General features: G+C 39.9%; 5 protein-coding genes across 10 annotated transcripts in view; 2 read left to right on the plus strand and 3 right to left on the minus strand.

Annotated features, from left to right (window-relative positions):
* Positions 1-1,285: 1,285 nt before the first annotated feature.
* Positions 1,286-15,288, minus strand: kras (v-Ki-ras2 Kirsten rat sarcoma viral oncogene homolog). Of its 2 annotated transcripts, XM_007545518.2 has the most exons (6): positions 14,808-15,288; positions 11,080-11,197; positions 10,214-10,392; positions 8,982-9,141; positions 6,437-6,561; positions 3,343-3,419 (listed from the first exon to the last, which is right to left on the minus strand). In XM_007545518.2, exons 2-5 carry the CDS (start codon positions 11,188-11,190, stop codon positions 6,442-6,444), a joined length of 570 nt encoding a protein of 189 aa, XP_007545580.1. In that variant the 5' UTR covers positions 11,191-11,197; positions 14,808-15,288; the 3' UTR covers positions 3,343-3,419; positions 6,437-6,441. The 2 variants fall into 2 exon arrangements, with proteins under 2 accessions (XP_007545581.1, XP_007545580.1); XM_007545519.2 differs by lacking the exon at positions 6,437-6,561 and having other exon boundaries at positions 1,286-3,419; positions 14,808-15,278.
* Positions 15,289-20,350: 5,062 nt separating this feature from the next.
* rassf8a (Ras association domain family member 8a) lies at positions 20,351-39,958 on the plus strand. Of its 3 annotated transcripts, none has more exons than XM_007545520.2 (6): positions 20,351-20,760; positions 29,988-30,191; positions 33,631-34,430; positions 34,545-34,742; positions 36,019-36,163; positions 38,197-39,958. In XM_007545520.2, exons 2-6 carry the CDS (start codon positions 30,089-30,091, stop codon positions 38,316-38,318), a joined length of 1,368 nt encoding a protein of 455 aa, XP_007545582.1. In that variant the 5' UTR covers positions 20,351-20,760; positions 29,988-30,088; the 3' UTR covers positions 38,319-39,958. The 3 variants fall into 3 exon arrangements, with proteins under 3 accessions (XP_007545582.1, XP_007545585.1, XP_016523533.1); XM_007545523.2 differs by having other exon boundaries at positions 20,351-20,561; XM_016668047.1 differs by lacking the exon at positions 20,351-20,760 and adding an exon at positions 20,807-21,201.
* A 2,427-nt stretch (positions 39,959-42,385) lies between these two features.
* Positions 42,386-47,416, minus strand: bhlhe41 (basic helix-loop-helix family, member e41). The gene is made up of 5 exons (XM_007545525.2): positions 47,047-47,416; positions 46,892-46,958; positions 46,657-46,764; positions 46,434-46,545; positions 42,386-46,243 (listed from the first exon to the last, which is right to left on the minus strand). Exons 1-5 carry the CDS (start codon positions 47,106-47,108, stop codon positions 45,327-45,329), a joined length of 1,266 nt encoding a protein of 421 aa, XP_007545587.1. The 5' UTR covers positions 47,109-47,416; the 3' UTR covers positions 42,386-45,326.
* Positions 47,417-50,239: 2,823 nt separating this feature from the next.
* sspn (sarcospan (Kras oncogene-associated gene)) lies at positions 50,240-59,334 on the plus strand. Its single transcript, XM_007545527.2, has 3 exons — positions 50,240-50,927; positions 52,934-53,020; positions 56,707-59,334. Exons 1-3 carry the CDS (start codon positions 50,700-50,702, stop codon positions 57,064-57,066), a joined length of 675 nt encoding a protein of 224 aa, XP_007545589.1. The 5' UTR covers positions 50,240-50,699; the 3' UTR covers positions 57,067-59,334.
* Positions 59,335-63,125: 3,791 nt separating this feature from the next.
* The window catches only part of itpr2 (inositol 1,4,5-trisphosphate receptor, type 2), a 62,519-nt gene continuing 55,047 nt past the window's right edge, over positions 63,126-70,597 (minus strand). For all 3 annotated transcript variants that reach the window (XM_007545529.2, XM_016668048.1, XM_016668049.1), the window contains 2 exons: positions 67,613-67,774; positions 63,126-64,269 (listed from right to left, as the gene is read on the minus strand). In XM_007545529.2, the coding sequence (XP_007545591.1) occupies positions 64,186-64,269; positions 67,613-67,774 (246 nt within the window). In that variant the 3' untranslated portion in view covers positions 63,126-64,185. The remainder of the gene's footprint in view (positions 64,270-67,612; positions 67,775-70,597) is intronic.

Consider the following 70,597-nt stretch of genomic DNA (forward strand, 5'->3'; position numbering starts at 1 on the left):
TAACTCAGGGGTCAAATGGCGAGGGCATCGGACAGGTCACCAATCTATCAGAGACCACGTTACCGTGTGACACTCGTGCATGAACATGTTGATAGCAACGACAGTTTGGAAGGGTCAAACCAAACACGTGTACATGGCTTTGGACTGTGGGATATGTGTCGAGGAAAATAAAGGCATTTATTGGGAGAATATATACAGAAGGGCTGGGATTTTAACCCTGGAACTTCATGCAACTATTTTCACTTTAGAATACAAAATGAGGAAGAGGGGGGGGAAAAAACTAAATCTTTAGCATAGTTCCTGTGCTATGGCAAGTTCACCCAACAAACATATTTAGCACGGGGTGAAGAAAATGTAAACTTCAAAAAGTGAAAACTAGCTGACTTTGAATGGTAGCTCTAAATGGTAACTTATAGTTAAACAGCACCACCTGCTGGGAAACCTAGGAAGAAATTAAGAGCATACCTCAACCTGATAAAAAATATTTTGCCATTTGTGTTTGACAGAAAAGGCAACAACAAATGAGCAATTAAACCTCTGACCTCTACACTGGCCATCTATGTCCATTTTGATTGATTTTTGTTAGCTTGTCTAACCAGTTTAGCTGCTAAAGAAAACTTTGGATGTAATTTCCCCAGTCTGGGCTTGTTCTGGATGAATGCATTTCTTTTTTTTGTTTTAAAAGAATTATATGAAAATATTAATATAAATATATAGCATCATGTCATCTGGTAAGCATTCAACAACCTCCAAACAAGTGTGATCACCTTTGACCAATGAGAGGTGTCCGTTTTCTGACTCTTTACAAAAGATATGTACTAAAAATGTCTAATTGAAATTGATATGAAAACAGTGACACTCACTTAAAATGCTAAAATAAAATTTTTAAAAAATCCATTCTGTTAAAGGGAAAAATATTTTAATCTGTGACAATTGCATGTTGTGAATGAGCAGATTTCTAACATTTATTCCAACTAACTATTCCAGCATTAGCTTTCCAGAGTTCTGAGTCTTTTATGTTAATTTTAAAATAAATACTAAATGGATGTTTCTACAGTGGGCAGGCTTTAACTATGAAGTCTGGAAAAACTAAAGATTGAGAGGATGGAAGAATGCAAATGGTGAAAAGAGCAGAGAAAAACAGAGGGAAGGAAGGAAGCACAAAAAAGACAGAACTCATAGGCAGCCATTTTGCCCCTGATGGAAACTGTGAACAAAATCAAAGTTGTTTTTTTTGTTTGTTTTTTTTGGGTTTTTTTTAAACAAAACAGACAAAGCAGCTTGGTTTCTGTTTACTTTGTTCTTTATTACACATTAAATAGGAGTGGTAAGATTCATGGCAAAAAAAAAAAGAGAGACCTTTTTGAGATCAGATCACCACTCTACGTCACCCCACAACAGGTAGACAGTAAAGTGGTCATTCATTCCCCTCTGCAGACCTGGACCCAGACACACTCTCCAGTCACAAACACAGAGCGGAGCACAACTCCATTAAAGCAACATTCATTAAAGACACACCAAACGAAACGAAGCACAATTTACAAAACATGAAACCTTGTCGGTATCACAACTATACAAAGGATATTAAAATACGATCCAGATATAAATGATACATTTCAGAAATCAGCTGTTGGCACACAATAAAAGGAGGATCATCTTAAACATTACAGTAAAACTAAATTTAAAACATATCATTATTATTAGGAGGATCTCGTTAAAATTGCATCAGGTATTTATCATGGAAGAAAAAAAAAAAAAGAAAAAAAAACGGGAGGTAATGATATATAGCAGGGTCAAAATTCATTAATCCCAAATGCAAAAATCCCAATTTTCTGTGACATAAGCATTTCACCCCTAAAACTAATTTGTGCATTTCTTAGGTACAACTCAGGACAAAATAAGTGTCTAAACGTAGCACCTAAGGTAATGATAAAAGGCAAATCAAAACACTCAGTCTGTAGATACGATGACAACGGTGACATGGGCTGACCTGAGAGAAACTAGGATTAATTGTTTGGATTAACTCCGACATTTATGTCTAAAAACCTATTTCATGGCAATTTGTGCCTCATTTTAAAAACATCCATTCCAATTATAGAGAGGTGGCCAATTTCAAACACCTCCGCACGTTACTCCTCAAAGTGTTAACAACCTTCGGGACTCCGAACAGAGTCAAATTTTCCTTGCAGCTTTCAAAAAAAAAGTTTCTATTCTGCTACAAAACAAATTACTTTTTTTTACATCTGAGCAAACAGTTAAAATGTAAAATCATCAGCTGGGCGCATGAAGACGGTTTACAAGTAGAAATGAAATAATTTTTTTTCTTTTTTTTTCTGAAAGGATCTTATTAGACAAGGCATTAAACTCTGCAACATAAAACACAGCATTGGGTAAAAATCAAAATCCATCTTTTAAATCTTTCATTTAAAAAAAAAAATAATATTCTGACAAAAGAAATTACTGAACGCTCTTTATTAAAAACCTGAAAATTAGAGTCTGAGTTCCTCAATGCATCAACCAGAGGCAGTTTGTAATCCCCGTGTCATTAAGGACACAAAGCATGCAAGGGAAAAAAAACACCACATTTTCTCGTTTAGGCATGAAATCAGCATGAAATCACTCCCCACACAATACAAAGCAATGACAATTTTCAAATTAATTCATTAATGGCTAACTAGGATATTAGAGACTTGGGGGGGAGGGAAACAAAAAAGATTAGAAGTCTGCATGCATACTTATCAGTGACAAAACTAAGGGGTAGGAACAGGTAAGAGATGGGGAATTTCCACAGTGGCTGGGACATTTGGACCTTACTGGGCTCAGTACTGGTCTTTCCTCCGATCCAGTTTATCTACACAAAACGGGATGAATTCTCATTCTTTGGCATCCCATATAACCAAAGGTGGTGGCATTTCAGTAAAAAAAATAACCGAGTCATAATAGATAATTTGTCAAATATAATTGGTAATACAGTTTTCTCATGTTTGGGTAACAATGTGAAAAATCCAACATAATTGCTATATTTAAAAAAAAAAAAAAGAGAGAGAGAGATAAAGCTGGCTCATCTGGTTCTTACAGGTCAGCATCTGGCACTACACTGGAAATGAAGCTTATTGATGTCCGAATGGAAGAATCGAGTAGGGGTTAGTATTTATTAAGGAAGGTTCGAACAAAAAAAGGCTAATAATTTAGTGTAATGTACAAAATGTTATTACTTTGAGCTGTTCAACGTTGTTGTTTTGTTGTTTTTTTTTTGTGTTTGTTTTTGTTTTAGTCTGTCTTGAAAAAGGGATGGTGGTTATTCACATGAGTATACACTTTGTCTTGGACTTCTTTTTCTTCTTTTTGCCCTCCTTGCTCATCTTCTCCTTATGCTTTCGGATTTCTCGGACTAATGTGTAAAAGGCATCATCGACGCCCTGGAAGGAAAAACAACAAAACAATTGATCACACTTAGAAAAAATGAAGAGTGAGATACTGAACCTTGCAAATGTGTGTACATCCCTTAAGCTTTTTCACATGTTTGCACAACAACCACAAACTTAGGTTTATTGAAACACCAGAAGACGGAACAAATATGTCGAGTGGAAAGTAAATGACAAATGATGTTTACATTTATTTTATTTTTTTTTCAACAAATAACTTGTTGAAAGTTTCTTGCAGATTGAGCTTTGGCTGCTGTTGAAGCTCCGGGTTGTTTAGATCATTTATCTAGCAGCTTTGCTTATCTAGTCTCCCGTCTTATTTGTAAAATAGGTCAAGCTCAGTCAAGTAGACTGAGGACACCAAGAACATCTACAGCATCTTGTCACAGATTCTCAATTGGATTCATGGCTGGACTTTGATTGGGCCATTCTGGCAGAAAAATATGCCATGATCTAAAGTCGAACATCATCCTTCAAGCGTCATCCTGCTGGAAGGTGAACCTCTGCCCTTTGCAACCTCTCGCAGGTTTTTGTTCACCATTTTCCTAGATTTAGCTCCAATCCGCTTCCCTGTTCATGCTAAAGAAGAGTGACCCCACAGCATGATGCTGCCACCAACACGTTTCATTTTAAAGTGATGTGTTCAGGATGTACTGGAGTGTCAGTTTTCCACCACACAGTATTTTTGCGTCCAGACTAAAAAGTTTCTTTATGGTCTAATCTGATCATAGCCCCTTCTGGCCTTATTGCCACCCTTCCATAAAGTCCAGTTTGTAGAGTGCAGACGGATTCTCTCCCAGAGTTACAAAAGACCTCATAACTACTTCTCCGTTTTCTCATGGATTAAACATTGTTCTGAGAGATGTTTAAAGCTTTGGATATTGCTTTGTAACCCAACTCTTAACTTCTCCACGACTTTCTTCCAGTTATTATTAGAAGTTAGTATTTGTTCCACAGGTTTCCTGTACCCCCATTACATGGAGTGTGGGAAACTGCAAACAAAAGTCTTGGCTTTCTTCTTGCCACTGTTCAGTGACTAAATGATTTGTAAAGTGGACAAACGATAGTCGTCATGTCAGCAGATCCTCCCACCTGAACTAAGGATCTTTGCAGCTCCTCCAGAGTTACCATGGGCTCTCATACTTCATCAGAACTGTCAAAATTGGCTCTCATTGACGTAGTCGCGTGACAAAAGTTTGTTAGAGAGTCATTCGTCTCCCCTTCTCAACAAAGACCTGGTTCAAACCATTTGAACCACACTTCACACAACCATTTTGTGTGAAGTGTGCGATTGGTCAGAAGTGAGCTCGGACAGCAGCGTTGACATTTTGTGGGGATTAGGGGTGCGATGTGTACTGAAGGGTGTCCCCCAAATGGTCTGCACTGTGTGTGTGTGTGTGTATGTGTGTGTGTGAATATGAACATCCCAAAAACATGTGACTGCGTGTTGAATGTTCAGCTTCGGATGAAGTGTGGAACAGCCTTAATGCTCTCCGTGACCCGTCAGCTGGGCTGGGTAACCAGGTTTAACAAATATGTGGATTTGTTTTGGTCAATAACTTAAAATACATTTGAGGTTGTTGTTGTAATTTGGCCAACATGTGAAAAGATTTAAGAGGATATGAATACATCTGCTAGGCAATGCAAATGTTGCAAAAAAAAAAGGGGCTGAAATACAACCATCTCTGGTGGCACCGTCAGCAGCACAAACAGTAGCTGCAGTCACACAAGCTAATTTTCCTCCGTCAAGTGATTAGCTTAATAATTCGATGGAAGACGTTTTTCTTTCTACATTACAAATAATCTTTCTAGCTTCCATCAGACCAGTTGGTGTTTAATTTGGTAACAGTTGAAACAGCTCATCAACTTTAAGCCCCTCATGTCTGAACTTAATGGGGGCGAGTAGGTTTAACCCAAGGAGTTCAATTCTCAGCTTTCCTTCTCAATTATAGAGGTAAAAATGGGCTTTTGTTAATGCAGCTAGTGTCTGCTGATGCCATAGTATCGCAAGTACAGAACAGATGGTGCACTAAATGTGACCATCACCAGCAAAAGAAAACAAAAACAAAAAGAGTGAAGAGCTTAAAAAAAAAAAAACACCAGGACAATTACAAACCTATTAAAATAAAAAAGGGGGGCTCTTATCTGTGAGAAACACATTCTTTGGTGATAACAGATCTGACAGTTTATTGCGTCACATCAAGCATTTCAGCATGATTTAGACCCACATTGACAATAACGTCGTTACCAACCAGCCCAAACCACTTTGCTCATCCCTATTTGGACACTTTCACACTGGATGTTCACCCTGACCATTTACTGAAGGCTTTTTCACACAAACTGTTGTCAATTTGACTTGATTATGGAACAGAATTTTACAAATGAAGCTTCATGAGGAAGGGAAGATGCAAGAATAAACTGGTAGACTACTTTAATTTGGGATGCATGATATATCTGCTTTGATATCGGTACCGGACGATGTTTGTCACTTTTAAACAGCAATATTTATTTCCAGTACATTACCCATTAGTGTTTCAGGAGGGACGCGAGCTGGCCATGTGGAGGTGATGCAGGAATGTAGGACGTCTCTCTGAATTAATCTCAGCTGTGTGATTGCTTCATGATGTTGAAAGGGTAGGAAAAACAACTACACTTTTTCCACAGAGAGAGAAAGAGACATTGATCGCGGCCACACCAGACCAAATTTTCCATACTGGTGCGTCCCTAGTTTGAAAAGCAGCGCAGCTGGAGTGGATTCAAAGCTGCACAGACTTAATAAATGAACTCAGTGTGAAAATGTCCTTGGATAATAATCACCTACAATGCAAACAGACACTAAAGTAAGAGGAAATCAGCCGCTTCAGCCTCCTGTTAGAGCGTCACCACAACCCTTACAGAAACCAGCAGCTCAAGCTTTGAGAACACATGAAGCGTCACCGTCCACCGACTCCTCCGTGGGTCCCCCCACTAACACAGACAAAGCTGGTTCGTGCGCGGCTGCGTACACTTACCCCTCTCACATCACAACACACTTTTTAAGCTTGACACACTTCGGAGTCTTTTCTTCCTTGCTGATCTTATTGAAGCGGTACTGCCTGATCTCCCGTACCAGAGTGTAAAAGGCATCTTCCACTCTCTGCAGTACAAGACACAACTTTCCTCAATGCAGAGGAAGGCAGGGCAACAATACTGTATGGATGCACGTGTTACAGACTACAGACACAAAGGAGTGAAACAAACATTTTGGCCTGCTTCGTGTCGGGCGTGTGGAATCGTTTGTTTTGCCGATCACTCTTTGATTATGATTAATTTGCTCTCTGCAGGCTCGGACAGCAGTGATTATTTCAAGCAAAATTATATTTTTATTCAAAACACTTATATTCTGATTAGACTCAAACAAACACTGATTCCGCTTTATGATTCTGGCTTCTTAAAAGAAGAGATTCACTGATTGTTGTTATGTAATGCAAAAAAACATTACATAACTTAAACATTTCAAATAACTTTAAACTGAAATATACACTTTGAAGAAATAAAAGACATTGTAGATTACCGTTTCAACTTTTGAATATTCATTTACAGTTTTCTGTTAGATCATAGCTAGTAATTGTTTATAAAGAGAGCAGCAGGGCTAAACAGAGAACAGATTCCTTCCTTCAGATTCAGCCTCTTTTCAACCCTGGTGATCCATCCATCTATTTTTAAGATGTTGCAAATGGAAGGTTTTTTTTTCACAGTCCAGTTGAAAAACAAAAAAACTTTAATTTACAGCTTACCTAAGTAAACAAAAAAAGGCCATGATTTTAGGAATAGACAAAAAAAATATATGCATAACTGGAGTCAAAAATTCAAGAAAAAAAAAAAAAAGCATCTTACCACTCACCAGTCAAGCTGAAACTAGCCTTTTCATCTGAGCAATCAGTGCATCCCTTCTTTATAGTCCTGATAGGTGGTCTACAGATCACAGTCTACTCCGGACAACTTAAATGTGCATTATATTTTTATGCAGTTTTTCCACTTTCCAAGCCTGTAGTAGCAGAAATAATGATTCCAGTGCAAAACCAGTACGTTTGCTTTTCAGAGAAATTCCACAGGAAAAGAAACAACTACGCAACAATTAGAGAGCGGCTTCCAGCCGCATTGTAAAGAGCCATCAAACACTGAGATTTGCAAAAGTAGGCTTTAGAGATGTTAGACATCTGTTTGGAGGATCAGAATGATTTAAAAACATTTCTGATTGTTATTAAAGTTAATACATAAATATGTTTGTCACCCAATAACTTACTTACACAACCTAAAACTTTGTAATCTAATAATGATGAAAAGGCTTGTTTTTATTTTGAATTTAATGACCTTAAACTATCACTAATTCTCTTTAGGAGCAGAATTATTTCACTTATTTACAGAGAGGCAAAAATGCCTGGCAAATTTCTTCCTGAAGACGTTTTTGAATAATTTTCTCTCAATGAAATGACATTTGAAATTCTCATCAAAAATGGATAAAGCCTAAAATTGAGGTGATTAAACTTTGGATGTTTTAAGACCCTGCAGAAATGCCTTAAATATTGTCCCTCTTTTACAGAAACCAAGACTGCAGGAGGAGGATGGAGCATTTAAAGGGAGAGAGGGTCTAATTGCTGGTTAAGGAATTGAAAAATGCTTTTTGGAAGTTTTTCACGAAACCGATCAAGAGCCGTCTGTAGCAACAGTCCTAGTTTGGCACTGGAATCTCTTTTAGTCTCATAAAATGTGTGAATGCATTAGCAGCTTATTCCCTTTTGTGCAAAGCATGACATTTTATCCAGAAAAATCAAATGACATCATCTGAAACCTCACAAATTCCTTGAGAAAGGGACAGTAGCTGGTCAGACAGAAACAACACCATGTGGACAGAAATTACCGACACATATAGGCAGAGATAGGTGACCAAAGCTGCAAGGAATTATTCACTGCGACATTAATTTCCCCCCACCAGAAGGAACCGTGATTCAGGTCGGATGAGAGACCAAGAAAAATGTGTTTACAGATCACTCCATCAGCCAGTCAGTTTCCTAAGGCCATGCTCACAGCACACACCGCCTGGACAGCAAATCTTCCAACACCCAGTCACAGTGACCAGTAAGCAGAATCATTAACCCGCCACGTAATTACTGACAGTTTGTCCTTTCATGCAGACACCCTGACACAAATTAACTGATTTGCTGATTAATTATTACTGGGGGCCCTTTGCAGGTGGTCCTAACGACAATATAATTAGCATATCCATGACAAAGTGGCATGCAATAATCACATTATTACCCATAAATAAAAAAAAAAAAAATTCAATTAACCAAAAAGGATTTAATGAGGCTCGAAACATTAACTGGTAAATTTCCCAGCAACATTATTACAAAAAGACCATTAGAGACAGAGGAAGTGACACAGATCCACACCACCACAGTCGCATTTCCCTCCAAAGTTATCAAACATTTTAAAAGGACATCTGATAAGATTCTGATCATTTATTAAATTTTACATCAAAGTCAATCCTACAGAAGCCCTGGGAGGGACACTTACCTGCCGTGTTTTGGCTGAGGTCTCGATAAAGGGAATGCCGTAGCTGCGTGCTAAATCCTGAGCCTGCTTCGTATCCACCGTTCGGGAAGGGAGGTCACACTTGTTGCCCACCAGCACCATGGGGACGTCCTCAGAGTCCTTCACCCGCTTGATCTGTTCTCTGGACAAACACACAGCAAACAATTTTAAGTTTTAGGGCTTATTAAATAATACACTGGCAAAAGCAGAAAATGTGTCAAAATGTGTCACATTTTCTAAATGGATTTAGAAAATGTGACACATTTTCTTCTTTAGCGAGAAGAAAATGTGTCACCGCCACTAATAGCATCACCACCACCAAGAAAGATGCTAAAATTAGTGGTGGTGATTTTAGCATCACCACCACTAATTTTAGCATCTTTCTTAAGCAGAGGTGAAACACAAGACACCTCAACTGCGAGTATCGTAAAAAAAAATTGCATCCACCAAATTGCAATATTGCACTCATTGATACTGCAGTGGTAATTGCAATTTTATACATTTTGCAGCTCTGCTTTTTCAAATTAAAGTAAGCTTGTGCTCAAAATGAAACCGTTTCATTAGATGAATCAGGTGACTGTTTATTGGACGATGACATCAGTTGAAATAAATCCACGCCTTCCAAGCACACCTCCCTTTCATTATGTTGCTTCCAACTCTGTGACTTTCATGTTGGACACCGTCACTTTTGCCAGGCTGTCTATTTACTGCAGTGAGACTACATGTGGCAGGCTGACCACGTTCTGGCCTTAAAAGTGTCAGTTAAAAGTGTTCATAGTTAACATATGTTACAGAATATTTTACTGTGTTTTTAGACTCAAAAACTTGCAAATCATTCTGATCGGTCACATGGAGTGTCAGCTACGTGGATGAATTTATAAAGCATTACAAGAATTAATAAGCCATGGTGCAATATAATATTTACTACATCAACAGCATCTTCTCTTTGACTGGGGAAATTATTAATTTACAATTTTCAACAGAGACAAAGAACTGATGGAGTCTGTTAAAAGAGGACGGACTCTCTCAGGCATTCCTGACAGCAGATTGTTGATTCTTTGTCTTTTCCACAACTTTCATCATCATTTTATCCAAAAGCTTCCACAGGACATAAAGATTTGCTTGAATTTCTAATACTCTGGCTGAGTTTCATCACCCAGCAGTGATTCCACACCACGTCCAGAGTCCGCAGCCCATCTGGTCTCCCAACTCACCTATAGTGGTGAATGTCTTCGAAGGACTTGGTGTTGTTGATGGCAAAGACACAGAGGAATCCCTCCCCTGTCCTCATGTACTGATCCCTCATGGCGCTGTACTCCTCCTGACCTGCAGTGTCCAGGATGTCCAGCAGACACGTCTCTCCATCGATAACAACCTGCTTTCTGTAGGAGTCCTGAAAGTCGAACAAGTACAAAAAACCCAGAAACGGATCAGAACTCCGGTGAGACAGCAGCATTAGGCAGGTGTGACTTTACAATAAAAAACTAAGATTGTGCTTGGAAAACTACATTAATGACTGGTGACAGTTTCTAATCCATTTCTTCTTTTGCAAAGGCCCATCTCTAGCTGCATTACTGCACCGTATTTTCTGGAAGAGCTCAAATTACAACTACGTCCCAGGCAGCGTCACAGTACTCCCGTTGTTCATTGCACCGACGGCCACATTCAGACGGTAGCACCAGAAATAATTACCAACTTGCTCCCGTGACAAGCAATACCCTCAGATGCTATCTTGTATCTAAGTAATCTATAGGCGCGCTCCAACCTGCCAGGACACATCAATAATTAACTGAAAGCATGACAGGAGAGTTCGCACAAGAAAGGCTGGCACTCGGAAAAACTGGGCAGGCAGCCAGACATGGAAAGTCATTATAAACCTGTTTAGTGACCTTTCAGAGCTGAAAACCTGTTGAGCCTGTTGCGGACTCCTGGTTTTCTTTGGGTTTCTCCTTGTTTTGCACCCGTCTATTCCCGACATGTATGCAAAGCCACTTGGATAGTTAGGAACTTGACTAAATGTGCTTTTGCAAAAAAACAAACAAAAAAAAATTTAAATACAACTTTGGTTTTTGTACTTTACCTCAATCGTCGGGTCATATTCATCCACAAAATGATTCTGGATGAGCTGGATCGTAAGCGCGCTCTTGCCCACGCCACCAGCTCCCACCACAACCAGCTTATATTCTGTCATGATTTACCTGGGAAGAAAAACAAAATGCATTTACTTAATCATATTTACACAAAGACAGACAGGAACATACTCTCATTCCGTTGCAATTTGCTGTTTTTGTCTAAGTGTGTGTTACGCCTGTGAGGTCGAGACTGCAGGCATGAGTGGAGAGAAAAAGGGGAAAAACATTGCTGAATCACTGGAAAATTAAGATTCCACTTCACTACGTTTTGAATCCTTATTTTAGTATTTAAGAACAAAACTAAGGAACATTTTTAAATTATACACTTCTACAAACTACATTTTCCAGATAATTTAATGCGTTTTTAAGAACACTGAAGACATGTGAATGTTTTTCACAAACCATGAAACAAAAAATGCTGAGGCAGGTCTTCCATTTCAACAGAGCAATAAAAGGCTATTTCACTTTTTTTTTTTTTTACATCAGGAGAAACTCAGAGCTGAATAACCTAATATCTAATATCACAGAATTTTTTTTTAAAACACCAAAAGTTTTGATAAGCAATTCTTTCATTTCACTAAACAAAAAAACTGAAAATCTTCAACTGAAGCTAGATGAAGTAAACTGGGTCTAGTTTAAAATCAGGACATTTGAGATTAAAGTAGATTTTTATTTTATTTGTACATAACTAAAAAAACAAACAAACAAAAAAAAATAAAATAAAAATTAAGAGAATAAGCAGCGGTTTAAAAGAAAACTCAGATTATAGCAAACAAAAACTTCCAGAGAAAAAAATATGAAGACTTCAGTTCAAAAATATAATTAACATACATCGCTTGCACATGCTTTCAAATCCTAATCCAGCAGCTAATTCAGTCGGGCTTTTAAAACCACAAAGGCCCAAAAGCAGAGACTAACCCCAGGCAGAAATCTATGACATTACACTGAAGCTCTAAAATTGACAAGCGACTGGGAAACTCTGCTGTCTGGCTGCTTTGTGGAGCAACATCCATCAATAGAGGCAGATGGCCTTTACAGAAGTTACAGTGTAAACTGCAGAAAGCCGACAGCCTGCAGTCAGGATTGAACTCAGCTAAATGTTAAAGTCCTGATTAAACAGGCAAACGTTAAAGAAAAAAAAACACTAAACAGTTTGGTAGATGTGTGATATGCATATTTTTTCTCTAAAGCTATCAGCATCATGTTTGACATTTATACTTATGATTAATGACATAAGGCACAAGCTTATCTTGGACAATTCAGAATGCACTGTTGGCAATGCGACAAAACACTGCAAGGATATACATCTGACACACGCTTGGTATGACTTCATGAACACCATCACCTTTCATCTTTGAACCTGATCAAAGTGGAGAGTAAAAGACAGAGAGCAGAGGCATCAATTCAACAACAAATGAATGTAAAAGGCCAAAAAGGGTGACGGCCATTCAACCTATTTAAATTAAATATTTTTTTATTTTTGGTTCACTTTTTTTGGTGCAAAAAGGAACCGTTGGCAGACTCTTGTAATGATCAGGTCATTGTGAACCAACAGTGACATCTACTAGCAGGATGTCACTTGGCGCAATGCGGGTTTGACCAGAGGTCAACAGGTCCAAAAAAAAAATGAAAAAGTGTGTTGAGAGGGCTCATGATGCAATACAAAAAAGTTTGCTTTTTAAATTATATTCTACATGTGCACTGCTCTGATTGTCACAATTTTCTGCTTTACATTTGCTGTAGCTAAAAAAAAAAAAAAAAAAAAAGAGTTATCACCTGTAATTGTGAAAAACATTTAAGGGTCATACCTTAAAGTGGCAATACCATTTTAACAAGGAAGCATTAGAAAAAAAATGGAATCAAACCACCACAACACAAATATTGACATTACAAGGATAAAAAAAAAAGAAATAAACTGAAACAATAGAAGCACAATCAGAGGAAATAGTTATATGGTACACAAATTTGGCAAACAAACTGACCCAGACTCAGTAAGGAAAGTAATGGTAGTACAGTATGGTTACCCACTGTGCTACATATTTGTCTGCCTGAAACAACAGAAGAATTGATTAGGAGTTAATTTAAAATGGAAAGCAAGTTTCTGAAGACCGCCAATTAGGGGTGTGACATTACAAAGTAGCTGCAGACCCATTCTGTCATGTCAGTCCTACGATTTAAAGTCCTTTAAATGAGATGTGAGAGAACATGCCAAAGTATAACCACAGTGGTGTCTAGCTAAATAGTGCATGAATGTAAGACCAAGTTAAAGTTTATTTATATAGCACATTTACAACAACCTCAGCTGACCAAAGTGCTTCACAACAATCACATCACAAATAGATAAATGATAAAACAAAAAATAAAACTTGAGTTTAGTAAAAAATAAAGACTATTATAACATTGGCAGAAAATACCAAAAAAATAATATGAATAAAACTAAGAGACACTTTATTTCAGCTGCAGTGACCTCCCAAATAAATTATGTGCCAATATCTGCAGTCTGGACTTAAACTGACCTACTGACTGAGATCACACTGCCCCTCCCCAACCTGTTGTTCCACACAGCCAGACAGTTGGCTGAAAGCTAGTGCATTTGTTGCTCTCTTTAAAAAAACAAACAAAAAAAAAAGGACAAATATTTAAAGAGTCATCAGAAACAGGGTTAGTAATGGTATGGAAACAAAAGAAGCTCTAGACATCATTATCATTAAGCTTATGCTGTTTTAAAAAATACAGCTAGCAAATTATTAACATGTCTGTTATAGGCAGCTGACAGCAAACTGGCTACCTGAACCTAGTGACCAGTAGTTTGTGTATGCTAGATACACAAACTACTGATAAATCTGGCAGTATTTATACCAAATTTGTCGTTTAAGTCTATGTATCACAAACAATACATAAATGTTATGGCAGCAATCATGTTACCTTAGCAGCATTGTGAATAATTATAGTTTTGCCGATTGAAAAATTCACCAACTGGACAATGTTATAGCTTTTCAAGTCTTTGCACAGAAGCATTTTACTAAGTTATAACATTGTGGGACTCTCATACAGAGCCCATACATATAATGCAGCAGTTGCTCGCCCAAAACACAGGAAAAATACTCACACAACCTGATCAGAGGGCTTATTGATTAGCATCCGAATAAACATTATCTTGTTTTAAGACGAGCTGTTAAATATGGGGCCAGAATTTTTCAGTAAAAGCCCTGTGTGGGGTCCAGGTAGACTGAGACCTTTTACAGGGTTTAAAAGTCGACGGGAATTTGATTTAAATCCTGCGGTGACTGCCTGCCTACTAGTTAGCCTAGCACAGGAGCTCGCTTAAACACTTGAAAGTTAGCTAACCCCGGCTTATGTACATTATCCTGGTGTGTTTCGGGAAAGAAAGTCGTTAAAGACTTTTGCCTGTTTAATGTGGCCGGACACAGTATATATCATTCATTCAAAAAGGAAAGGAAGCCGCCATTGAGAGGCTAGCTAGGTCTGCAATGCAGGGCCAAGCGATAGGTTAACAATTGGGCGTAGTTTGGGCTAAAAATTAAAATAGTTTTACTACAACGTCGCAACTGGCTGTTTTAATGACACGTACACCACACTACACATATTTGTGAAAAAAATAATAAAACAAACAATAAAAATGCCTCTACACGAAACTATCTTCTCCGTTTGTTACCTTTTAGCGAGTGGAGTTCCGCGTCTGAAGTAGAGACCAAAGAAGTCAAGCAGATAATCCTCCCGTTTCACTCGATCTCCGCATTTCCTACTTCTGCTTCTCACCAAAACCCCCGCATTCCAGTCGGTTCAACGTCGTATCGGAAGCAAGCGGGACCATGCAGACCAAAAACAATTAAAAAAAAGAAAGAGTGGGGGAATCAATCGATTGAACTTTCCATCTGATCCAGAGTCCCTTCGGCCTAGCTGCTGCTGCTCAGGCTGGCCCGAGTTACGAGAATATGGGCGGATACCAAGCAGGGCGCACTTTACCCAGAAATCATAGCAGGGAGATTTTTAACCGGTCTGGGACAAATCGGTCAACCGTCTCTGTAACAATGTGTGACCCACATATTGTGCTTTGTCACCTTTGTATGTACACTGCTGTCAAAATCTCAACAAATGTGCTACTGTATTTGTATTTAAACAAATTGTGCTTAATGTTACCAGTTTTTTTCCTTATAACAATAAAATCAAAACCAATTGCAGTTTTCACTTTTGTATTTTAATACCCACATAGAATAATGTAAATATATGGAGCAGTCTGCTGTAGTTTCATGCCCTCTAGCACTCTCACTGCTGCTGCTCCTGCTGCTGCTGCAGCGTCAACAAAGCCTAGGGGGCGACTCCAGTATATATAGGTTCTAAATATAACTGGAATGTGCTGGAGGAACGTCATTCCCAAGCAAGGAAGTGATTTGCCAATTCCTTGTCAGTTTCCCTACGTATTCACTGGAGCTGCTGCTGCGCAATACTTATGCATAACTAAATGCGAGGCTTGTGACAAAGCCCGGACAACTAATCTACGCTTTAGTGATGTTTGTAAACGTAAAAAAAAAAAAGGACGGGAATGACATCGCGCTAAATAATTTTTGAAATTGTTGATTTATTTTGTTTTTATGACATTTCTTTCTCCCATCCTTAAGGACTCATCTTAAAATATGCGTGTATAGCTTGCAAAAAGTACTATCAATCAAAACTTTATTAACAGCCTTAGTACCGTAATTGTAAAAAAACACACACACACACACACACACAAACACACACAGAATATACAAATCGGATTAAAATATAAAATACATATAAAATGTTATTTTCGGATTCCTCCTAACAACAGAGTGCAGAAGACTTGAGGACTGAAAGCCAATTATTAAACACTTGCCAATTATTAAACACTATGCTTGCCAATTATTAAACACTATGCTTCCCAATGTGCCCAATTTGCTACACTAACAGTTTCTGACCACTAGTGGGCGGTATTTATCAATCTCAGAATTTCGGTCCACAATAAATCAGTAGCGGCAATAACACCAGAGACAAAACCTGCCAATATAAACATGCTAAATACATTAATTAGAACCATCCATCAGAAATAGGCAGTTAAGAGGCAGTTTATTTCTTCCATCACAGTCTCACACCATTCTGACCAGTTTCCCTGTACTTGCTGAGGAAAGACATCCCCATAGCATTAGCATTGTTTCAAAGAGAAGATGTTCAGTGTTAATCTGAACAAGCCGAAAAGGGCTGTGAGGACTGAGTCAGTAAAAGCTAGACCTATCCATCATCTATACCGGCCTATATTTGCAGGATCATGATGGGACTGGTGCTTATCTCCAGTGGTCATTTGGCAGGAGGTGGGGTAAACTGGACACACAGCACAAACACATCCACAGCTAGGGGGCAATTTAGAGAGACCAGTTAGCCTAACATATGCAAACTTCACCCAGAAAGACCCAGGACTGGGATTTAAACACAGGACCTTCTTGCTGCAAGGCAACAGTGCAATTGCTCCATCATGCAGCCCTCAGCAAGAGATGTAGATACCAAAGCTTAAAACAATTACATAGAGACTTTATGTGACTTCCTTACAGCAGACAAGAGGCACTGGATGTTTAAATGACATATTGGGATTTTATATTTATTGGTCTACATCATTCAGCATTTTTATTAGATGTGGTCACAACATGAAAGGGATAAACCGGATACAATTAAAATCAATACCAATAAAAACATGGTTGTATACAACCAGTATTAAACCTCAAATCCAGCCTCTCTCCCCCAGACAAAAAAAATATTTCCTACAGACAGATTCCAAATTTGACAAGAAAATGATGATGAACTGATTTTTAAAAAGCAGACCTCGTCTAAGCTCAGTGTCTGCACACCTCATGGCGGGAAAACTACAGTGAACCTGCTCGCATTAACAATGGCTCCATGTTTCACTTAGAGTGACTCACCACTAAAGCACTGTAATTGAAAAAGGCATCATTAACATTATTACTTGCCATTGTGCACCTCAGATATGGAAAAAGTAAATTGTTTTCTTTCATGGAGGTTTTCTGAGTCATGAGAAATGGTGGTTATTATAGTAATTGCCTCACTTTATGCAAGAAGATAAAATAAAAGGAACCTTGAAGCTTTACTGTGTAAGTGACATGTGAAAAAGTGTTTCCAATTATGTGAGGCTTACCAGGTAAGAACACTTGTTGGATTTTGTACACCCCAAATAGTGCCTTTTTTTTTTTTTTACATTTATTACAAGATAAAATATTTTCTGTCACAAGATGGCAGTAAGTTGCTGTTTGTTAGGCAGACCACTACTGGAGGACTTTCCTGTCATCAGCTTCTACAAGTCTTTGAAGAACCTTGAATATTAGGAACAAAATGTATTTTTTATTTTTTTTATTTTTTTTTTTGCAAGAGATTTTATTACATTTCAAATACATCCAATGAGTATGGGACTTCTAATTGTCAATTTATATTTATGACTGAAATGTTTGGTATGAAATTAAAAGTTGAAACAAAGGTCTAAATAAAGCTTTAGCCTTTATATTTTTCTTTTATATTTAAAGCTATCTTCTTTCATACCTCAAAACATATCAAATGACATATTCAATTTCTTTTCAAAGACACTTTTAAAGAGATGAATTGTTTCCTTTACATGTTTATCTAAGAAAAGAGAGAGAAGAACTGATTATTTGGGGTTACTAAAACCATTTCAGAGCTAACCTCCCCGGCCTCTTGGTGATTAAAAGATTTAATCCAAGCTCATAGACATTTTATATTTTTATTGATGTTTGATAACTTTGACCATTTTTATTTGTTTTGCATCATAAATAATATAGCAACTCAGCTTTAGCTATAGATCCTCTGTAAAGGGAAGATTGTAAAGTGGCAGCAGCTCTAGGTACAAATTACTAATTAAAAACCAAAATCTTGGTCCGACCACTATGGTCAAAATATGCAAATCAACAGTTGAATCAACTCTCCAAAAAAGATGAATCCCCATAATTAATGGAAATAGGAAACAACAAAGAAAAACAACTTATAAGCATTGGTGCATGGTTTCATTTATTATGGTTTTATATGTAAACTCCCACGTGTCACTTCATAAGGTGCACCTGTTCAATGGCCTATTCCAGGGGTCACCAACTCCAGTCCTCGAGTGCTACCATCCTGTAACTTTTAGATGCGTCTCTGCTCAAACACACCTGGATCAAATAAACTGCTCGTTTCCAGCCTATTGCAGAGAGGAATGAATGCTGGTGAGGGAATTCAGACATTTTGGAGCAGAGGTGAATCTAAAAATTGCAGGATGGTAGCCCTGGAGGACTGGAGTTGGTGACCCCTGGTCAAACAAATAGCACAACAACCAATCACATCACAGCCACCTACTGCATTTTTTTATCTAAACTTGGAGAGCAAGACTTGCTGAAGTTCAAAACAAACATCAAAACACAAAATAAAGAGAATTTAAATGTAGCACTCTTGGTGCCAGACATGCAGATCTGACTGTTTTAGAAACTGGTGCTCCACTGGGATTTTCAGGCAGACACAAGTTACCATCACCAAAGTTTACAGTGAATGATCAAAAAAAAAGAAAAGAAAAAAGAAACTAATCACTTTTCAGCAGTTGTGTGGATGAAAATGCCTTATTGATGTCAGAGAAAAATAAATGAGCAAACTGATATGAGGTGATGGAGAGATAACGGTAGATCAAAGAGCCACTTGTTTTAACCAAGGCAAGGGGAGTGCCATCTCTGAATGCACAACATGTCGAACATAGAAGCAGATGGGCCACAGCAGAAGCAGACCACACTGAGTGCCACTGCTGTCCGTTTAGGACAAAGAAACTAAGGCTATAATTTTCACAGGCTCAACAGAACATTAACAGACTTGAAAATTGTTGCCTGCTCCAATTAATCTCAATTTCACCTCCAATATTCAGATGGTAGGGTCAGAATTTGCCATAAACAGCCCGAAAGGATGGAGCCATTCTTCCTGATCCCAAATTATAAGGCAACGTTACCTTAGCCTGCCCGAGTGCTGCTGCTGCTGCCCATGTTCATCTCTTTATGACTGCAGTGAATCTGTCTTCTAATGGCAACATCAAGCAGGAGGATGAAGCATGTCGCAAAGCCCAAATCATCTCAAACCTGGTTTCTTGAACATGACAATGCACTCACTGCACTCCAAAACAGTCTCCAGACCTCAGTCTGAAAGAGCCTCTTTGGGACGTGGTGGAAGGGATGGTTTATATCATGGATGTCAAGTCAGCAAGTCTGTTGCAACTCTTTGAAACACTGAAAATAAGGACTTGCTTATGAAAATGTGTTTAATTTCTTTTGTAACATGAATTTCTGTTACAAAAGAAACTCTTAACATTTTAAGAGTTGCTTGTCAGGTTGGCAGTATACAGTCTTTATTCAATTATAGAGGCTTGAAGTATTTCTTGCTCCCATGTCGAGCAGATGTAGAGATCATTGCACGACTAAGGGGTACGATTAAGCAACAGGGGGATTTGACCCGCAGTCAATTCAAGGATAATTGCACTGCTTGATTATTGTAAAATATTGTGTTTGGCCAAGAAATGTTAATAACGTCTTGTATAATGAAAGAACTGATTATAAAAGCAGATGTGACTCAACAGATTGTTCCCCCATATTTATGTTGGAAGCTGAAGAGGAGGTTTTTTTCTCTCTCTCTCTCTCTACTTGGAGACCTAAGGGGACCCTAACATGACGTCACTTTCCAAATATGGTAATGATGGGTTTTTGTAGATCTTCACAATGTAACAAAAAAAAAATCTAATCCTCGTGCAAATTCATAATTTTTTTTACATATAAATTAACTTTTTATTCTTTTGTCCATTTTAATTTACTTTGTGGTGGTAAAAATAATGACGTAGAACATCACCCTTGATCTTAAAGTGGCAGTGTCCCCATTCAATGAACATTAATTGAAAATAAAATGCAATCATAAATTGTTACCTGTTTTATACGTTGTGCTAAATAAGCACTCATTTCTTCGGATTCTGAAATTACTCTGATAAAAAAAATGAAGCCAGTTTGTACGTAGTCAGGCTCGGTGAAGAATCTCTTATCTAAATATTTGAGCTACGGATTCCTGAGAGTTTTACCAGGAGAAAATGTTCTGTTTAGATGTCCGGTATGTGTAAAAGTTGAAGGCATCCTCCCAGTCGGAGTGTTATTGCAGCTTTAAAGGGTCCACAATGCCTTGCGGTGTCCCAGTTCTTCCAAGGCGATGTAGCTCTTTACCAGCAGGAGTAATGAAACAGGGAGAGGAGAGGCAGGAGAGAGAGGAGCGTTTTCCGCAGCTGAGCACCGAGACCGCAGAGGACAAACACAAACTTTCAGACAGCGGTCTGGAACGTCAGATCTCGGTTTTCATCTGGATTCATCCACGGCCTTCTTCTGTTTGTAAAACGTGATTTTTATTTCCCCCCCCCCCCCCCCCCCCCCTTCCTAATTTTGTCGCATTTCCTTGGAAGTGATTTATTGGGCAATGGTGAAACGGGACACATTTTGCGGAATCCGCTCTTTCACCTGTGTTTTCTCCTCAAACTTCCCCCCGGAGAGGGAGAACTGAGCTGGAGCTGCTTTTGTATCTTGAAGGTAGGATATTTAGTGTGGGCTGAGTGCTGAAGACTGTTACCGCAGCTGAGCCAGTTTGTTGTAGTGTATGGCTAAAATAGCGGAAACATTTCCATAGTGGGATACTTCTGCTACTCTGATCCAACTACAGCCCGTTAACGCCATTAGAGGCTCCTCCAGCCTTCGCATAACTACAGTCAATACTCTTTGCATTTCGTCTGTCCTTGTGTTTAGCTTTCAGGACTGGTACAACTTAAGATCTTAATGTGTGATCTGAGGTGATGCAGAGTTTTGTTCTCCTGGATTGTTGCTCGACAGGCCAAATGTTTTTGCAGAAGATTCTCCTAGAAAGATTTTTCTCTTTTCCACTACGCCTCGTTCTCAGTCCTTTCAGCATCATCTGGAAATGTTATGAACTTTTCCGTCTTTGATAGTGACTGAGTCAGACAAAGAGCTCGTGTGGTAAATACAATTATTTGCTAAAGTATTCACATCCCTTTTTAGAACCAACAATTTCAATGTATTTTAACATATTTTAACATATTTTGATATAATTAGATCAATACAAATGTTGTAAATAATTACAATAATTTTGGGGGGGAATTTTTTTTTTTTTTGCGTGCCCTTGTAACTAGACTTTGACTGGACCATCCTAACTCCTTGATTCAGTGCATTTTATCGGTTAGGTCTGTTGTGCGGCTAGAAAGTGAACATCAGCCCCAAACTCTAACAGCTTCCATCAACATAAATCAGTTTCCCAAACCCACTGAGGAAAAGCCTCAGTGGGCCACAGCATGATGCTGCCACCAACATGTGTCACTGTGGTCTTTGTGTGCTACAGGTGATTTGCCGTGTTTGTTTTCAGTTCACTATCGAGCTGAGCTACCCCTACTCTTTCCAGGCTTTAAGTAGGACTTCTTACAGTGTTATTTCAATTATGGCTTCCTCCTTGCCATCTGCTTAACGCTCTCCTTGTCCAGTCTGTCAGCCCTGCTTTAGACTTCTTCACAACTTGATCCCTTAACTAACATATCCAATACAATTGTTTTAAGTGTGTTATATTATGAATTATAAGGAAACTTGTAAAAAGGAAACACAGTTCCTCAACTAGCAAGAATGAATCTACATAACCCATTTGCAGAACTGTTAAAAAGCGCATACATGTTTTAATACAAACATAGAAATGGAATGATGCAAATCAAGTTCACTCTTAATTACTCTTGGTTAGAATATCTTCTCCTTCTGGCCAAAATTGATCATTGTTCTTGTTGATTCTTGTACTTTAACAAAATGCACATTATAACGATTTTTTTGTTTTTGTTTTTTGGGTTTCACTGCACTATTTAGGGGTGTTAGAATAAAAGGTGATGAATGCAAATGAGCACCACACTTTAGATTTTTTTATTTATCTTAAAGTCTGAAACAGTTTTTCAGTGTACTGTAGTTAATTCCATATTGTTTATCTTAATAATCTACAAATATATACACTGCAACAAAATCAGTCTGTGGTCAGATCAGATTTCAGGGTTGTTGTTTTTTTTTTTTCTTATTTTAGTGACAACCACTAAAAAGTAAATAAATGCAACCGTCCCAGCTGCTCATCTCTGCCCGTTTAACTCTGAATACGCGGCGCAAAGAAGTCGGCTCCAGATGATGTTTTACGAACCTCAGTAACTTGTATAAATTGGCCAGATGCCTCCCGCAGCCCTGCTGTGTTGCTGCTGCTCCTCTGCCCCGCTGCATGAGCCTCCTGCCCGCCCCTGCTGCTCCCTCAAAGCTGCCTAGTGAGCAGTGGATATGGCAGGGGAACAAAGGCGGCATTATAGCTGGCTGAACGTGCCGTCCAGATGTTGGAGATCCTGCCAGGACTGACCTCCCAAAATGGGGAGGAGGGGGTACTTGAGCTCGTATTAGTTTAATATCAACCAGGCGGACGCAGAGAGAGGAGTCTGCAGCTCCAGGGTGGGGGGTGGGGCGGGGGGTGTTGAAGAGCTCAGAGGAGCTGTGGGTGTTGTGTGTAGCGTGACTGGATGTGGGTTTAATCCCAAAACTCCTCAGTCTTTAAAGTAGAGCTAAATAGTTCTGAGCTAGTGCTGGGCATTACTTATTCCCTTTAGTTTTATTTTATATATATATATTTTTTTTTTCTTCAGTGTAGCTTTGGTTCTGCAGATTGCTCAGTTGGAAACACTTTTTAAAGTTTTTGGCAAGAAAAAAAAACATGTTGCATGCAAGTCAGTTCTGCTGAATAATTGAGTAAAAGTTTTATTCAGTGTTTCATCTTGCAGTTTAGCAACTCGCATAAAAGAGCATTGCAAGTAAATACGAAAGGAATCTTTCATAATTTTTCAAAATAAAGCACTTGAAAGTCGAGACAGATTTCTGTCATTGCTTGTGAACATTAAGGATCCGTTGGCAGAAAGGAACCCATAACGTTCTTATCTTGTTGTCATGGCCGGTTGCCTTCTGACAGTTCAGGAATGTATCCTCTGTTTGTTATCAGTTCCCACCCTCCAGGATCAAGGCCTTCCTCTGGTCTCTACCATGCTCTGTCTGTTTCATTGTACACACACTAAGCTGGCATAGTTTGCAGAGAGAAATGTCTTGACCTAAGTCACAACTGGAAGAATCTTGATGCTTAACTTTCACCATGTCAGAGTGTCGCACGGTTTTGACAAAAGTCTTCATTCTTTTGGCTCACATTTTGTCGCAACCAAAACATTCCGTCTGTTTTATGTGCTAGATCAACACAGAGTACAAAGGAAAATAGAAATCCACAGTAATGCAGACAGCACCTGCTTTTCTATGCAATTACAACTGCAAATCTTTTCTGATATCTCTGCGATGACATTTTTGCTCTTCTTTCTTTTCAAAATACATCAACATAGAAAATATCTCTGGAGACGGATTGGATTTAGGTTTGGTCTATTCTTGCGTGCAAATATGCTCTGATCCAAGACATTTTTCTAAGGTTTTATTTACATTATGTTTAACTAAATCCACCTTCTCATGAACCCTGACCAAGTTCCTTGTCACTACAAAAGAAAAGCTTCACACAGGATGATGCTGCCACCACTTTGTTCCACTGTAGAGATGCTACATTCAGCGTGATGTTCAGTGTTTATATTTTTGCCTTGCATATCAATTTGCAAGTAGAGTCTCTTAGTCTCTTGTAATCAGAGTACATTCCTCCTTATAGTGTGGCTCATACATGACATGTCACAGACTTTACACCAACCTCCTTATGGCTTTCTTTCAACAATGGCTTTGTCAATAAAGGCCAGATTTGTTCTGATATCTAATATCTAATAGTTGTCCTGTCAAGGAGTCTTGACTCCTACCTGAGCTTTGTTTAATCCCCTCCCTGCATGGCCTTCGCGTTCAGTTTTCTCAGGTCTTCAGTTGTGCCAAACTCCTTCAGTTGTGAGATGATGGATGGAACAACGCTGTTAGATGTTCAGAGGTTGGGAAATTGTTTTTTTTTAAAGCACAACCCTGATTTAAAATTTCTCACTGATCTATCTGCCGTGATCTCTGGTGGCGATGCTGTTTGTTTGCTAATGTTCTCTAACAAACCTGTGAAGTCTTTATAACGTACTTAACAACTATGTTTAAACGGTGGTTTAATTACACACAGGTGGATTTTGTTCACGAATTTGGCGACTTTGGAATGTAATTAGTTGCACGGGGTTTTATTTGGGGGTGCCAGTTTAAAGAGGCTTGAACTAGGGTCATTACCGTATTATTTGTCATCATTAAGGAAACAATTATTTGGATTATAATTCACGACGATTAAGATAAAACCTAACTATCTTGGATTGTACTTTTGTTATTTGAGCTATCTTCTCTACTACTTCCATGAGACCTTCAAAATAAGCTGCCCTTCAAAAAAAAGAGTGAAGTATTCTAATAATATCTTGGCCCGCCTTCAGCTTTTAGTACGGCAGGCTTTTGCTGTGGCATAACTGCAATAAGCCTCTCCAGCGTCATAACATGTTTTTCCGTCCAGAGTTCATTTTTTCTAGTGTGATGAAAGAGTTGGTAACACACCATTTCTTTTCTAGCACACATCCAAAAGTCTCTGTGGGTTTAAGGTGTGGACATTGTGGTGCCCAATCATTGTGTGAAAATGATAACTCATGTTCCCCTTGCACAATGCGTCATCAGGGAAAAAGAAATGCACTGATGGAATAACCTGGTTAGTATATTCAGCTGACCTCATCCTCCTCACCAATTCACAGTAGCGCCCCCAATGGCTTGTAAGGTTGGCCTGTGCATAATTTTACGCACTTCTCTTCTTACCCTGATACGCCAATCTCTCTGGAGGAAGGTAAACCTGGACTCATGAGACCAAATGATCTTCTTCTTTTGCTTCCGAGTCCAATCTTTAAGCTATGTGCCAAACTGAAGACTTTTCTTTCCCCACAATATCCTCACTGATCAGTGGTTTTCTAAAGGCCACACAGCAGTTTAGTCCCTATCCTTTCAGGTTCCTTCACATTGAAATGCTCTTCCTTTCATTCTTGAACACAGCCCTGACTTCTGCTATCATTTCTGTGACCAAATTTTTAAGTGATCGCCAATAACTAGCATTCAAATGTGTTTGTTTTTTTTTTCTCCAACCACATTTCTTCTGCAAAGATGTTAGCTCCCTAATAATTTCACAACTTTTTTTTATGATGGGTTGGACAGTTCTTAACCTATTTTTAGCAGCTTGATAAATCTCAATTGTTATTTTTTGTTTTAATGCATGTCAATAATTTAACCCTTCTGAAATAGATCAACATCTTTTCTTTGCTGTAATTGTTTAAGAATTGAGATGCTAATCCCTGCATCAGTTTGGTTTAAGCAACTTGCTGCCATCTGAAATATAATGATCAGTCAATAATTAACCAGTAGAAGGCTATGAACAATTTGGTTTCTTAAATCCAGGTGATTTAGTCGGACAGTGATGGTGCAATAAAGTTTGTGGCTGTCGTATTTGTGAAAACCCCTAGAAAAAGTTCTAGGAGTGTGGAAACATTTGCAGGACACTATGCAATATTTGGTCTTAATTTTTAATCCCATAAATTAGACATATTTGTGTAGTCTCGGCACATGTTGGATATTTGGAAGAGCGGAAGAGCTTTCTGCCACCGGTGCCTAAACAATAAAACCGCCGTCTGGCTCTGATTGCTCGCAGAGATCCATTTCACAACAGAGCTGCTGCCAATTACAGCCCAGTAAAAATTGCTTGTAATTACATGTTGCTGTACTCGGTGCACAGTTTGACTTAAAGTTTGGTAACCAACAGAGAGGAGGGGCTCGGGCATTATTGTAATGTTGCTCAAGTCTGTGAGAAATATCCTTCTGTCTCTAATTAACAGCAGTGTTGGGGACTTTTAGGAATCGGGAACCTTTTGTTCTGAATTAGTCTGACTGTGCTACTTGGTGTTCCAGTTAATTACAGGGAAGAATTTTCAACACCGAGTGTTTTCAACACTGTACGGCTGTATTGTCCTCTGTTTTGGGGGAACAATGGTCAGCGAATGTGGACAGGAAGTGGAACAGAATGCATTTGTGAGGCAGCAAGTGTTAGAAGGCTGGTGGTTTCCTGTGAGATCGTTTTGCTCAAGACTTTTTTTTAATTTTATTCGATGTAACGAATGAATGCTCGTTTTGTTTTCGTCCAACACGCCGACTCCCGGCAAACGGGTTTCAAACACATTTTCAGAATCTGAATATTTGTATTTCTCGAGTTTATTCTGCCAAAAGAGCCATCCTTCCATTTATTTGTAACTCTGTCCACCCATCCATCTGTCCTTCCCTCTTTCCATTAGTCCCTCCATTCATTCGTCCATGCCCATTATTCCCTTGACCCATCCAGTCGTCTCTTCGTCCATCTTGTTATCCATCTGTACCTCCATTCATCTGTATGTCTAACCATCCACCCCTCCATGTGTCCACTCTATTGTATGTGTAGATTCAATATTTAAAACCTGACCACTGTACAACATCTGCCATAAATACATGGCAAAGTTTTGTGTTTGTGCAAAAAGAAAAAGTGTAAAAAGGACTGATATTGTGTGTAAGAACCCAGAGCAAAGTCCTAACCTGCACAATGCAGGGAAGCTGTGACGCTAGACTGCTTGTAAATTCAGTAAATGCATTGTAGCGCTACATAACTAGACTTTTTCCCTTTTTGTGTATGTGTGTGTGTGTGACTGAGGGTATATTAATTGCGTTGAAGCACCCACAGGAGCATATGGTAGAATGTTTACACCAGCAGCCAGCTGAAGCCTTTTCTCTGCCAGCCTGGTATGCTCCTGCAGGTCTGGAGAGTTGTCATCAGCAGCCGGGGACGCAGGCTGCTTTGGTGCTGCTCACACACTTTTCTTCTCGGTGAGGAATGCAGGTCCAATCATTATTACTCAACACCAGACTGTAACAAATGAGAACAGACACTCGAGTCATCTGGATTTGAGGTTTTGCAGAAGTTTATCATCTCAGCTGAGCTTTAATAGAAATCCGAGAGCTCATCTGCCTTGTGGAATGCTTTTCTGGCAAAATGCAGACTGCACAAATCAGGAGGTGGGCACCCCCCCAGGCTGCGGCTCTGACGGGCCAACAGAATAGAGCTCACAAAGCCCAGGATGGCTCTGTGCCCTGCACAGCAGTGCCTGTATCATTAGTTGGGTTTTCTGAGCTAATGTCAAGAAATACAACATGAACGAAGGGAGCTCCGAGTCTGAGCTGCAGCTTTTTAATTTATGCAACTCAAAATGTAGTCTTTTTTTTGTTTTTTTTTTTGTTTTTTGTTGGGGGAGGGTTGTCATTTTGTCATGTTGCAACCACAAATATCAGTGTACATTTTATGATAAATCAACCCAGAGTAGCAGAACAATTGTGAAGTGGAAGAACAATGATGCGTCGCTGTTTCACGTAGCTATTTGCAAAACTTTACTCTGATGCCTCTAAATAAATACCTGTTCCTTCAGAACCGGATTTCAGAATAAAGTCCATCTTTGTGTAATTTTATCTTAGATTAAATCCAGCTGTACTATGAATGCCTTAGATGTTTGTCGGAAAACATTAGTCAACTAACAGCATCATGGAGACCAAGAAAAAGATCAGATGGGTCTGAAAGTTGTTGAGAAGTTTAGGGCAGGATTAGGTTCTAAAACAATATTTTATGCTTTGTACATCTGACTGAGAACTGTGCAATCCATCATCTTAAAATGGAAAAACTATGACAAATGCAAACCAAGCCATGACCGTCCACCTGAACTGACAGATTGGGCAAGAAAAACATCAAACTGAGAAACAGCCTATATGCTCAGGAGAAGCTGCAGAGATCCACAGGAGGAGGGAGATTCTTTGAGAAGTAAACTGTTAGTCATATACTCCAAAAATCTGGCCTCACAATGGATAAAATCTGTTATTTTGGTAATAAAAAAAAAAACCCCACAGGAAGTCCCAGTTGAACATGCATATGGAGGTCATAGCAAACATGCAGAGGACGGTGATCTGGTTAGATGACACCAAAACAGAACTTTTGGACTTATTTGTGGCAGAAAATTAAGTCTGCACATCACCCTAATTGCACCAACCACACAGTGAAACATGAGTTGACAGCATTATGCTGTGGGAATGCTTTTCCTCAAGAGGGGCAAAAAAAAAACAATCAGAGCTTATGGGAACAATGGATGTAGCTAGATACACTCACACCTAAAATAAGATGGATAAGATTGAAAAAAATATACATGCATTAAGATGGCCTAGTCAAAGTCCAGACCTAAATTCAACTGAGAATCTGTTGAAGCAAAGGAAAGTTGGTCAGAGCTACTAATTATGTTGGTGTATCACCTAAAATCCCGACATATTATTAAAAAAAAAAAACAACCTTTGGTGTTTTCTCACTTTTAGTATTTTGATACCCTCCTCATCAGCTGAGCTGTAGTGCCCTCTTTTCCTCAGAGCCAGTACTATTACTGATTTTGAAATTGCTTTTAAAAAAAGAGGGGGCGGAAATAGGTTTGATTCACAGAACATAAAGATTTCCCTGTTTGCTTGACTGCGAGTGTTTTCCAGCTCCTTCTCATCCTTCAGTGCTTCAGTACCATTTAAGGGCCGTCTGAAAAGAAGGACAAAAGCCCTTTCTGACCAGCTGTGTGTGTGTGTGTGTGTGTGTGTGTGTGTGTGTGTGTGTGTGTGTGCGTGTGTGCGTGTGTGCGTGTGTGTGCCAAGAGTAGAGCGAGCAGGCGACACTCCAGTACCTGCAAATACGAAGCAGAGTTTTGATGTTTTTGTACAAAAATGAGATTCTCTGAACAGAAACACAATTTAGTTTTGATTTGTCAAACAATCAGGCAAGCGTTTTTTCCTTCCTGGAGACTTTTGTTTTGTTTTTTTTGGATGCATTTTCATTGTTTTTCAAAAAGTAGACTTCAGCTAATTAGCCCAACTCCAGACGTTTGTCCTTCTCTGCTCACGCTGCCTTGAAGGGCTGCATGGAGTTTGGAATACATGTAGAAAAGCATTTGGTTAAGGACAGACCGACTGGAGTGAATGACTTTGTGAATGTGGACAGGGAATACCTGAGCTGGGGGAGGTGTAATTGTGGGGGGCTGGTGGACAAAGGGTCCTTTTCACACAGCTGTGTAGGTTAGATTCATAGAGAGGGATACAGATGGGCTGTTCATTCTGACCCGACGTACTGTCCTTGAAGAGCATGTTGAAGAATTCCTGTCAGTAATTATCCACATCTTGATACCCGCTTTGTGAATCCATGAAGAACAATTTAAACAGCAGTGATTATGCTAAAAGATTCTTTTTTTCCTTCTTTTTTTAAATTTTGGTCTTGATTTTCTATTTAGACCCTTCCCACATTTTAATCCCTGTCACATTCTGTCCCTTCTGAGGTAATGTTTCTGTCATCCCTGCCTCAATCTAATACCCAGTACAAAAGCAGGAACTGGCCTTGGGAATGTCTGCTGGCAGATTCTTCCTGCACCCCCAACAGTCATGTACCTATTCATAGAGAGGAACAAAACAACACTGTTAATCCAGGTGGCCAGGCATGCCTGAAGTCCGTTCTCCGCTTGGACTCTCTTACATGTCATAATTTTCTCCTGTTGTGTTCTTTGTTGATGTAAAACTTTTGCTGCTATGCTACAAACGGGTGGCCCAGTCACAAGCTCTGCAACGTTAGCCGTACGACTGCATCGTGACTCACCGCTTCCTGTTTTCCCCCTTTGTTTCCTACACAGTACATTAGAAAGAGGGATTTCCTGCGAACTGCCATCATTCCAGCCTTGAATAATGTTGGGGGCCACACACCATAACGGCCCTGCTCACTTCTGACCCCAAAATGGAGCTGAAGGTCTGGGTGGATGGCGTCCAGAGGGTTGTGTGCGGGGTCACAGAAGCAACCACCTGCCAGGAAGTGGTGATTGCTCTGGCCCAGGCTATAGGTAAATATTCCTGTTTTTTTTTTTTTGTTTTTTACAAAAAGCTCAGCAGGGGTATAATCTGTTCTTCAGCCTTAGAAGGAGGATTGGTTTCTCTTTTTTCTCCCTTACCTATTTACGTAGTTACTTAGAGGGTTTATTTTATTTTGTTGAGTTTCAGAATTTTACGAGGTCTTACGAAAGATCTGGAGTTAGAATAATTTATAAAATAAGAAAATAAAATCAGTAGATAAGTTTTTTATTTCCCCAGTTGTGGGAGAATGAAGAAATTTCTATTCCATTACACATTTCTGTACACTGTCCACGTCGGCATTGTGATTGTCAAGGACTTAACTCGATCCAGCTCAATTTGTTAATCATGTTGCGATTCCCGAAATGGGATTTCAGGCTCCGCAAACATTCATGTTGGAACCCCGCGGTTCTAATTTTTTGGCCTGCAGGGTGTTTTTCAGGGCAGTGTGCAGAGCAGGTCACAAAACACAGAGGATCAAGGGATAGCAACAGCCAATACGGCCTTTTTATTAGCAGCATCTGTACCATGATTTATGCACTTGCACTTTAATTCTCGTTTTCAGACCTTTAAACTCTTATTTTGCTTCACATTCCAAGCACAATTTTGGTTATAGTCACATTTTCAAACTCGTTCTAATTACCACTAAACCTTTGTTGCACATTCGATCTCATTTTCTGTCCACCTAACGTTTACGAGGTTAACGTTACGATCTGTTGTTTAAGTCAGCAAAGATTCAGCAACATACTGGTGGTGCATTTAGGGTCAGTTCTGAAATGAGTAAATATTTGTTTAGTGGTTGAAAATTAGGATTTCCTGTGAAATGTCAGTATGCTTGTTTATTGAATAATGTGACCTGAATCTGAAATCACCAAAAAGTGAACTTATTTCTGATGAGGAAGAATATTTCTTTTGAAATTTCAAAAATAATTTTGAGTTATTGCACAAAATAATAAGATTTAAAAATAACAATAAATTCCTATTACATCCAAGATTAAAACCTTTGTTGTTTTGAGACAATGTGACAAATGATACATTATCTTGAGATAATTGCGTTAAAATTGCGTTTCAATCATGACATTCGTCAGCTTTCATATACATTTTGCTGATCCTTTCAACCCACAAATTTAATGGATTTGCATTATTGTTTAAGAAAAGCTGTCGAGGTCAGAAAAACCCTGACCGTGATAGTCGAGTGTGCGAATTGTGCACACTCGCACGACTCGTGCGATTGTGCTTCTTTGCATTGATAAACATTCTCCAATAATCATAGTAAGTTCCTCTAAAATGCCAAACTGTTGCTTTTTAGACAGAGAAAGAGGCCCTGATGATGTAAGCAGCTGTCATCTCTCAAGCCTTCGTTTTAGGTTCCTGCTGAGAAATGGTGGGCCATAATCAGGGGCTATATTGGTGCTTTCTTGGCTTTACGCACCCCACTTTCCCATATGGCTGCTGCAAAAATGGGGGCACTTGAGCAGAATGTATTGACATCACTTCCCACTAAGCGCAGGAGGAGGAAGGAAAGTCTGACTCATCCCCTTCGTATCCTGCCAAACTGTGAAAGCAGCACTTCTCTCTGAGCCTCCTCCTCTGCCTTTCAATGTTCCCCACGCATACACCACGCTAACGGATCAAACGCAAATATTGATCTTGCACGTTGACGTTTATTGAGCGTTTCTGTGTAATTTTTGTTGTCAAATCTGAAAAGAAATCAGATTTGTTATGAAATCAGATTTGATTATGTTATAATCAATGAACCAAATGGGAAAACCAGTTGAAGTGCTGAAACTGCAGAAAACCTTTTACTCTACAGATTTTTTAAAATTTTCTATTGAATGCAATACTTTTAAAAAGTATTCATACCCCCATTAAGCCACAAACTTCAAAATAAGTCATGCATACTTCACTTAGAGCAGAGTGGCAAAGTGGAAAGAAGTTAATGCATCGTTTTCAAAATAAAATTTCCAAGTAAAATCTGCAAAGCTTTATTTCAGATTGGATGAGGGTCTGTAAAAAGCAACTTTATTGCAGATTTTATTTGGATTAGATCCTAAACCAGATTAATCTGTTTTAACACATTAATGTGCTGTGATATAGTGCATTCAGGTGTCACTCTGGCTGCATCTTCCAGTGTTTCTGGAAGATGAACCTCACATCAAATATCAACAACATTGGCCCAAAAATCCCTAATACTGTACATTTAAAACTGTACATTTAAAATTGTACGGTTGCAGTGGTACTATCACTTTTATCACCACAAATGTCAAAACAGTGACCAGTTCCGCCATTTTGGATGTCGCCATTACGACGCAGAGGGTGCAGGTCGTTGACGTAACCCGTACAGCCCCAATTCTCCAATTTTTGCACATTTCCAACCTCATGTACACTTTGAGTACGCACTTCATAGAGGAGCGTAGGATGTGGTGCAAGTATTGGGACGGGGCTCCTTTCAACTGATTCTTCCACCTGACAGGTGGATCTATGCAGTGGATCTATGACTTCTTCTCAGTGGCGTGCCGTGGGGTTTCAGTCAGGGCCGTCAATAGACTTCAGCTATGAACAATGTACACGTCGTGTAGGACAATGTGCACCACAGGCATCCAGTAATATGTAAATAAATAAAAATATGCCAAGTAAAGCAACAATGCAGCCCAAGAATGCATATATCAAGCAATATATCTAGAAGTAGTTCTCTGACTGTTGCTCCCTTTTTGGGTTAGAACACCCATGTGTTGTTGGGATTGCTGTTGTGCTGTACTTTCTCTGTTTACAAATGAATGATTGAGTTCTGTATTCTCTGGTCATTATGATTCTGTTTGTTCTCTGTTAACTCTCTGAAGTCTTGACACGGCAGCTGTGTGTGTGCTGTGATTTAAATTAAAACATACTTTCTTCTGAAAGCAATGAGTTGCACTGGATTTCATTTGTATGTAAGAAATTAAAAGAGATCTAAACAAGAAATGCACACCACACTTTTCCGATTTTCATTTGTGAAATTTAAAAAAAAAAAGTAAATAATTTGCTTTCTAATTCTCAGTTATGTTACATGTTCAGTGTACTCCACCCCTCCTCTGTTTTATTTTACTGTGTTTTTTTCACATAAAACTCCCCAAGTTCTGCATTTTGCTTTTGGTGTCTTTGAAACGTGGTTTTAATTTCTTGTACATTTTGTTTAAGAAACACAAGCACAAAAAAAAAAAAAAAAAAGTGGGTGAGAATTTAAATCTCAGCTTTTTTGCAACAGAAGTGCTTCTAAAAAGCAGTTTGTTTCTGAGTGAAAATCCTTCCCCTTTAATATGTGGTTTTTGTTTTGAAGTTATTCTCTCCATTTTCATCAAGGCAGTTTTTATCGTTCCTGCTCAGCTTTGTGTTCAATGCACTGTGATGTCGCCTCTTAACGGTGCGTTATTTTAATGTGCTTGTTGTTTTCAGGTCGCACCGGGAGGTACACTTTAGTTGAGAAATGGCGGGACACAGAGCGCCACTTAGCCCCTCATGAGAGCCCAGTGGCCTCTCTGAACACCTGGGGTCAGTACGCTGGCGACGTTCAGCTAATCCTTCATCGCACGGGGCCCTCGCTCACCGAACGCCCCCCGTCAGAGGGCCCCCCGCTCAGGGGTCCTGAACGCGGCCTCCATCGTCAGAGCCTGCCTCCTCTTGCAAAGCTCCGTCACCCCAACGACGGCTCTCTTCACCGCCGTGAACCGCGCCGGAAGTCTCTGACCTTCACCGGTGCGCCTCGGAGCCTGAGGGAGATCCTGAGCGGAGGCCGGATCGGGGATGCCGAGGGGAAGCGGAGGCTCCTCCTGGGAAGCGTGGGGATTCACCACCACGCGGGGCCGGCCTTTGGCACGGCTCCCCCGGGCCTCTGGACCTGTCACATGGAAGATTTGGTCAGACTGGTCAGTCTGCAAAGAGAGACTCTGAACGTGCTGGAGAAGAAGCTGGAGGCGTACGAGGCCGAGCTCCAGGCCTGGTCCGAGGGCCGAGGGGGGCGAGGGGCCGGGTGCGCTGCAGATCTGGGTAGAGGTGGAGGGCTGTTGGAGGAGATCCTGAGGCTTGAGAAGCACCTCAGGAAGAATGAGGTGGAAATGGAAGAGGAAGAGTTTTGGGCCACCGAGCTGCAGATTGAGATGGAGAGCGAGAGGCAGCTGGAGGAACGACTGCAGGAGCTGCGCGGACGACTGCAGGGCTGCGAAATGGAAATCAAAGAAAAGCTCACAATGTTAAAGGTATATTATCTATTGGGAGATTTTCTCTGTGCATTTGAAGAAAATAGATTGTGGTCTAAGAGCAGATGTGGGTTTGTTTTTATTTTCTGCATTGCCGTGTCTTTTGCTTGTCAGGGGGTAGAAGCAGGTCTTGAGGAGGAGAAGCTGCAGAGAGAGCGCCAGGAGACCCAGTGGGTCAGTGAAGCCGAGGCGCGGGCTCAGGTCCTCCGGGTCAAGGCGGAGCTGAAAGCCCAAGAGAGACAGGCCATCCAGCTGGAGAGCAGCTGCAGGGCTGTGGACAGATCACTTGGACAAAGCAGTAAGAAACTGCAGGTGAGTTTTTCTAATTCAGTAACCAGTTAGGGTGGGGGGTTTTTTTGTTTTGTTTTTTTAAATGCTGCTAAATGTTCACTCATATCATCCATCTTTTTGTCCCTTTCTCTCTCTATTAATCATTCCTTTGCTTCATAACATGAAATGCATCTTTGCCAGTGAAAACTAAAAGCATAAAACCTGACTGATTAACACGTCTCTACATTTAAAATGAGCATTTAGCCCCCTTCAGCACGACACATGCTGCACTAGTCCAGAAATCTTGCCGGACTCCAGTAAGTCACACTGCGAGAGCTCAAGAATATAAAAACTTGGGAGCAGCAGAATCATTCCAGAAAGGTCCGGCAGAGATATCAGCTCAACAGAGAAGAGAAATCAAGTTACCGGTTTTAATGCTTTCATTATCGGAGCTGGACTCCAAGAAGAGAGAGATGAGGCGAGACAGACCACCGGCTGTGAAATCACTCAGGATTTGGGTAAACAGGACCACAGGTTGTCACTCCAAATGACCACAGAATATCCTAGTTACCTGTTCCTCATTCAAGGGTTGTAAATCTTTAATTTATTTATCTCAATTTAAGTTCTTGAAGCCTTCAAAAGGCTTTTCTTGAGTTCCGTCTTGCAACATCTTAAATTTCTGCACCCTTTTGCTGCTTTCATAGATTTTATTTTTCATTTCTTTTTCAGTTTAATTAGTTTCATCTTGGAAAGTGGACATTTAGACAGACTGAGCTTGAACAGATTTAAATTTTGGCAACTGTATGTAGAAAACGTATATGGCCAGAGCCAAAAAAAGAAAACTCAAAGATAAACACAAAGTTTTCATTTTGTTTTTGTTTTATTACTTACCCAAGTTGCTAAGTTGACATTCCAAAAATTTTCTTCAAGCTAGAAAATACCTCTGGCCCACTGCTGCTGTGTTTTGTTTCTCTGCTCTGACCACTCTAAACCCTGATGGCTCACACTGAGCCGGGTTCTTCTCCACTGCTGAAACTCGCTTGCTTCGAAGGAGGGATTGCTGAAAAAACAAAAACAACAACAACTTGATGCAATCGGTTTAAAGAGAATTGAAATCTCTGGCACTCGAGCTAATGAAATATGCTTCTGGTAATTAAATACCACTATCGAACAATAAACGCGCTATAAACATTCTGCGAAAATCATTCGGAATCAGTGGCACGGATATTGAGCTTGCAGTTATGGGTTGAAGTCTCAGATTCAAATTGTCTTCGGTTCTCTGCAGTGTGAGTTGTCATTTTCCTTGCTGCTGTTTCAGGACATGCAGCAGGAGCTGGAGCAGCTGACCAAGGAGCTGCGGCAGGTGAACCTGCAGCAGTTCATCCAGCAGACTGGAACCAAGGTCACAGTGCTGCCCGCTGAACCGACGGAGGAGGACTGTGCAAACAGCAGCTCTGGCTCAGGTAATGAAATGTGTCTTCAAGTGTTAGTTAAAACCTCTTTCAGGAAATTATGAAGCGCTCAGTGAGATGCAGTGTGATCTGACCTGACGCAGTTTGTTTTAGAATAACGGTGCTCTTTGATTTAAAAAGACATCATGTGTGTCGCATGTGAAAATGACGACAAGGTTCAGCGGGAGCGTTGGAAAATCGTTTCCTCCATCAAGGTGCACTTTGTTCTGTGGCCGCAGTTCTTGACAACCTGCTGAGAGAAAATGACTCGGTTCCGTCTTGCATCTCCGTGCGTCAGTATGTGGAAGGAGAAAATAGCTGTAAAGAAAAGTACATGCAGTACGGCTCTTTGTTGCCGTGTAAGTGGTGGTTCTTGGAAGGCTGCAGCGGCTCTGCAGAGAGCAGATGATCCTCATGAGAGCGATGCACCATGAGAGGGAAGCGAAGGCTGGTTCTTAAAAACCATACCATGACTCGGTAATTTGTGATTTTTTTTTTTTAACGTCTAAGCTGAAGAAAATCATACTTTCTTGGCAGAAAAGCTAAAATGTGCTTTTAAAAAGTTTGTGCAAGGAGAAGGATCGACCCTGGTAGAGAAACAAACTTTGAGTTTTTTTTTTGTTTGTTTTTTTTTAGGGCCCCCTGCTGGTTTGTTAGACCTAATGTTTCATGTTCCTCACAGGCCAGATTGGCTAATGCACTAATTATACTCATACTGCATAAAACCTTCTGAGCTAACTCAACAGTTTCTGCTGCTTCCATCTGAGCTGAGAAGAAGAGGCTGTGAATTGAACCAGTCATATTATTCTCATTCTGTTTTAAGCTCATTTTTGTTTATTTTTATAGATCAGAAAGGCTGAGTAAAATCACAGCTGAAATTAAGTTTAAAGAAGTAGAGGCTTTAGTCCTTGATGTGAGCGTCCTGGGATTGATCGCCTACCTTGAGACCTTTGCTGCATGTCTTCTCCTCACCCCTTTCCTCTGACCACTTCCTGTATTGTAGCGGTCAACAAAGGCCACTAATTAAATCTTTAAAATGAGAAAAACTATATATTAATTGTCTACTTACCAGTTAACAGTAAACAGTCCACATATGATCGGGGTTGGCCAACATAAAAGGAAAGTGAGTGGTGCTGTGGTGGATGCCTGCTTGATGCCTCGTTAAATCCTAGACTGGCTTTTGTGAGCAATAAGTTCCTCGGTACATACAAACACACCGAGTTGAGCTTTTTATTTCTAAACGCACCTTGGATCATTACTGTGTTCCTTACATGCGCTTAACTTATACTCAGGCATGTTAAAGGCAATTACGAAGATAGCACTTTTATTGTGAACATTTATAGAGGTGAATTCATTATATTGAATATGATGCACTGTTTTTTTCAAATGGGCAAGAGTGCACAGAGAAAGTAAGTAAATGTCTAATCGGTTTATAGATTTACAAGTTTCCATTACTTTTTTGGATGCCTTTAAATCAAAACTGTTAAAATAATCTGGACCAGGATTTTTTTTTTTTCTGCCACTTTTATAAAACTGTTGCTGTGGGATTCTACACGACACGCCCACTGTTATGGTTTCCATCATGTAAATTAATTTGTGCTTGATTATCCTCTAATAACCTTGCACAGAAGAGTGAGCATGATGAATTTTCTTTGTGCCATAAAATTGACTCCACTCTTTTTGCAAAGCTCAGCCTTGCCCCCTGGTGGCTCCAAAGAAGTGCATAACATTGTGTGTTTTTATTTTTTATTTTCTTCTTTCAAATTTTCTGACAAATTTATACGGCATTGATATTATGTATTTTAAAGGAAACTATTTAGAAATGTTAGGCGGTCAAAAAACAAACTAGTCAAATTGTCAACCTTGTGATTGTCAAGTGGAATATGTGTCGCTTTTAAGAGTTCTCTAATGCATTTCCCTGTGTCGTAGCGTGAACGTTTGCTAAATTTTGACGTGCACCATCTCACTGCTGAATAAAAAAATGTCCTGCTCAGTTAAAAGCTGAAGTGCAGTCTTATTTTCTCTATTGCTTGTTTCCTGGTCAGATTTGGCGGCGCTGACTGGCTCGCTGAAGCGTCCTGTGTCCACCCAGCCCGTGTCCAGCCATCTCCGCGTCCTCGCCAACCCTCTTAGCTCTGGCCTGAACCCAGAGGGCATCTACGTCTGACCCCCTGGTCTGACCCCAAGCAGGACATCTCTGCAGCTCAAGACTATGCATTCTTTGTTTTTAAACCTATGAAGGTATCCGATAGTGAGAGGTGTAAAGATATGGTAAACATACAATCTCTGAATGGAAATAATCGAGCACTTAATGGAAGAAAACGCCAGTTGGCAGGTATGGTCAGGAAAAAAAAAAAGAAAAACACTGCACCCTACCGACTGGTGCATCCATGTTTTCCATTTCGCTCTGAAACGTCTGGCTGTTGTGGACCTCCTCCATCAGCATATCCACTTATTGTACTTTCACTTTACTACCTGCTGAGTGATTTATATTCATCTTTTTGCCTTTTAGAAAGCGGCCATGAGAATCTTTGTACGTGTATGTTTCTCTCTCCAGCAAAATGTCTGGTTCTCGTTGAAGTGAAGGATCCACTTGTTTGTAGTAGAACTGTGAACAATCCCTCCTTGTGCTCCGTTGGTTCAAGTTAAAACTATGCACAAATGGTTCATATTTTTGTTACTGAATGTTTTTGTGTGTACTTACCAAAATGAAGGCTTACTGTAGATGTTTGTACTCTTTAGCTTTATTCAGTGAGTGCATTTTATTCTGAAGTTGTGCATTCCTGCAGTAAAGGCTGCATATTAAACCAGTGTTAATTCTCCTTTTTAGCTGTATTTTTTTGTTGTTGTTCAACAACAACAAAGTATATATATATATACTTATATATATATTTTCTGAATGTATTTTATGCTTGTTTATCTTATGGATTGTGTGTGGCCAAAGATTGAGCTTGTTGCATGATTGTGCTGGCAGCCATCTTTGAATGTGCAGAGAGTTCTCAAAGCCAATCGGTCGACCTGGCAGTGGTAGTCATAAAGTGGACAGTTGCAGCTACGACATGAAGTAAGAGTGTGAGTATGTAATTGAAATGGCTTGTGTGCATTTGTCTGCATGCGCGCACACGTGGTGTGGGACTTTGAAGGTTTGAAGCACTTGTTAAATCACGAAAAGTGAATGTTTGTCTGCATATGTGACAGCGATTCAAGAAATTTGACGGTGTGTGAATGCAGAAAAGCCAAGTTATGAAGCTTCACTTAGGTTGTAGATAAGCTGCTAAACACATCAAAGTGCCTTATCCTCATATTGTTAATGGTGTTTTCCAGATACAGCATAGAGGAGGTGTTACGGAGGGCGTTGTTGGGGAAAAATCATTAGTTGAGATCAAGACAACTGTAGAATTCAGTGCTGGTATGCAACATGAGCAGAAGAAACTACAACCTTTCTTTCAGTGTTTTGTAGGAATGTCAAATTAAATAAGAAGGATCTGTACTTTGTCACTGTATTGTTACCGTAATACTACATGCAACAGTTAAGTTTCTAATCGTTTTTCCTTTGTTTGTTTTTGTTTTTGTTTTTTTTACTTGGAACACGTGTACTGTAATTTGGATCAGAACTTTCACATTGTTGTGGTCACTGTTTACAACTTCATATCTTCTTGAGCTCTAATAAGATGTCAACTTTAAATAACTTTTGTTTCGTTTTTCTTGCCTTAATCTACTGCAGATTGTGGCCAGTTGTGTATGGCTGTAACAGAATGCAGATATGACATGGATTGCATGGTTCAATAAACCATCTGAATAAAATCACGTTGTGTGACTGACTGGTGCTTGCTGGAACTATCTATGACTGAGGACATAATAAACGGTGGTCTGACCAAAGACGCCACACAGTTATTAATTAATTAAACTAGAATTCCAATAGGGGAAAAGCTGTGTTGGTAATATGAAGTACATACTGTTTTTTTTATTATTATTTAAGAAGGAAAGTAGCACTATGGTGACAGATATTAAACCACCCAGACTTCTAACCAAGTGGATCTAGGAAAGGTTATGGGTTATGGGGACTTTTCCAAACAATTGTATAGCATTGTAAAGAAGGGGAAAATATTCTCAAATGAAATCCATATATCATATCAGCTGATATGGTGATAGACAATACAATGCTCATAGAAATGTACTAAAATCTTATCTCAAGCTCTATAAGCCTTGTATAGTATACTAAATTGTAAAACCATTGAGAAAGACACTGAAAAGGGACTACTTGCTTGAAGCAGTTGAGGAAGAAAATTCATTATTTCTTAAAAGGAACATTGGAGTGAGACCTGAAAGAGCCTCTATACTTTTCAAATAATGTCCTTTAAGTTGTTCAGACCACAGTGGAGAGGTTTTCACTCAAATGCACAGAACCACCTTGACTGGAACTAAGCAACATATCAGCACAAATACCTCGTACTGACTGTCAATTTTGGCGGTGGCAGGATGATGATTTTCACTGGTTTACCTCGACAAGTTAAAGTCGAGACCTCAAACTGACTGAAATGCCATAAATCCTCTACAAGAACAAAACAATTAGCTCTAGATCAATAACTATTGCGTGATTGGTCAGAAACCTGAAGTGGGTGTGGTTACCACACTACTGAGGTACTTCAATGTTTTGCTGTACAAAGTGGTTCTTTGAACTTTTGAACAATGAACTTCAATCTTCATGCATAACTTTCCCATTTTCATTTAAATATTTTAGAAAAAGAAGAACAACAGTATGGGATCTATTGTCTGTTTAAATTATTTTAGAAACTGGTAGACACCAGAGGCCTGAGAAATGAGAGGTGATCTACTTTCTTTTCTCTACTTCACTGATCGACCAGAGCAAGAGTTCAAGCTTTACACCAGCAGAGGGAGACATTTCCACAGGAATGATAGTTTGCAGTTATTAAACCAAAAGGAGGCTATCCAGAATAAATGTCTAAAGTTTTGATAATTATAAGAACCATATTTGTCTAAAAATAATGCAAGTAAATAAAAAGCTCAAAAGTATAATACATAACAATGGAAATAATCAGAAATCGTATCTATTGGTAGCAGCACCATACTTTAGTGTTTTGTTGTAAATAGCAGCTTGATTTGCTTGAGTAACAACTGATGAGTCCTTTCTGTTTTTTCCTGTCATTCATCTGAACCAAGTCCAAGGATGTCATTAAACAAAAATCTCACCTGAACTGGTTCTAAGCCAAGTATATGAATGACCATTTCCTTAGTTACGTCATTTCAACGGTTAAACTATCAACAGTAAACATGTGGAAAAATGCTCTAATTAGGTTAGATCGCTGCATGACCTGTGGACCCATATCTGACAAAAATTTTTAATTTTACTCAGCAGGGCTCCACAAAATACACTCATCACACTTTCCAGATTTTTATTTGAAAAGAAATTGCTAAACCCATTCCTGTGCTTTTATTGCCATTTCCTCCACTACTTTGTATTAGTCTATCATATATAAATCCTGCACAAATACATTGAAGTTTGCAATTAATGTGCACAAAGTTAATGTATTTTTGTTGTAACTGCGTTTTGATACTTCTTGAAGAAAATCATATATTTTATGTAGTTTTTATAACTTCGAAGAAATATGTAAGGAAACATCACCAAAGGCCAAACAAAATTAAAATCCACCAACTTGATGTTTGTGGGATTTTAGTGAGAACTGTGGGTTGGAGAATGAAAGTAAACTTTAGGGAATCTTGAAGGATTTACTCAAAAAAAAAAAGGCCTTAAGGCAATAAGATTGAAAATTTAAAATGTACTATATGAATTGTATCTGACTTATTTGGGGGAAAAAAAGAAGATGAGAAATGGGTTCAGGTAAGCGCTTAAAATGTTTTGAAAAGAATAACTGTGAGCTCATTACTGGAGAGAGCAAAAGAACGGTCTTGACCTTGCTTGAAGATTCTGAAAAGCTGGGAGGAGGCTTCTTGTTTTTCCACCAGACTGCACAGACTGACTGTAATTTTTTTTCATCAGCCTTTCATCACATGATTTTTGTTTAAAGCTTTGGTTTACTGTACATTGGGGAGATGATTGTTCAAACCCACTTTGTCTGCTGAACTTTCAGTATTGTCCTTGGTTTTGGACAGATTAGCGACACAGAACATAAAACTGCTCAGTGTTCATTGGTACAACCTCGTTTTACCTGTAAGACCATGAAGAGTCCGAGGACAAGAAAAAGATGACCCTGATAAAGTTTCATTTTTGATATTTATTTTACAACTCATCAGCAATAATTTAGAACAGCATACGTGTAAAGCGCCAACGAAAAGTGCAACAGTTGCTCAGGGAAATCTTTAAAAAAAAGAAGAAGAAATCTAGACTTCTACAACATTGACAAAACATGTATACTTAATGGTATATTGCAAAAAACTATGTACAACAAATACACATGCCACTTGTAAGGTTGATAAGAGCTTTGAGGCAAAACCAACTAAGCAAAACCTACAAAAGCATTGAAATGTTTGTGAAGCACAGTGAGGTTTGTGCCTCTTCAGTCACGTGTGAAACCTTTATTTATTTATTTATTTTTAAAAAAAACAGAACAATATTACACTTGCAGGAATTGGTAAAAATAGAAAAGAGGAGCTGAAAAAGTTCTTAACATGGCAATGACCACAGTTTTTCTCCCAGATTCACGTAATGATTGCCTGAAGCGTAGAGCAGGTTTTCCAAATTTCATTTTCCCATGAAGTAGCTTGAAATAAAAACTAGGGGAAAATAATCAGCCAGCACTTTACAGCATGAAATGAATACAAACTAACCTGGGTCTTTTTGAAAGAGAAACCTAAAGACAACAAAGAACCACAGTGATCGACTTTCTGAATGATGAGGTGACTGAAGGGATTAAAAGCTGAAAAAAGTGCACTTAACGTCTCATCCTACATGGAATATTGGGAAAAATACAGGTACATTCAATATCAAAGATCTATAAGGTGCTATCCTACAATGTTTCCTGGAGGTACAGGAGGTTACTACAATATTCTGGTCAAGAATACCCTTGAGAGTCTCGCCTTCCAATTATTCTGACAGATTTGTGAACTTTTTTTGTCCCCCAACAGCACTGGCATTCAAAAGAAACATTTAAGATGAAGTTCAGCAAACCAGGCTCATCTTGCTGCCCTGTTCCCAAAACAAAGGTTGAATATTAAAACTGATCTGTAGCACATGTCATGGTGTGCATGTTGGGACCCACTCAGATATTTTCAAGATGAGCCAGTTAATTTTCCCCTCAACTAGCCCCATGCAAAATTGGAGTGAGGTAATGAGGACTATGCATCTTCTCCAGATCCCTGTAGCTCACATTTACATGTCAGGCTAATATTTACAACCAGAGTTCGCCTGATTTTTTTTTCCTTTTTTTATTTATAAGCCGAGGTAAGTTTCAGCTCCCACATCTGCAAGGGGTGCCACCATGGGGGCCCTGGGGAGGCAAAGGTAATGGCTACAAATTTGCAAGCCAAACAGCTTTATTTGTGTGCTGTTATGAAGCCTCTCTTTTGGTTTTAGTGTGTGAACACAAGTTTATTAGAGCCCCCCACCCCACTCTCCCATCCCATTTCAAAACTTTCTAGAGGCACCCATGCACATATGAGGAGTATCATTGGTTGGGACATAGCGTGTTGGTGACTTACATTTTTGACACCAATACTGCCTGTCAAAATATTTTGTCAAAGATGATTAAAAAAAAAAGAAAGAAAAAAGTAACTGCATCACAACACAGCCGTGAAGTGTCAATCATTGTCGATAGTCATTCAGATTGTTTGAAACAAGCAGAAGTGCAAAAGGCACACAAAATTACAACCGTATGGAAGCCCAGTCCCACCACTTTCAGAAAAAAAAATAGGATATGGTATGTCATAACTGTGAGTTTCAGGCACGGTTTTTACTATGCAAGTCATAACTTTACTATCAAAGTCATAATTTCAATTTTTAATGTCACAATTATAAAACTCAATTGTCATATTTATGGGTTCCAGAATACATTTGTATGATGTAAAACTGCATGCCTATGTTTTGGGGAGGAAAAAAAATGACTTAAACCCAGAATGTGTCAAAATCAAGATTTAAATGACATTGTTGTAATTGTTTGACAAAAATTAGGACTTAAGAGAGTTAAAATTCTGCCTTTAAATATTTTATTTGGCAAGATTTTAGAATAAAATTATACACTGTCATAACTTTGAATTTCAAAATTTGTAATTAGGACTTCCAAAGTCAAAGCTTGAACTCACAATTTCAATTTTGAAAGACCAGATTGTGACTTTCTTTCATATTTTTAACGTTAAAAGTCATGACTTTTACTTTGAAAGTCCAAATTATGACTTTATGTCTCATGTGTTTAATTTAAAAGTGAAATAATAAACTTGCATTTCATTCTTTATAACACACAAAGTCAAAATACTAACTTCAAATGAAAGAATTAAGACTTGAAATCTCAAAATTAGGACTCCCAAATTAAAATTATGACTTCAGGTTACAATTATGACTTTGTATTAGATTATATTGAAAGCCCACAAAGCTATGTTTACTTTATTCTTATAATTTTGACTTTGGAAGTGAAACTTGTGACTGAAAGTCGGAACTTTAAGTTTCATAATTCTAACATTAAGTCAAAAATGTATGTTATTCTTTCATAAATGACTTTAATTTGGAGATATATATGTGTGTGTGATAATGAATCTTGGAATTATAAAGCCTGTCCTTGCATGGTCTCCAGTTCATCACAATATCTAAGAGCAAGTTAGAGTAGTCAACTAACTTCACAATTATGTTTTGGGGCTGCTGGGGGAAGCCGGAGTACCCAGAGAGAACCAACCCATCCATGGGGAGAACATGCAAACTCCGTGCAAAAACAGCAGAAACTGGGATTTGAACCCGGGTTGCTGCAAGACAGCAGCGCTACCAAGAGCCACTTATGATATTGTATCTAATAAATATAAAGTTTCAACTCATATTTATGGTATACCGTGTTCCATTTCATACTGTCAAATGGCAGAGATGAGCTTCCACACTAATGTCCCCTGCTGCCCCAAGATATTGTATACATGAGAACTTCCCCGTTTTAAAACTAGCCTAAATAATAACTAAAAAAAAAATGTAAATACAGAAACTCAGAGGTACACAGACTTATTAGCTCGTCTGACAGGCAGAAAGCTGCTCCTGTGGGCTATTCTTGCTGTCGGGGGACGTGTCATCTACGTCACCCTCTCCGTCGTCACTCGCGGGAGTTTCCTCGTGCTCCTCAGGTGAGCTCGCCTCTGCCTCGCGTGATCCGCTGTCATCTTGAAGCTGGGAGTCTTTGGGCTGAGCGGCGGCTCCGAGGTGCGCAGACAGGCCGGGGAACGCGGCCGCTGCTGCCGCGGCCGCCGCTGCTGACGCGTGTGCAGGGTACAGCCAGGGAAACGGGGACGCTAGGGCTGCCGCTGCGGGGTACATGTACTTTTCAATGTTGCTTTTGTCGAAAAAAGGCATATAGGGCGCCGCGGCTGACGGGTTGATGAAGTAGAAAGGCATGCAAATCGGTGTCTGCTGTCCCACACCGCTTAATCCCATCAGAGAATTCATGAACGCCACATCTGGTCTGGTCGGGTCCGCGTTCCCAGACCAGCACATTTTAGTTTTTTTAGCCGCTCTGTCATCTCCAAACTCCTGCTTGATCTTCACCGCTTTGTTGCGCTCACACTCTTTGTCTTTGCCGTCACTCTTTTCCGCCTCCCCGCCATATCCACTGTCCGTGTCTGTGTCGTTCTCGTTAAGCTCCCCGCCCTGGGTCCTCTGGATGACCGGGACGCAGTTGGTTTGACAGTCGGACTTCTGTGCGTCCTGCGCGTCCCCGGCGGGCAGCTGATGCTGGAGCGGCGGTGCGTCCGGCTGAAACTGCGCCAGGACCTTGTGGAGGTGGTTGATGAGCTGCGCGCATCTCTGTTCTCTGGCGGTCCAGTTCTCCGCTTGGCTCAGGTACTGCAGGACCTCTTTGGCGCAGGTCTGGAAACCTGAGTGGAACGCATCCAGATCAGTGTGGATGGGAGGTTTCAATGAGCGGTCTCCTGCGGGGGGGGGGAAATAAAAAAAAAAGAAGAAAGAAACAAGTTGAAAGAGTGTCACTTCATTTAGGAAGTTTTCTTCTAATTTCTTAGGGAAGTTCCTCCCAGGGGATGATTAAGCACATTGTTTTTCCAAAAATATCTAGCTTATCTTTAAATGTTTACAACCTAACCAGTGGCATGCGTCTCTTACCATTCTGCAAGGCGATGATCTTCTGGTGCTGCTGCTCGGTGACAGCAGTCAGTGCGTTCAGATGCTTCAGCGTTAACTCCAGCACCACCGCTTTCTCCAAATGACCGAGCGTCTGTTAGAAACAAAGAATTTTAGTGGAGTCCGCAAATTCCAGAGCGCGTCAAAACTTTTCTTTTCTTTTTTTTTTTTCTTTTTTTTTTCCAATACTGTGTCCGGATCTCACCGAGAGCTTCAGATGTTCGGGTAGTAGATCCTTCAGCTGCCCAATACATTCGTTAATTCTGTCTCTCCTCTTCTTCTCTATGAGCCGGTGCGGTAACTTGTACGCATCCTGCTGACAGACATAGCGATGAAGTTAAAATGTAACAGTTTTCCTTAGGTCATAATAAGTTTAATTATTAACTAAGGGTTTTAATGTAACTTCAGAATCATGATTGGTGTAATGAAACAGCGCGCACCTTCCCACTGTCCTCTCGCTTTATGCCTCGTTTAGATTTGCACATGTAAAGCGGAGGGAAATCCATCCTGAAGTATAAAGAAAAGTACAGCAATTAAACAGGTTGCACCGATTTTTTTTTTTAACAACTTTGAGTTTTCCAAAAGCTTTTCTTACCCCAGGAAATCTGCGTGCTCCATGAACTGCCTGTCCTGTAAGTGCGGTATTCTTTCATCCATCACTTCTCCGTAGCCTCTGAACTAGCACTGAGCTTCTCTTTTCTAGTTTTGAAGGGAGGGAGGGGGGGAGGAGATGTTTTGTTGCTCGGCGGCTCAAACCCGGATAGCTGAAGGAGACGGTGCGCAGAGTGTGTCCTCCAGTGGAGCTGCGTTTCAGACTGATGTCTGGAGAGAGAAGCCGGAGCTGCCACTTTGCAAAAAAAAAAAAAAAAAACCTCTCCGCTCTGCTGTCAGGGCGCACGCGCGCCGCTGGCTGGGAACAGCTTCCGTCTCACGTGTAGGCTGCAGCAGCGCAAAGTCCAGTAATTACTACGCGCGCGTGTGTGTGTATGCGTGCCTGCGTGCGTGTGCGTGTGTGAGGACTGCAACAACAGATAATTGTGTCGCTCTTCCTGCAGCGATTCAGTGCGCGCCGCTTCGACCTGGCTCCTGAAACGTGATTCATGCGCAAAATGCATGAATGCAGGTGAGAGCGGGAGCGTTTGGATGTGGATCAAGTGTTTCTTTCTTTCTTTCTTGTTTCGCGCTCAGCACTGTCGTCTGCTACAACTTTACAGCTCGCGTTTATACTGTGCTGATTTATGAACTGATTATTTGGATGTTTTAGTTTGAGAACTTGCTTTGAAAGCCCGAATTAAACAAGTAGTACCCAGAAAATATCAATATTGTTAAATAATTACATTGATAAGTATATACTAATTCACGATATCCATAAAAGTCAAACTATTACAAACACATTGTCTTTAAAGAGTATGGGAAAGTACAGATGTTAGTGTCTGATGACTTTATAGGCATCTCAGTATTTGAGTTAAATGGAGGCGCAGCTATGTGTTGTAAGTCAACACCTCAGAAACCAGAAAGAGAATTGTGGTCCTCTCAGTTTAGTTTATCAGTTTAGTTAACAATTTTCAGAAGGGGCCACATGTAACTGTTTCAAGCAATTATAAGCAGCATAAACAGCTTGTAAATATCCAGCTTCCATGATGTTCTGGGAGGAGATCGGGTCTGTGTTCCAGAACATCTATGGGTGTGAGTTCACACCCATAGATAACCCCAGAAGAAAAGCAGAAAGCATGGTAAAAATGCTGCTAACATAGTATCATCATAGTGAAACTGTTTTTTTTTTTGTTTTTTTTTTTACCAGCACAGACTTTAAAGCCACTCAGCATGGAAGAAGTTATTACTCCAAGAATAACATAAAAAGACAGATTATAGTTCACACAGAAATAAGCTCCTTATATTAGGAGAAAATGAGCGAAGCGGCTTCAGGACAACAAAGATAAAGTATAGAAAGTTCAACAAAGTTGAACAGACAAAACATTATGACCAGAATGGGGACACTGAATCGTCTGTACTCATGCAGTGTCGTTTTGGCATATCCAAATGTTCTTATATCTGATTCTTTATAAACTAGAATATTATTGAAAAGTTAACTCATTTCAGTTATTCAAAGCAGAAAATTAAAATCATAACTCTTTGCAGAGAGATTTATTACACATGGTTTTCAAGTATGAAATTTTGATGATTGAGGCCTCCATCCAATTAAAGTGGGAAATGGCCTGAACTTGAATAGCTCTCTATCAAGTCCAGAGGACCAAAAAAGTGTTTCACACCACATTCAGTAATTCACACATTCACATACTGATGGTGGTGAACTACCGGATTGTAACTAAAGCTGCCCCGATCTAACAGAGGTGAGGCTCCACTACCAGCAGGCATGGTGGGTGAAATGCCTTGAGAGAAATGCCACAAGAAATGAAACAGTCAGAGAGGGGATTTGAACCAGTAACCAAATAATTGCAGGACCATCTCCTACCACCAACATCACCCCAACCCCAATGCTTTTTCTTAGAAGAAATGCTAGCCTACTAGTACATCTAGCATTTGTACAAAATACTTATTTAAGACCTCTTTTGTATGAATGACTGCATCAGAGTGGTGTGGTGAGGTGTTAAAGGATTAGTTTGACAAGCGGGTAACCCGGGTACTAACTCAGGGTGAGTCAAAACCTTCTATGAAGTTATGATCCTTTGCTTCTGTTTTGTTCAGCCAAGCAACATCTGTGTCCCTCCAGGCAGAACGATTGATTCAAATTTAAATCTATAATATTTAAATTCTGCAAGAAACTGAATTTTCAGTTTTCATTTGCTGCAAGTCATAATAGGAAAAATCAGAAGTAAGAGCTTGACATTTGTCTCTCTGTGTGCACATAATATGTTTGATTCACTTTTGAAATTCAATGACTAAAATAAATGAACTTCCCAAAGCTATTCCAATTTTTTTTTTTTTTTAATAATTGGATAATTTATTTGTTGCACTGTTTGCTGTGACTTTCATTCAGAACAAAGCTTTGAGTTATTCCACAGTGTGACTCGAGACAGTAGCCCGTCTGTTGGATTGGAGCCTGCGGGCCAGACTTTACTTCCCATTTGCACCATGGTTGCCGATGACCCTGTCTCCAGTTCACAATTCCCCCTTACTAGGATCACTTTTCATAGAGACTGATCATTTCAGTCTGGGAACACCCTACAAGAGAACACACTCCTGTCAAACTGGATCAAATCCCTACGTTTGCCCTGTTTGTCTTGCTTTTTACACATAAACTTTGAAACCAAATATTTACTTGGTTCCTAAGATGTCACATCCGCTATCAGGTGTCATGATGACAAAATAATAAACTTTACACACTTCAGCTGTCGGTGGTCATAATGTTATGCCTGCTCTGTGTATTCGCAGAGAGCTCTATATGGAGAGTGGAGTGTGTGCAGCTTGTTACTGTATGCAGCTGCAGGGTTGTCCTCTCCTGAGCTGCGTTGTCAGTAACCATGGCAGCGGCCCAGCTGTGTGCACAAACACGTGCTTCGCTTTGTGCTTCTCTATTAATCTCTCAGTCGCTTGTTTGTCACACCGTCAAAATCAAACATTTTGAGCTAAACGGCAGGAATTTAAACTCTGACCTGCGGAGCTCTCACACCAGTGACTCTTGCTGCTGTTTTGCACATTTAGATTCTCGTTTCTGAGCCCTTGTAATGCCCTCACATGCCTGGTGATCACATTACTTCTTCCTGTTAGTCATGTGACAGTTTTCTGGCTGGCAGCATATGGCTCTTGTGTAACAGTGCTGACACAAAGAGTGATACAGTCACTCCTGCTCTAACCAAGTGTGACCTCCTCTCCCCCCACCCCACCCCCACTGGCTTTTTATTAACTCATACCTACTGATTTCCCTCTGTACTTTCCCTGTGTTACCCTGAGAAACCCCCTCTGTGTCGTATGTTGGGAGCTCCCTTTGTGTCTCGCTGCCTCCCCCTTTCCTCCTCTTCCTTCTCTCCTCGGCATGTTGCTTGCTCTATATGTGGCATCGGAGCTGCTGTGAGGAATCCAGTCCAAATGTTTTCCATATTAGTTCAGAGCTTTTCTCTGTTTTCAAATAGCAGCTGAGCTGGGCTTGGTAAAGCCAGGGCAGGGAGGGGACGGGATGGGGGAGGGAACAGGGAGGCAACACAGAGACACGTCCACCCCAAAGAAAACGAACGAACTGAAAAAAGTCTCGAAGACAAACACGCAAGGAGTGCGAAGGCACGAGGAAAAATGGGACAGGGCCGGAAAGGTTCCTCAGACAAGAAGCAGAGACAGAAGAATAGAGACGACAGCCCAGCACCAGAGAATGGCAATAAGTGCAGAGTGTGTCGTTTCCCTCTGCTCGTCGCCCTGCTGCAGCTGCTGCTAGGGGTGGCTGTCACAGCCATGGCCTTCCTCATGCTGGCCATCAGCCCCTCACTCATGGCCCGGGAGACTCCACACTGGGCTGGGATCATTGTAAGCTCCGACTACCCCCTCTTCCATCAGCTACTTGTTTGCATGGAATTTGAATCTCCCATAACTTATATTGCTGCATGACCCACAGTGCATGACAACAGCGTCTCCCAACACAGGCACAGCGATCACATATATGCTTGCATTCAAATAAACGTCCCTCTGAATGAATATGAGCCTCACGATCCATCTCAGTTGCATGATTCTGCATGTTCTACTGTCTGAGTGAGAAATTCAAGACGCTTTAAGAGTCTTGGAAGACACGCCAAAACATCCAGTCCCAGCGTGCTGTCTTCCAGTTCACCTCATGAACACATTAGCAGCAACAGAAACCCTGCAGTTATTTGATGTGCATACATCTCCATCCCTTCGTTTGGCTTATCGCAAACTCGGACATGAATACACATCATGCATTTCCGTTACGCCACGCAGAAGTGTGTTTGTATCATTTCTAAAACACCTTGAGCCAAGTATCGTTTTTTTAGATTTAATGATTCATTTTATGATTAAAAATAAATTCTTAGAGTTAAGAGCATTAAAATCGGCATTTTTGTGTGTGTGAATAGCACAAGAGGGACATGGAAGGAAGACAACACACAGTTTCCAAAAATTGTTTGTGCATAAAATGAGAAAATCCGAAAAGTGTTGCATGTATCTTGTCTTCAGCCCCCTTCACTCAGATACCACTTAATGAATTGCAACCAAAGGCGTTGAAAAGCTACCTAAGAGCTTTGTCAAAGGACATCAGCGAACAGACAGCATCAAAGATGAAGCTGTGGAGAAGCTTGACGCAGAGTTTGGTTATAAAACAATGGTTCAAACTTTGAACATAGCTCAGCTCAGCTCAGTCCATCATGGGTAAATTAATCAGAGAAGCAACCAGGAGGTCAAAGGTAATTCTGAAGGACCTGCAGATAGCCACAACTCAGGTGAAAGAATCTGAGAGGGTTTTCTTCAATATAGACTGGGTAGCTGCTCAAAGTCGATGGGAAGATAATGTAAAAGACTTGAGACTGGGTTGAAGGTTCACCTTTCAGCAGAACAGCCATACGCATAGCTGCAATGCAATGATCTAGATATAGATGTGTTACAATGGCCAGTCAATGGTCAATGTCCAGGCTTAAATCCACTTGAAAATATATGAGAGAAAATTTATATTCACAGTTTCTCCCTCTTCAGCTGGGAGAGTTGAGACTCAGCTTGGGAAGTAACCCAAACTCAAGCCAAAAATCGTCCAAGTTCTTCTTTTTGCATTTCAACCTTACTGCTGGTGTGTTCTGCAGTAGGATTTTTATTTTATTGTTTTATGTTATGGTGCTGCTTTGTTTGGATTTATTATATAAGATCCCATGAAACACATTAAAGTCTGCAGATGTACTGTGACAAAATGTGAAAAAGTTCAAAGTGTTTTAATAGATACATAAGGCCTCAGGTCACACAAACATGTTTTTCCTGTTTGGTCCTGTAATTCAGCCTATCACAGATGCCATCGGCTCTGGAAAACATCCCTCGACACCAACATCCCGAGTTAGATCCTCACGAGATTCAGCCGAGTGAAAAACATTGAGGTCATCAAGAACTTTCCAGAGTATCCTGGGTGCTTAAGAACCTGGGAAAAACATTCAAATAAGATGCTGCACGTTGGTCACAAGACTCCAATTGCGCTTAGGAGATAGAGTGTGAGTCTGTATGCATGTGCTCATGTGTGTATGTGCATGTGCATGTGCGTGTGTGTCTCAGAGAGAGGAAAGGAGAAAAGCAAAGTAATGAAATCAGAGAGCTGGTTACTGCTGAATCATACAATATTTAGAGACAAATAAGACCAAATTTTTGTTTTTCTTTTCTGCGCCTACAGTGCAATATATAATGGCAAGTAAAGTAACATATTAAAGGCCGTAACATTGTCGAAATGGGTTAACCACACCCATTTTATTGCTCCAAAGCAAGTATTTTCTTGATGTTTTCTGAATCTGATTAATAGATTTTAAATAATGTCCTTATCGTTTCAGCTTTGTTTGGTTTCTATTGTTGGGTTCTTCCTCTACTGCATCACCTACCAGCCAGACGAGAGATCTTCTACACAGTTTATTGTTAAGGTGAGTTTTCAGTCCACCTATTAGAATTGCAGTAAAATTTGCAACAACAAAAGGAGCAGCTTTGGTTGATGTCAGATTCAGAAAAAAAAGGGTCTGATCAGGTGTTTTCTTTGTTATTTGAGGCGGCTGATCTGTGCAGAGAACTTTTTTTTTTTTTACCCGCTCACACAGGCTGCTAGAGAGAAAAGATTGTAACTGCATTCCTATATGAAAGTGCTCCACGTGGACCCCTCATGAGTAGAGGAGCACTTTGGTTAATTTGACTTGATTGTACAGCTTAATTAGCCACGCAATGCATGCAGCTGGAATTTCTAAGCAATTAAAATCAGTCCACTGTTGTTTTTCCAAAGAAGTGGGATCGCTTTAATTTTTCTGTGTGTGCCGGTGTCCCTGGTGTACAACATGCTGAAATATGTAAATACTGCAAGGATGTAAAGATGATGCAAAGCTCTTCAGCACAAATGTACAAATTTGGCCTTAATCACTAAAAGCGTGAGGATCAAACCTAATTTGCATTCTTTATACATCTTGTAAAGCAGAGAGTGGCAAGCAGGAAGGTCCCGCAATGAGAGATCTACCCGTCAGGATCCAGACAAACAAAATACTTCTGCAGGACATGAATGTGTCTCTTGTTGCTATTTATTGTCCAGAACCGATGTTGTACCCTCAACAAAACGCTCCACTGGTAATCATGTGAACACCAGAGCAGCTTTCTCCGGCCTTTGAAACAAATGTGCTGTAATTTACTGATGCTGTTTACTCTGTCAGCTTCATCATCTTCATTCTTGCTTAAGAATTTATAGCTTTTCAAGCAGCTTGCTTTTTCACTTCAGTTGTTCTTGGCAGAGGTCAAACACACAGAAATGAGTCAATCCAACAAAGGACTCAGTGTGCACCGTCCCTGTTTTCTGGTTTCAGTTCATGTTCATTTGATGAAGTTACACACAGAGCTTGTTGATGCTCCGTTTAAAAACATTAATGCTTGCACTGCCTCGCAAAAGTATTCATGGCCTCCTTTCACGTTTTTTCAGATTGCAAACAAAAACTGCAACATATTAACAGGATTTAGTGTGATAGAAAGACATGAAGAAATGCGTCATTGAAAAGCAGGGAGAAATAGTATCTGTATTTAAATACTTTGACAAATAAGAACCTGATAAGACCAGCTTACCTGTCCAACGAGGAGAAAAGCATCTACACAGCATGATAGTGTCTCCACTGTGTTTAATAATGTAAATGGCAATCTTCTTTTGCACTTTAACCTGACTGCCGGGTCAAATTGACCCGGACAGTATCGATGTAACAAGTGGACGCAGGGGGGGTTACAAATGTGTAAAATGAATAAATTTTCAATTTATATGTAGAGTGCACCTATGAAGACAAGTAGAAAAAGTTTCAAGCAAAAAAAAATACTTCCAACTATTTAGAAAAAAATTTTAAACTTTAAAACGGGTCAATTTGACGCGCAACATAACAGGAGGGTTAAGGGATGTGAACGCTTATTCACACAGTGTCACATTCATGCAGCTTGTCCACTCAAACCTGTATGTGCTATTGGAAAATTAACATAAACACCTTTACAAGCAAATCTTTACTCATCACTTGCATAATTCCCCAACAGAGGCTGAAACGTGCTGGGGAGTGAGGGCTCCTGTTATATAAGTGACGGATTAAGACGAAAGGTTTAGTGTTATTGAGATCGAGCAAAGCCTCGGTCACATTTTACAGATGTATTTTTAGACAATCTCTGCAGGTCAGAATACCGACACAGGACATCCATTAACGGTGGCTGGCGTTCTGTAGCGACTCCTCTGTGCTAAAAGCTGGGCTGAGGGTCAGACCTCGCCCTGCAGTATTGTGGGTAATCTCTTTGAACTGAATTTTTCAGCAGGCGCTGAGCCAGAATCTGTTTCTAAGCCACGGTTTTGGCACTCTGGGGTGATCATGAGACAACAAGCTTGAGCAAAAGGCAGATTATATGCGCACCATATAAAAACACACTGGTTCAGGTTCAGGTTGCTTTATTTCTAATCCTGAAACAATCAAACATAAAAAATTTAAAAAAAAAAACACTAAACTGAACACAATGCACATGTTAATAACAAGCTACCTGGAATATCAAGAGAAAATATGTTGGCCAAACAGATGTTTATAGTATTTACAGCTGTTAAAATTGATGAATTATGATTAGGGCATCACCATTTGTAAAACCTGCTGCAGTTTCACTCATTCACAGCAGCACAAAGCTTGTTTGTTGTACCATTCTTAACTTGGAGACTAGAAAAATTATCCTTGGAATGAGGAGAATGACACTCTGCCTGCAAAAGAGCCATTTTGCAAAATGAACCCAGCAGTCATTACACTTGACTAATAGGCATAATTATGTTGTAGTTGTAAAAAGAAAAAAAAAAAGAGGAGAGAGAAAATTGCTCTAAAAAGTGTAACAGTTTTGAACAAGACAATAGCTGACAGTGCTACTGAAAGTTTCCACTGATGGTATTCCCTCTGGAAAGCCAAAATCGACGTAGTAGCAACAAAGCCACCAACTTGTACTTAAATACATAAAGTGAATGTTTAATTTACCCAGAGGAGGAAATATTAAAGGCTGATACTGATGTAGTGTCATACTGCAGCTGCCGTCAAACTCTGTCTCCCTTTACTGGCCCAGACACAGAGAAACAAACAGCGGGAATTAATTATTGTGGCTAAATACAAAGGGAAATTGATTTAGAGAGAATGTTTATGCTTCTTTAATGTCATCCTGGAAATCTGCAGATGGGTTGTACTAATACAGGACACATGCTGTATAAAGTAAGAGCTGTTTTCTTACTTGATTAACTTTGTCATTCTCAATGGTCTGGCTGTTCACTCCCTGCCTGAATAATATGTCCCAGTGGAGGCATAAACTCTGTTGTACCTTCATCCCTCAGGTTTGGTGCGTTCCTTAAATCTAAGATTGAATGTGTTTTATAATCCTCTGGTTAAAGGGTTTCCTATACACTGTTAGGTTAAAAGAAATCAGCCCTCCCTGTTTGCTTCTACAGATTTCTCCCACCTTTCCTGCATAAATGATGTTTGTAACAGTATGGGCTATGTTTTTTTTTCTGTCACCAATAAGCGAACACATCCTCATTAGACACACTCCCATTAAACGGTCATTTGTGACCTTCTGCGATAATAGCGAGAGATACACCGTACTGTAATTGGCGCTAACACATTATCCATGTATGGTAGCGTTTTTCCTGTTTTAGTCTGTGACAGCAGCGACGTGCTGCTGTCACAGCATGTCGCAGGTTTTATTTCTTAGGTTTTCAGGTTTTCTTAGGTTTTCAGACTTTACAACATGACATTTTACCCATTAAATGTGCAGTAAATGGATGCTGGATACAGAAGAGGTTCTCGCTCTGAAAACCTTTTAACTTTGCGATTTAAGGAATTTCTTTCTTTCAGAGAAAAATGACCAAACCATCAAACTACAGGAAAAGACCAAACTGATTCAATAAAATCATGATCGAACCCGGTCATTAATGTTTAATTAAAGGGGGACCCGTTTCACAAGCTGCTTCACAACTGGCTGCAAAGTTTATATCATCAAAAATTTCAGTCCCAAACTCTTTGTACGACCACAGCCACTTCTTTGGGTGACACTTTTTTTCTCACAGTATTTCTATCCTCCCTCCTTCCAGCTCCTGTACTTTATCCTGTGCACCACTGGCCTGGTCATCTCACTGCTGGTCGTGGCGTTTGCTGGACATCACCACGCTCAGGCCAGCAGCTTCATCTGCCAGCAGGAAGGAGACGACTGCGTGTGTGTGCTGGATCGGAGTGACCCGATTGCCCGCACCTTTGACTACAAGGGGGTTAGCGACTGCGAGACGATAACTGGCACGCTCGTCTTTTACTTCCTGCTCCAGATCCTGCTGAACCTTGCCCAGGCTCTGGTCTGTGCCGCTGGGGCCTTCATCATGTGGAAGGATCGCTACCAGGTCTTCTTCGCAGGGACACAAATCAGATCTCCCTCCACCCAGCAGTGGCAGAAAGTTTAACGTGTCGGGCGCTCAGTCAGAGTCCAGTGGAGGTCATATTTTTCTCCCTTGTGACTTAGCGCTCAAGGACTTTTGGGTGTGTGCCTTCATGTGTTTTCTCTTCCTGTCAATTGCAGACAGGTGACAAATTACAGGAAAAAAGTACAGTTTGAGATACTTTTTTAACAACGATCAGGAACTTTCAACTTTTCACCGAGATACATGGTAGATAAGAAATGAACAAGTCTGCTGACATGTGCTACTCCTCTTCAACAGCGTGCTGGTGAAGTGTTGCAGCTGCTTCTTTTCGGCAGCTTAAAAGTAACAAAACCAGGCAGTTTTTATACAGCCACCGTACAATGCTGCTACAAAATCCATCAACATCGAGCTGTTTCCTTCGTATTTCTAGGAAACCGGGGATGCAATGTGACCTCAGCTGATTGAAGCTGCATGATTCACTGAGTTTCAGTGCTGTTTGCAATCAGTATTCCCCCAGTGCAACCGGACGTTAGCAGAAGTTGTGATGGAAAATAAGATGAGATGACAAACAGAAAGGCCAAATTAAAACGCATGGAGTATTTGACCAATCAGAAAGTATCAACCCAAAAAGGTCAGGATAGTCTGTAGAGAAAACTTCCTCCTTAGCAGGGCTGGGTTCTCCTTTTTGATTCCTGGAAAAAGTCTCTGCTGGAAAGATTGCAGCTTCCACAAAGCACATTATTTTATTTATTAATCCTTTCTTATCTCAATAATTGAGATAACTGATTTAAACGGAAAGAAAAAAAAAAAAAAAACTTTATAAATATGACTCTTATCATGTTCACCCGATCAATTGGTTCCACCTTTTTACTTAAACGGGGGGAGGCATTCCTTCTGGAAGACGTGTCTCTCTTTTTGTCAGAGCATTACATCAGCGTCAGTTTTGTTCTGACCCATCTTCAGACTCTCTCAATGTAATATCTTCCTTTAATTTGTCATCCTGCTGTAGTTGCAAAAATTGTGGTGATTTTATAATTATAGCGTTTTTGCACACAACTTTGTACTCGTAGTTTCCAAGGGTTGCCAAATGAAGATTTTATGCCCCAAAAAGAAAACATTTTTTTTCTTTTTTCTAAACTCTTTGACATAAGTTTTGCTTTGTTTCGAAATAACAGAAAATGTGTACACAACATTCACTGTTGTGTACACAAACTGCAATCCCAGACACATCACCACAATCACCATTTGTTTTGTAGCTCAAAGCGCCGGCATTGTGCAGGATTTCTTTGGTTTCTCTCCAAATGGGGTTTACTGATCAGGACTGGTTGCTTCCAGTGTCCCTTTGATCTGCGCTCAAGTTTTTATTTGCATAACTAACGCAGGTGACACCATGCGTTATGTCCTCAGTTTAGGGTTTGCAAAAGTTGCATAAAGTTTTCACAGAATAAAATGGTTGTGGTCGTGGTATTAACATAACATGGACTCAGGTTTCCTGACTCCTTCTGCATTGAAGCCTTCAGTGGTAAACAAGTACAGAACAATGGAAAAGTATCTGTTCCCTTCTGTTGTTGTCTTTTTAGCACAGATCATCAAAGTTTCAGATCATCAACCTTCAGTCTAATCAGACTGAGATTATCTGATTAAATAGAAAATATAGAACCTGTTTTATAAATGATAATTCTATTATTAAAGGAAAAAACTACCCAAACCAACCTGACCCTGTGTGAAAAGCATCCCAGACCTAATAACTAAACAGAATCCATTTGAATGCAGTGACTGCCAACAATACTTGCAATAACTGGTAATGAGTGAAGAAATTTTACCCTCTTTAAAGTCTTACTACAGCATCTCAGTTAAGCTAAGCTGAGACTTTGCCAGTCCAAAACATTCATTCTATTCATTTTTGTGAGCAGTCCAGTGATGGACTTGTATTCTTGTCGTCGTCTGTATTCTAGGTGTTCTAGAGCTTAAGGTCATGAATTGGTGGCTGAATATTCTCCTTCAGGATCGGCTGCTGGAGAGCGCCTTCCAAAATGTTCCCCTTTTGCCCGGTCAGTCCAAAGAACATTTTTGGAGATAATCAAAACTTTTTGTTTGTTTGGCAAATGTGAGACAAGCCTTTGTGATGTTATTAGTCAGAAGTGGTTTTAACTTTGGTACTCATCCAGTTAAAATAATGATTTAACACGGGGGTCATTTAGAGCCAGGTCAGTTTGGATAGCGTGTTTCCACTAATAATAAAAGCATCATTTGAGAACTGTCTTTTCTATTCAGTTAGGTTATTGTTGTGTCATTTAAACAACAAAAAATGTTCGACGATTTCAAGACAAATCAAAAACCAAAAGGAGGGCAAATTCCTTTTAGGAAGCGCTGCATGGACTTCTCTCAATTTTGCATGGTTTGTGGCAATAAAAGCTTATCATGACTCCAGCAACACAATCTGGGCAGACAACCCTTCATGAGACTGGAAGCAGAGCCAAACAGAGCTCTCTCACTTGCGAAGGTGGATGCCAAGCCAGTAGCCAGTGTGACTCAGTCCGCCTGTAGGAGGCAAACTGCTGCAGCCGCAGAGGGAGGGGGGCGGCGCACGTTGGGGGGAGGAAAGGGAGACTCAGACAGGCAGCTGGAGTGACTTAACTTCTTAAGTTTCCTTTCTTTTAATACATCTATGTTCATTTACGCAGGGCGATTCAAAAGAAAATACGCTGCTCAAAAAAATAAAGGGAACACTCAAATAACACATCCTAGATCTGAATGAATGAAATATTCTCATTGAATACTTTGTTCTGTACAAAGTTGAATGTGCTGACAACAAAATCACACAAAAATCATCAATGGAAATCAAATTTATTAACCAATGGAGGCCTGGATTTGGAGCCACACACAAAATTAAAGTGAAATGTTCCCTTTATATTTTTGAGCAGTATATATTAGCTGACATTCACTATATCTCTCAGAAACAGCAGAGTCCATACATGCAGGGCTGTGAATGGTAAACGTCATGCTGCTTCTTTTGTAGCTAATCTGATGAAGCATGCAGCACCGAAACCCGTGGGATGTTTCATGTCTTTCCAGGGAAAATAGAAAATAACTTTCTAAATGGGAGAATCTGTTGGCAGGACAACCATTAGTTGTGGGCTCCACAAATCTCGTCTTAATGCAAGAGTAACAAGAAGAAAGTCATTGTTCTAGCAAAGCCATTAGAGGTCAATTTTAAATTGTGCACTCAAGCTTTGTAGGGGCTGCAGGTCAGATGAAACCAAAACTGAACTTTTGGACTAAATGGGACATTTTCAGTTACATCAGTTTAAACAGTGGTTGAAAGTTCAGTATTTCTAAACACAGGAGGGGAATGTTGTTCCCCTCCTGTGTTTTTATTTTTATATTTAAAAATAAAAACGTAAGTACAACATTTGGCTTTCTAGGAATGTGTTAAACTGCGATAACGCATATAATGAACATGTAAAACGAGACCAACTCATTTTACATGTCCAGGAGAATTAAATGCATATCTAACGATGAAACAAACATGATTCCAACCTATTCACAGCAAGGATGATTTCCTGGTGATTTTAATTATTATGCATTTTTGCAGCCTGAGCTCAGGCTGCCCCATCAGAAAGAGCCTGACTGAGAGCGGACTGTTTTGCAGCACTTTGTTTCACATGCTTGTTTTGCACTGTGATGTCGAAGCGTCATGTGACCATAAAGGCTCAAAGTTTACAGCCAGACGCTGCAAGTCACATGCCAGTCATCATGGGGGCAAGTTTATTTATAAACCTGACAGCTGAGGAGTGACTGTCAGCCATACGTACGTCTGTATGAGTATGAGTTTTAGGCGTGGTGAGTTCTAAGAAGAAAGAGAACAATAACACGATGAAGGGGTAAATATTTACAATACTGGCAAAAAGTATTTGCCCCGTTTGACCCCCAGATGCCCTTTGTTCTTGTTCAATGTCGCCCTTAAGCACATTTTAGATACCTGGATTTGAATTTCAAAATTTCACCATCAGAATCAAGAAATCCCTTGAATAGCACCTGGCTGACAACAATAAGTAGGTTACAAAATTTTAGATCATGCCTTGATCTAAAGAAAGTTTCAAAAAGAGAGAAAGAAAAAAAGTCAGTGAGATATAGACATTAGTCCGGAAATGTTTATGACGTCATTTCTAGGGATTTGGGGCATCAGTAAACCACAGTGAGAGCCATTATCCACAAATGTGGAAAACATGGAACGGTGATGAACTTTCTCAGGAGTGGCTGGTTATATATTGACACTAACAATATTATTTCAAAACGGCATCAATGACTCATCCAGGAGATCCTAAAACGTCAAAAGCCTAGTGCTTCACTGGCAGGTCTCTGTGCTCAAACAATAGGAAAGAGACTGGATAAAAATGGTATCCAGACCAAAACTACTGCTGACCAAAGCAGACAGGAAGGGCCGTCACACAGCTGCCAAAAAAAACGTCCTGATTAATTTGTGTTTATGGCTTTAGATCTTTACATAAAATAAATATTCTTGCAGAATGGTGCAGGAGACCTGAGTGTTGTTGGTGAAAGGCCTGACTCAGTCAAACTGCCTGCAGCCACCGAGGTGTTTGTGTTATCTTGTGTTTGTTCACCCCGTTTTCCCTCTCTCTCCACTGAATACACAAAGGCCAAGCATGTGACTTCTCACTGCGGTTTGACTAGAAAGATGTTCAAAAACAATCCTGAGGTTTGCTTCGTCCACACCGAGAACGTGAAAAACGTTTAAAAATAAATTAATAAATCCAGTGAAATTGAGCCGGGTTGTTTGGGAAGCCTCTCAGATCGACAGTATCTCACTACGGCAAATATAATCCTTCTGCCAGGCAGTAATGACGGCCCTGATATTACCCGCGCTCTCTCCCTCCCTAACTGCAACACATTCCAGTAATGCTGCACTTTACCCCTCATGTCTACGCAGTGACAGCTGCTCACCATTATGGCACTGCGTGAACTAATTTTAATGGCTGTCACCGGCAGCAGGAGTGAACGCAGGAGTGAGCGCGGGCCTGCCAGCGTAAACAACAAACCCGGAGCCAAAGACGGATGGTCCTCTCAGCGGAGGGTAAATGACGGGACGGGATGAAACACTAGTTTGCTCCCTATGCTTCGTTTATCACTTCAAACAGGGAACAGAAGTACAGGCATACAGATGATCAGCCAGCCCCAGTTATGTGATATCCACTTGTGAGCTGAATTTCCACTGTGGACGAAGCCTCTCCAGAACTCCTGCTGTAGGCACTCGCAAAGCAATTCAGCTCTTTCTGCTGAGCTCCAACCCGATATGTTTCATAAACAAAATTTGTAACTCTATTATACGTGTTGCTGCAAGGTGAATGTGCACAGCAGTTTAAATACTTCTTTTTTTTCACATTACATAACTAAGGCTTTGAGTCATTCTTTGCTTTCTTAAAATATTTACTTCCAAGAACTCAGAAATATCTGATCATGTTTTCTTCCAACCTTCTATAGGGTTTTGCATCTATTTTAGCTTTACTTTTTTTTTTTACATAAGTAAACGTAGTTTTGATGTTCTAAATTACTGAGCTGACCTTTTGTGTCAGGGAAGAGAGAAAGTCATAGATTACTAAATATCCCTGCACAGTCAGCTTGGAAAAAAAAAAAAAAAAAAAAGAGTACCAATATCTGTATCTGAGCTGATTTTGATGAATGAATTTATTTCATAACATATTTTTTTTCCCCACATTACTCTACATTTTCTTAAATTAATGATTTAAAAAAAAAATCCAGTCAGGAGGATGGTGCTGTAATAAATGTGTTTTAACCAGGTGTTAAATACATGTGTATTTGTCATGTAATACGATTACATTTGTAAAGAGTGATGTGGCAAGAGGCAAAACTGCAATTACAACATAAGCATGTATAATTTAATTACTAGAGGAGTACACATACTGCACGAGCTGAAATACACCATTTGTGTGAATGAGAACATTTATTTCACTGGTAATTTGGTGCAAATGAGAGAAAGTGAACTCAGAGGTGGTCTGGGGAAAAAAAAAAAAAGCCAAACCTGCTACAAACATGAGAAAAGATAAGAGGCATCTACACATGACTGTTACAAATTTATTAGACCATCTGAGCAGATAAAATAGATTTTCTCTACACTGAGCAGAAAGTGTCACAGGACATTCGCAATTAAACCTATGCAGTCTTGCCGTTAGTTTGTGCGAGACTAAAACAAGTTCTGATTTAGGAATCAGCTGCAATAGTGGCAACGATTTTACAACAAAAGAACACAAATGAACGATATGGGTAAATTTGGTAAAAGATGAAATATTTATAGAGACAGAGATGTAACAAAGAAAAGTGAGGCTTTCATCCTCCCTCACTACATCTTTTACCAGGAATTAGATTTTCAGGAAAATTCAAGTAAGTTTTCCACAGGTTATCATTATTTTTATTCACATTTACATACCATAGAAATCTGTAAAAGGCAACTGAAGAGGCACAGTGAATGCATATCTGAACGCAACACTAAACGCAACGATCAAACTTGACATCCCGAGCAAACCAATACATCCAGTATAACATTTTCCCTTTTTTTTTTAAAAAAAGTGCACTTACAGCCGTTGCAGTGTGCGGTTTATTAAAAGAACAAAACAAAACAAAAACAAAAAAAAAAACAGTAAGGCAGCGTGATTTCTTCTCAGAAAATAAAAATAACACTCCAGTTACAAACGGAAAATGTTCCCGTAAATACTAAAAGGAATCTAAAGGGTAAAGAGGAGAATACTTTAACAGAGTGTGCTCCTTCCTCTCACCAAAATCTGAGAAAGTAAGATATCGGTGCAGATTGGTGCACCAATAAATCCACTCACCGACACTTTGACCTCATTCTAAGGTTTCCTTAGACCTCTTACATGGCATACGAGCATCATAGTGGGAGATCTGGACTCTGTCTTAGAGCTGACTGGGCACAAAAGGCACAAAGAGTATCTAAAAAGGCAGAGTTTGTGTCACAACCAAGGCATCAAGCCCAAACCTTCCTGCTTGCAGTTCGACTCTGGTGGTTGCGTGGACACGTCTAAAGGTGCAGCTTGTTCTTAAGGCTAACGTCGGTGCAGCTCCATCTGATTTCACGGGCAACAGTTGAGCGGCTGCCCCGCCTCCTTAGTGTGTCGGGATGTGATGGTGGTTGTGCTGCGAAGGACCCAGGAATCCGAGCCTTTGCTTGTTCTTCCGCTGCTCCGTCATCTGTGGAGCAGACAGACAACACAATTAAGCTGGAGTGGCTTTTAATTCTGCACGGAGCAAACACATTACATGCAGACCTGTGTTTGCTCTGTAGTTGTTCTAGTGCCCACTTGAATGCGCAAAACAAAATAACCCCATCGGCTCACGTGTAGTTAGCACCTTCCAGAGGGATGTTTGTTCATTTATCGGCGCTACGATCGGAAAGTTAAGGAGAAACTCGCGTTCACTGATCGTCAGGAAGAATGTCATAAACTTTTTGTTTTGTTTTGTTTTGTTTCAGGGTGGAACAAATAATATCAATGAATTTTAAAAACAAAAACTGGCTGAACAAGACTGAATTTCAAATCTACATAACACCAAAATTATAAAAATAAGATCTGGTATGTAAATGCACTCCGTTCGCATGTTGTCCCCCCCCCCACCTCCCTGACTCTTATAAAAATGCTGGAGTTCATGAAAAGTTGTTGAATCCTACATGCTGATCTGGATTCAAAGTAAAGTCCAGTCTGCTTCACAGTTTCAACCAAGCTGATGTTAATTTTAAATGCCCAAATGAAAACATTTCAACATGGCACTTCTCCCCGTCTACTAGACCGACTAGCATCGGCGCTACGGACAGCAAAAGAAGTCCTCGGCATGATACTGCCACTACCAGGGAGCTCTCAGGATTAACAGCCTCACATCGACTTCTCCAAACACTCAAGGCAAAGCAGCTGAACATTTGTCCCGTCTGATCTTTCCCTCCAGAAGGCAGTAAACTTGTCAACGTAGGAAGATGAGAATTTCAGTCATTTTTGAAGAAGGAGCTACTTTCATTCGTCGGTAATCTCTCGGTCTGTGTTGATGTCTAATTTGCTTCACTTTGGACACCGCTGCTGGTGTTCCAGAATATTCTAGTTTATGGCAGCGTTGAGCCTTTGGGCTTCCTGAATTAATTTGTAACATCCTGACTAGGAAGGCATGAAATGATTATATGACTGTTAGATATTGCAATGATAATATTGGTTGCAATTAATATCATCCTGACATCCACACTACTATCTGTGAGATTTAACATCTGTGTCACTAAACTGAATACTCCTTTACAACTCCATCTAACTGGCCATATACTTAGTATACGGCTGGCATGCAGAGTATGAATGCATGCCAGCAAATTAGGTAAAAAATTATGGCATCAAAAGAATGCTTTATGATTGCAGTTTAATGAACTTTACTATTGGAATCACAATAAATAGTTCAGCTTTCTTCTTGTACAGTTTGTGTCAGATCATTGGAGTTTGGATACACTTGGGTTTTCCACCACCACAGTTGTTCAGAACACCAATCACAATTGGTTGAAATGGTAAAAGTAGGTCAATATGACCAACTGTGTGTAGAAGAGTGACCAAATATATGCCTGGACCTTGTTTTAATCCAGTTTTTGTTTAGGAAAAAAAAAAAAAAACAAATAAGCACAGAGGCTTTATGTTACATGATCATCCCACTCTGGGGGAACAAAATGCTTCAGATTCAATGAAAAGACTAAATTAATACGACAATCAGTGCATCTAAATGTCTGAATTGGCAAATATGGAATATTCTCATAAGTAGAGTAAAAGGAGATAGCAATGTGTTAGCATAAATAAATCACGATTACTGCTATAAGTCCCAATTTCTTTTAAGGTTCATTAAGAAATCTGACAGTAAAGTCTCACCCGTTTTGACATGCATAGATTCATCCCTGGTGCTCAGCGAAGGACAATATATGTTGGAAGTACAGCAGTCAGGAGTGCATGATAGCTAGATTTAAATTGGACCATCTGTACTGGCCTCAGAAAAGATTTAAAGATGAAGCATTTGTGTCTTTGCCCAAGGGGGCTCTGGCAGCACAGAAACTTTATTGTTACACGAGGGGCCGGCGGGCGGCAGGAAGCTGCTGCCAGCTCTACAGGCCGCCGAGGTCAGCGGAGGTTGTTGTTTTGTTTGCTGGAGTGTGATCCTCCCACAGCAGGAGCTGTTTTTGCACATCTGGCAGAAGGGGGAACAAGGACGGGCCTGTGCCTGCGATCACATGCAGGGTAGGCAGGTGATGGGAGTGATCGGTCACACTGCAGCAGCGCAGCTAGTCATCCAAACAGCCAGAGGCTCGCTGGCGACTGTGTTTGCAGTCGAAATGATCGTCACCCGTCACGCTCCGTCCGGCGGAGGCTGATGGGAATCGTCGACCTTACTTGGCTCAGAGCAGATTTATGACGACATGACGTTGAGCTTTTCCTCTGCCGGCGTTTCAAGGTTTAAAAAAAAAGAATAACATTCGGGGAGAACGCGGCAAAACAAGCTGCCGCACAAATGATCAAACAGCAAACAGGAGGAATTAGTTCATCTGTTCACCAGGTCATGATACAACATTGAAACTTTGAAGCCAGGCTTCTTTGTGCAGGACTTTAATAAAGTCAAAGACTAGATGTAATTGCCTGAGCTGACTGGGAAGTACGGGGAATTATCTGTTTTACATTACAATTTATTTCCAGTTACAGTATGGATAAAATGTAACCGCTGCTGAGACACCAAGTGAAGAGTTACTGAATTAAATTGAATTAAATAGGATTTACATTTTACTAAGTTTGAAATAAACTTTCCGTTGTATGATTAAGTAGTAGATTTGTTAGATCTCAAAAAGTTAAAAATGCAAAACTGAAAAAAAAGAGTGAAAAAACAGTGACACTTTTTTATTTTTAATTTCTCTGCAAATATCACCTTTTATTGATATTTGTTAATACTCTCTTGGAACCCTTATGATTAATCATATCGAGAATACCATCATTAATTAGATTTTATTGTTATCAGGATAAATCCAGATCCTAATCAAGTAAAGAAAATAATGATGATAAGCCCATACGATAAATGCCCACCTCTACACTCAATACCATGAATATCTCTTTAATGAACTTTGTATCACAGTCCTTTTCTACACTTTTTCCTTCCGCTAAACTTTACATCAAAATGTCTGGATGCAGCGCCTTTCCAGCAACAATATTTTAAGGCATACAAGTCAGCAGTTGTACCAATGATTGTGTAATGCAAACTTGTAGCCCCTTTGAGAAGGACTAAAAGTCGCTTATAATAATGACGTTGCGTAACATTACACTCTGTGTGTGTAAAAACCATTTAGCATACACGAGTTTCGCTTTTTAAACCAAATTATTTGAGTTTTTAGGCTTTTCAATAAGTTGAAGTAGAATGTGGTTGAGAACTCGAGGGCTCTCAACTCGAGGGCCCCTGCTGGCCTGAGGGTTGCAACAAGTGTCTTTCTTTGCTTATGACTTGGTCCGGCTCTAAGAATCAATCTGAAGTGACACTCTACCTGTTCTTTGAGCTCATACAGCTGGCTCGAGAGCTGCGACACCAGACAGACGGTGTTCTCCAGTTTCTCCTGCAGGGATCGGATCTCGTTCTGCTCATTGTCTCCCTCGTTGCTCACCAGAGACATGGCTCTCATGCGAGGGAACCAATCCAAGTTCTTCTCCTGCAGAAAGTAAACGCCGGCGTGACGAAGGTGAACAAAAACCCAGACAATAAGAGCATTGATGCAACCGATTTGCATTTACACAGGGAGCGTCTCAGGGTCACAGCCGTCCTGCAGGAGCAAAGTAAATAGAGAAGTGGTGGTTAGAGGGTTTAACATTAATCATCTCATCAGAATGGAAGAGGCTCCGCGTAGAATATTTAAAGCAGCTCTGCCGTCTCCAGGTTACTGCACACAGCAGTAACACACTAAATGAGGAGTAACTGGCATTTCAATTCTCACCCACACCACAAACACACCGCGGATGTGGGGATGAGTCACTGTCGTCCATCAACAGCAGGACATGAAGCACGGTGCAACTTATAGGAGAGAGTGTGTGTGTGTGTTTCAGCATTTCTCACCTTGTAGGGCCCATTTTTCTAACAAATAGTTCATTTAGAGGACCCACAGCATGGGCCCCATAAGAAGAACTGCTGTTTCGCATAAGGATCGAGGTTTGGCTATAGAGGTGAATGAGCACAGAAAGAAATGCCGTGTGTGTGTGTGTGTGTGTGTTTGGACGCTCGTATGCAGAATGTTTTAGATCTGTTAAAAGTGCTGCGCAGACCAAACCGGCTGCAGCAAAGCTTCTGGACGACCGAGGGTAAAATACACCTATAGAATTATGTAACGCGCCTGTGTTTGTGTGGGTGTGTGCAGAGCTGGAAACGGACCTGGCGGACTGTGAGCAGGAATGTGTTTAACGACATGCGTGCTCTTGTGCAAAGTGAGATAGGTGTCACAGATACAGATGCCATCAGCTGACAGTTATGCAATATTCTCCCGTCGGTTCGGCTGATAAAAATCGTTTACAAGGCGCCGGTAGCCGGATTTGACTGGCACCACAATGAGTCCACTGGGAGCAGTGAGTGAGGTATGCTCCCACCTCCTCTTATATAAGAACAGACTGCAGGCCGAGATGGAAGGATGAGGGTGTGAACCGCCGAGGGAGGACATGAGGGGAGTTTAGGTAGAGGGTGGATGGAGATGTGGTGGCTATTTGTTTTCCTTGTTAACAACTTTATCTCACTTAGGATGGAGATGCAATGATAGTTTTGCCCTAAGAACAACTACTAAAACAGTGAATAATTTGATAGAAGCCTGAATCTGAGCAACTTAATGTGATCATTGGGACGGCTGAGGAGAGCCAGAGTTTAGTTTAAACATTTCTGCTTTAAAATAAATTAAAAACATCATGTCACAACCACATGGTGGAAAAATATACTCAAGCAAAGATAGAGAAAGAAGTTCTCATGAAAAATAGAGCACCGGGTTTCTAGAAACTTTTGGTAGCAGATGAAGTCGTCAGAATTGGACATGAAAAAAGTTCAGCAGTGGCTGCAGATCTTTAGTTAAGAGTGGGAGGTTTTAATTGCCGCTAAACTCCATTGAAAAAAAAAAAACATTCATTTTTATTGATTTATATACAAAGCTATATGACTAAACATTTAATGAAATAATTATATAAATACTGCAAAATAGAAAGAAGTATCAATGACAAGGCTGAGAAAACTGAAAACAGTTAATTAAACCATGCAAATTCTACGGTGGCAGGATTTAAATGTGAAGCTTATTAAAAGTGCAGTTATTTAAATATTTATTGAAAGTTAGATGTCTTTTAGATTCTCGTCATTAGCATGAAAAATGCCCTAGAAACATTAGAAGCAATCAGTGCAGAAAGAAGATTCCTAGAACTTATATTCTTATTCTGCTGTATTAAAGGAGCTGAAAGTTCGGTTCATTTAAAAAGGTTACAATCAGTGCGCCACATTGCATGACATTAAACGAAAGATACAATAAGAAAAAAAGGGGACAAACAAAATCATTTCAGAATGTAAATGACTTAATATGCGATTTAGTTTTTTTACTTGCGTCTCTTTTTTTCTTAGATGATGCAGCTTTTTGCTACACTGACCCAAAAGCTACTTGTTGAGTCATAAAACCCTGCAAAAGGTCTTTTTTTCTCATAAATATGTCATTGACTAAAGTAAGCTTTGAGAGGGGCTAAACAAAATTTCTACAAACAGAACAAAAATAATCTAAGAAAAAAAAAATTATGCACAAACAATAGAAGTGAGCATTTAGAACAATTATTAAAGAAATGTACTACATTACATAGTTTCCCCTGAGATATTTGGACACAATTATCCTCTTTTTTTAAATGTTTTTTTAAAAAATGTTTTTAGCCAAGGGAACTTGAGTAAAAACCAAAACTAGTTTTCTAATAATGATTTTATTCATGTAAAAATAAATCTCTTAACCCAATAACTGCTGCTGCTGCTACCTGGGGCAACAAATGCCTGCTGCTCACAGCAGAACCATCTTAATGGAGCGCTATCGGAAGGTTTTGAGCGTGATTGGATAGTTTCAGGCGACGTCACGACAATCATGTCGTCCAGTCACTTAAAAATCTTTGTTATAATTTTTCTTTTTGGTCAGAAAAGGGTTTTGTCTTTTTTTCCTCCTCCTTATTGAATCCTGAGGAATGACGTTAGCTGAGCTGAATGGGGCTTGTTGTTATTTAGATGTTGCCCTGGATTCGTCTGCAGCCTCCTGAGTGAGCTGCTGATGTGCTCCTGGAGTAACTTTGGCCACCAAACCAACAAGTACCCCTCTGTTGATTTATTGTGGGTAAAGACTCTCTCTGTGGTTCTATGGAGTAAAAGGACCTTAAGAAAGGGTTTTGAAACTCTTTAAAGACTGATAAATGTCAATGATTTGGTTTCCTTGTTAAACACATTGTCACACCATGCTGCTGTATTCAAGTGACTTCTTGTTTCTACG

Source organism: Poecilia formosa, unplaced genomic scaffold, assembly GCF_000485575.1.
Source record: "Poecilia formosa unplaced genomic scaffold, Poecilia_formosa-5.1.2 Scaffold13, whole genome shotgun sequence".
NCBI lineage: Eukaryota > Metazoa > Chordata > Actinopteri > Cyprinodontiformes > Poeciliidae > Poecilia > Poecilia formosa.

Bases quoted from the DNA above. Each gene is read 5' to 3' on its own strand.
- sspn (XM_007545527.2), top strand. From the start codon at position 50,700: ATGGGACAGGGCCGGAAAGGTTCCTCAGACAAGAAGCAGAGACAGAAG. The intron at 50,928-52,933 runs GTAAGCTCCGAC...TTATCGTTTCAG, and splicing joins CACACTGGGCTGGGATCATT to CTTTGTTTGGTTTCTATTGT. The intron at 53,021-56,706 runs GTGAGTTTTCAG...CCCTCCTTCCAG, and splicing joins CTACACAGTTTATTGTTAAG to CTCCTGTACTTTATCCTGTG.
- bhlhe41 (XM_007545525.2), bottom strand. From the start codon at position 47,108: ATGGATGAAAGAATACCGCACTTACAGGACAGGCAGTTCATGGAGCAC. The intron at 46,765-46,891 runs GTGCGCGCTGTT...GTCTGTCAGCAG, and splicing joins AGCGAGAGGACAGTGGGAAG to GATGCGTACAAGTTACCGCA. The intron at 46,546-46,656 runs GTGAGATCCGGA...TGTTTCTAACAG, and splicing joins CCGAACATCTGAAGCTCTCG to ACGCTCGGTCATTTGGAGAA.
- rassf8a (XM_007545520.2), top strand. From the start codon at position 30,089: ATGGAGCTGAAGGTCTGGGTGGATGGCGTCCAGAGGGTTGTGTGCGGG. The intron at 30,192-33,630 runs GTAAATATTCCT...TGTTGTTTTCAG, and splicing joins TGCTCTGGCCCAGGCTATAG to GTCGCACCGGGAGGTACACT. The intron at 36,164-38,196 runs GTAATGAAATGT...TTTCCTGGTCAG, and splicing joins AAACAGCAGCTCTGGCTCAG to ATTTGGCGGCGCTGACTGGC.
- kras (XM_007545518.2), bottom strand. From the start codon at position 11,190: ATGACAGAATATAAGCTGGTTGTGGTGGGAGCTGGTGGCGTGGGCAAG. The intron at 10,393-11,079 runs GTAAAGTACAAA...TTCGACTTTCAG, and splicing joins AATATGACCCGACGATTGAG to GACTCCTACAGAAAGCAGGT. The intron at 9,142-10,213 runs GTGAGTTGGGAG...GTGTTTGTCCAG, and splicing joins GAAGACATTCACCACTATAG to AGAACAGATCAAGCGGGTGA.